At 46.2% G+C, this 72,089-nt stretch overlaps 2 protein-coding genes across 3 annotated transcripts in view; one reads left to right on the forward strand and one right to left on the reverse strand.

The window, feature by feature from the left end:
- The window catches only part of CAV3 (caveolin 3), a 13,496-nt gene extending 10,869 nt beyond the window's left edge, over nt 1–2,627 (forward strand). Inside the window, exon 2 of the mRNA XM_083157973.1 lies at nt 2,182–2,627. Coding sequence (XP_083014099.1) covers nt 2,182–2,523 — 342 coding nt within the window. The 3' untranslated portion in view covers nt 2,524–2,627. The remainder of the gene's footprint in view (nt 1–2,181) is intronic.
- An 8,662-nt stretch (nt 2,628–11,289) lies between these two features.
- Nucleotides 11,290–41,565, reverse strand: OXTR (oxytocin receptor). Of its 2 annotated transcripts, XM_083155710.1 has the most exons (3): nt 41,442–41,545; nt 40,048–41,141; nt 11,290–18,737 (listed from the first exon to the last, which is right to left on the reverse strand). In XM_083155710.1, exons 2-3 carry the CDS (start codon nt 40,952–40,954, stop codon nt 18,487–18,489), a joined length of 1,158 nt encoding a protein of 385 aa, XP_083011836.1. In that variant the 5' UTR covers nt 40,955–41,141; nt 41,442–41,545; the 3' UTR covers nt 11,290–18,486. The 2 variants fall into 2 exon arrangements, with proteins under 2 accessions (XP_083011836.1, XP_083011835.1); XM_083155709.1 differs by having other exon boundaries at nt 40,048–41,565.
- Nucleotides 41,566–72,089: the final 30,524 nt, after the last annotated feature.

The raw sequence follows: 72,089 nt of genomic DNA on the forward strand, positions 1-72,089 counted from the left end.
GCTTCGGGTTCACATTGATCGCGGGGTGGCGTGAAATACTTTTGGGGGGACATGTCAATGTTCAGGGGTGTTTTTTGGGGTTTCTGGCCCATTTACCATTGTTCCCTATGATGATTTGGGTAAATTGACCCATTTAACATTGTTTCCTATGGGAAATCGGGGTCATCGCGGGTAAATTGAGGCATTTAACATTGTTCCCTATGGGGAAATCGCGGCCATCGCGTGTGGACCATTTAAGCATTTTTGGCCGCATACGACCCGACCGACGCGATTTTCACTGTTTTCAATGCATTTCAATGGAAAAATCGGGGGCATCGCGTCGGTCGCGTCGCAGGCCACTAAAAATTACACCCGATGGCCGCGATTGTGGCCGTGCTAGGAAACAAGTACCGCTACTATTACTTATTATGTAAATGCTTCTGAATGACAGCAACATCCTACTATCCTTCTACAAGAATATATAACCAACTAGGTGATTCATCGCGCCCCGTGCCCCCCCCCCTCCCACAATTCACGGACCCCCCGCGCACCCCCCCTCCCGCGATTTGCAACCCCCCCTTGCGCAATTCACGCCCCCTCCCACGCTTTGCGGACCCCGCCCTCTCCCGCGATTCGCCGACACCTGCGCCCCCTCCCTCCCTTGATTCACGGTACCCCCCGCGCCCCTCCCGCAATTCACGGCACCCCTAAGCCCCTCTTTAGTCCCCCGTATACTCACACACCCCTATCACAACCCAGCTTCCTGCTCTCCTGAACCGTAACTTCCACCACTGGGGAGTCGCTGACGCTGTTTTGCCCACATGCCCCTATCATGCCTCATAGCCCAGCCTCCTGCTCTCATGCAACTGAACTCCCACCCAGTAGGAGGAGACACTGACTAAGGGCCACCATCCTGTACTCCTGTACTGCCACGCTGGACCCTCACCCACTGGCAGAAGCTGCACAGTATCTCCCACCCTCCTCTTTAGCCCCCTTATGCCCACACACCCCTATCACTACCCAGCCTCCTGTTTTCCTGTGTCGTGACCTCCGCCAGTGGGGAGCCGCTGACTCAGAAACACCCTACTATACTATTGCACACACACACCTAAACAACATGCACACACAGCCCCCCCCCACACCCACAAATGTCACTGTACCATCCACACTATCAATGTACATCTTACTCTGTAACCGCTTTTTAATTAAACAAAACAATACACCCCCCCTTCCACATCATATGCTCTCTATTTAACACATTTCACCTATAACTCAAGTTGCAATACAGGCCATCTTTCATACAATTCTAACCATCTTTCTCATATACAAATGTTCACAAATTAAGGGGGCGCAGCCCCTTACGACGGTGTGAAGAGCACCCGTAGGGCGCGATGATTCACCTAGTATATATATATATATATATATATATATATTACAGCATCACATACGCCATAGTGTTTAGCATTACTGCCTCACAACAATGTGGCATTTGTGTTGTTTCCCACCCAGGCACAATTTGTGTAGAGTTTGTATGTTCTCTCTTTATTTGTATGGGTTTTCCAGAAATGCTCCTTTTCATCCCAATATCCACAAATATGATGGTTGGATAATTGACTCCTGACACAAAACGAATAACCCTAATGTGTATATTTAGAATGGAATATAGAGTGCAAGCTCTGCGGGGGCAGGGACTGAGTAAATATTCTCTGTAAAGCACTGCAGAATATGTGTGTGATATGTAAGTAACTGGTAAGAAATAGTCAGTAATCTCTAACTAAAGCCTAAAATAAAAAAATTAAAATAAACCTTCTGTGCCCCCTCTGTTTCCTAATGGAATCATTAGGTTATTGTACGATAATGACACGCGCCTGTCTATGATGTCATCACCACGCATCTCTCAGCTTGGAAATGTCTTTCATTTGTTTGAGGGGCACAAGTTACTGGGGGTCACTGTTGGCATAAGACCAGGTGGCATTGCTGGTGTGATATGGGTGGGCACTGCTGGCACAAAATAAAGGCAATACTGGTATAATCAGTGTGTGTGGGCACAGCTGGCACCATGGAGATGAGAACAGGGGATACCAGAACTGTTGCCCTGCCTCAGCTAGTTGGCATTCATACCCCAATTCCGCGGGTGATGTGTGACTGTACGGAGTGACCCATGCTACGGGTAACCTGTCATTGCCCCTTTTGTTATTGCAGGTGGATTTTGAAGACGTGATCGCAGAACCACATGGCACCCACAGCTTTGACGGCGTCTGGAAAGCTAGTTACACCACCTTCACCGTAACCAAATACTGGTGCTACCGGCTGCTCTCGTCCCTCATTGGCATACCGCTCGCCATCATCTGGGGGGTCCTCTTTGCCCTTATTTCCTTTTGCCACATCTGGGCGGTGGTTCCATGCATCAAGAGCTACCTGATAGAGATCCAGTGCGTTGGCCGGACGTGCTCGCTCTGCACCCACACCTTCTGTGACCCGCTGTTTGAGGCGATGGGCAAAGTGTTCAGTGCCATCAAAGTTACTCTGCAAAAGAAGGTGTGATCGGGGCGTGGCTCTACCTCTCAGTCCGCCCGCCTGCGCCAGCTTTACCGAATGGGAAACACCTGATGGGCATAATGGTATGCGGTCCCTGGGTCGACACCCGGAAATGGTCAACATACCATAGGTTGGCATTGATAGAAGATCAACACAAGCTTGAGGTCGACATGGACCCGAACACCCGAAATGTCGACATTAGTTTTTCTCTTTTTTTGGTGTATACCGACTTGGTTCATAAATTACTATCGAAGTGGGCACAGAGGGAGAATATAATCGTCTTCTCTAGCACGGCGAGCGCAGCGGTACACTTATTTGTGTCCATGTCGACGCGTCGACATAGACACCAAAAATGTGAAAAAGCTAGTGTCAACCTTGCTGGTGTCAACCATGTACACGTCAACCTTCTGGCAATGTCGACCTATGGTATGTCAACCATTTGCAGGTGTCATCCTATTCACTGTCTACAAGATATGGTCGACCCACTATACCGTAACTGAGTATAATGACACTTTATTTAATATCTGTATTTTTCTACTATTTTACAACACATTCATCTTCTCTTCCATCTCCTGATGTCCTCCCTGAGTGACGCTCTACAATCACACATGCAGATCTGATATTAGCTCGTGTTCCCCAAATGTAGTTTTTGTGTGAATTGTACCCAGTACCCGGACATGATGGAGGCAGCCATTTTAGGCCAGTGTCGACGTTTGCATTCTGACCATTTTGCGTCGACCTATTGACAATCTATGTAGACACTGTCGACCTATCATCTCCCTTGATACTGCTAGTGACTTGACAACTGTGGTGAAGGACAGCGCTCAGTGGCTGCGTCGGCATGTTCAGTGTAATGATATAAAACGTTCTCCTTCAGTCAGTCGGCAGCTGAGCCGTAATCACAGCAGCGCTTTGTACAGACGACTCTGATGCATCATTAAACCATTATGTCTGGAGCAGTAATGGGATTTCTCAGCCCTGGCGAGTGTCGTGTGTTCAGCTGTCTAACCCTAATTTGAATGTTGTTCTTCGCACGGGGAAACCATTACACCAATGACACTCAGACAGAATAAAGTGGCTCTATCCGGTGAGCAGGCTGACACCGCATCGTGCACGGGATGAGGATGGAGGTGCTATCGTTACTGCTTACATGGGGATGCGGTTATTTGGTCTACAGAATGATGGTCAACAGTCATTAGGTCGACACCACTAGGTCGATATGGGAAAAGGTCGACATGGGTCTAGGACGACATGGAAAAAGGTTCGAAAGGTCATTAGTTCGACAGGTCATTAGTTTGACAGGTTATAAGTTTGACAATGTCTAGGTCGACAGAGGTTTTTTCACTGTTTTTTGAGCCGACATGTGCCAACAGGCGGTATTCCATGCCTTACCATCCACTAGGGCGTGGTGGGAGAATAAAATCGCAAGCACAGCGGTGCACTTAAAACTGTGTCCATGTCAACTGTGTTGACATTCAGGTAAAAAAAACTGTGAAAAAACCCATGTCGACCTTTTGACTGTCGACCTAGAAATTGTCGAACTAATGACCTGTCGAACTAACGACCTGTCGAACTAATGACCTTTCCACCTATAACCATGTCGACCTTTTCCCATGTCGACCAAGACCCGTGTCGACCTTTTCCCATGTTGACATAATGGTGTCGACCTAATGACTGTTGACCATCATGCTGTAGACCAAATGATCCCAACCCCTTACATGGCAGTGGGGACTAACGCCGCCCCAATCTGTCAATCACTGATGGTCTGATAGCATACAGCGTTCTCTCCGTCACAGTACGGAACCGGTGCACAGAACCTGACACTGGCCCATTGTTTCTGGAGGTTACTTTTGAGGCGGCTGTCAAACAGGTGAAATATATTAAATGGGTGCACTGGGTGCGATGTGGGCCCCCTAGTTCCAGGGACCCTGTGCACTGCACATCCGGCACCCACCTCCCCTATCTCTTCTGCAATGTATTCCTACCTGTAGCAACTGCCCGTTATATTCTGCCACTTCCCCAATATGGAAATGGTTTGTTGTGGGAAACAGCGCTCAATACATCTCTGAATACCCCATCCCCAGCAATAGAACTTCAGGTACTTATGTAATATCTTTACTCCCGTTTTTCTTATGAGACCGCGTCCCCTCGCGGGGCTCGCTGCGCTCACCACGCTTCGGGCACGGTGGCTCGCTGCGCTCGCCACACTATATAAAATCAACTCCATGCGTAGTTGGATAGTAGGGTATGAAAAAATGGGGTGCATTTAACATGGGAGCCCAGATAATACATAAGTACCGAACTTCCATCTTAGCAAATTTCCCCCAACATCGCTATTATACTGTAGCCCCAGCTCTGGAGGAGATATGTACCTGTTATACGTGGAGGAATGGAATAAGGTGTCAGGGGGAGATATACTAAATGTTGGATAAAGTGAAGAGAGATAAACTAACATATAAAAGCTCCTAACTGTCATGTCACTGTCTGTGTTTGAAAAAATGGCAGTTATTTGCTGGTAGGTAGGATACATATGGATGACTGGCGATGGGGATGCCGGCGGTTAGAATACCAATGCTGCCATCGCCAAGCAAGGAATCCCGACAGAGGTCCGGTTACTATGCTTACCTTTCCCCTGCCCTCTCCTTAACCGTAAGCCATACCTCCACTCTTTTCCCTGGCGCTCATGAAAAGGGGTGGAGCCTCATGTGGAGGGGCGTGGTCCCTCATGTGGAGGGGCGTGGTCCAGTGCCGTAGGCGTGGGCATGCACCACAATCCCCCTTGTCATCACTTTTGGGGGCGTGTCCCGGACTCCTGGTGCAGCTGGCCAGCCCCTGCCGTACCTCCCCAAACAATAGATGTTGGCTCCCCCAACTGTCCCCCTCTACCTACCTGAGGGACAATGCCACCCGTTGGTGGGACAGCAGGACAGTGTCCAATCGGCGGTATTGTCCTGATGCAATTGCTAAGGTTGGGAGGTATACATAACCCCCTGCGAGTGTCTAACCCTAACCTCCATACCCTGCTGCCTGGCCCTAACTGTAAAAGTGTGAATAAATAAATAAATATATATATATTTATATATATATATATACACACACACACACACACACACACATATAGACAGCGATGTAAATACGCTACAGCTTATTTTTGACATTTACTATCCCAAAAATACGGCAATTCGTAGTCGTATTGATGTGCTATCAATACGGATACGAATTGTCGTATTTTCGGGATAGTAAATGTAAAAAATAAGTGTATTTCTAGATACAAATACACCTATTTTTTTACAATTTCCCCCCTTGTGTCACTAAAGGAAATGTGCGGATATTTTGGAACATTTCCCCCAGTAGCTGCCAAACTATTCCCACAAAACCTTCCCAGTAGCCGCCTCTTACTGCTAATAATAAATATCATTGCAGGAGCCGCTGAGTGCGACCGTTACCAGCAACACTGGCAGATGCGCTGCTGCGGGCGGGGGAACCGGCTGGGATTATTGTAAATCTTGGCGAATAACAGACGCTCGTACAGAGCTGCTCATGGAAGTCTAAATCATAAAACGTAAATCGTGGTGTATACACAAGTCCGCAGTATTCCACAACGGTCCTTAGGTTGTAAAATATCATAGGAAAACCTATCACAGGCTGTAAGTTACACGCGGAGGGAGATTAATGGCGCAGCTGCACCCGAAGACACGGCTGACGTCATATATATCACAGCGCCCTGTCTGCGCTGAGCCCCGAGATTCCGGACTGTTCTTATATAAATTATCTGCCTCTTTCTAACTCAGAGGGAGGTAAAGTATCAGCCAGTCAGCTCCTAACTGTCCTGTCAGGCTGGGTTTGAAAAATGCCAGGAGCTGATTGGTTGGTAGTTTATCTCTCTCCACACCTTGGTACGTCCCCCCACCTCAGTGTGGTATAATATTCTGAGATGTAGACCCCATGTTCACAAGAATCAGAGAAACAACATGTTGTGATGTCAGGGCGTCTGCTGTGTCGGCGTAGGCGCGACAGTCCGAGTCGCCGTGTTTTAGGTAAAAGGGAGTTTTTGTAGTTGCTCATTATTCCGGCTTATACAGAAAGAGAAGTCATAATTTTAATTGTTTGCAGCCGTCATTCTACACCAGGTATTGCACCAGGTATCAGGCCAGGTATTACACCAGGTATCAGGCCAGGTATTACACCAGGTATCAGGCCAGGTATTACACCAGGTATCAGGCCAGGTATTACACCAGGTATCAGGCCAGGTATTACACCAGGTATTAGGCCAGGTATTACACCAGGTATCAGGCCAGGTATTACATCAGGTATCAGGCCAGGTATTACACCAGGTATCAGGCCAGGTATTACTCCAGGTATCAGGCCAGGTATTACACCAGGTATCAGGCCAGGTATTACTCCAGGTATCAGGCCAGGTATTACACCAGGTATCAGGCCAGGTATTACACCAGGTATCAGGCCAGGTATTACACCAGGTATCAGGCCAGGTATTACACCAGGTATCAGGCCAGGTATTACTCCAGGTATCAGGCCAGGTATTACACCAGGTATCAGGCCAGGTATTACACCAGGTATCAGGCCAGGTATTACACCAGGTATCAGGCCAGGTATTACACCAGGTATCAGGCCAGGTATTACACCAGGTATCAGGCCAGGTATTACACCAGGTATTAGGCCAGGTATTACACCAGGTATCAGGCCAGGTATTACACCAGGTATCAGGCCAGGTATTACACCAGGTATCAGGCCAGGTATTACATCAGGTATCAGGCCAGGTATTACACCAGGTATCAGGCCAGGTATTACTCCATGTATCAGGCCAGGTATTACACCAGATACCAGGCCAGGTATTACACCAGGTATCAGGCCAGGTATTACACCAGATACCAGGCCAGGTATTACACCAGATACCAGGCCAGGTATTACACCAGGTATCAGGGCAGGTATTGCACCAGGTATCAGGCCAGGTATTACACCTTGTATTATGCCAGGTATTACACCAGGTATCAGGCCAGGTATTACACCAGGTATCAGGCCAGGTATTACACCAGGTATTACACCAGGTATTACACCAGGTATCAGGCCAGGTATTACACCAGGTATCAGGCCAGGTATTACACCAGGTATCAGGCCAGGTATTACTCCAGGTATCAGGCCAGGTATTACACCAGATACCAGGCCAGGTATTACACCAGATACCAGGCCAGGTATTACACCAGGTATCAGGCCAGGTATTACACCTTGTATTATGCCAGGTATTACACCAGGTATCAGGCCAGGTATTACACCAGGTATCAGGCCAGGTATTACACCAGGTATTACACCAGGTATTACACCAGGTATCAGGCCAGGTATTACACCAGGTATCAGGCCAGGTATTACACCAGGTATCAGGCCAGGTATTACTCCAGGTATCAGGCCAGGTATTACACCAGATACCAGGCCAGGTATTACACCAGGTATTACACCAGGTATTGCACCAGGTATCAGGCCAGGTATTACACCAGGTACCAGGCCAAGTATTACACCAGGTATAAGGCCAGGTATTACACCAGGTATCAGGCCAGGTATTACACCAGGTATCAGGCCAGGTATTACACCAGGTATCAGGCCAGGTATTACACCAGGTATCAGGCCAGGTATTACACCAGGTATTACACCAGGTATTACACCAGGTATCAGGCCAGGTATTACACCAGGTACCAGGCCAAGTATTACACCAGGTATTATGCCAGGTATTACTCCAGGTATCAGGCCAGGTATTACACCAGGTATTATGCCAGGTATTACTCCAGGTATCAGGCCAGGTATTACACCAGGTATCAGGCCAGGTATTACACCAGGTATTACACCAGGTATTATGCCAGGTATTACACCAGGTATCAGGCCAGGTATTACACCAGGTATCAGGCCAGGTATTACACCAGGTATCAGGCCAGGTATTACACCAGGTATTAGGCCAGGTATTACACCAGGTATCAGGCCAGGTATTACACCAGGTACCAGGCCAAGTATTACACCAGGTATTACACCAGGTATTATGCCAGGTATTACTCCAGGTATCAGGCCAGGTATTACACCAGGTATTACTCCAGGTATCAGGCCAGGTATTACTCCAGGTATCAGGCCAGGTATTACACCAGATACCAGGCCAGGTATTACACCAGGTATTACACCAGGTATTGCACCAGGTATCAGGCCAGGTATTACACAGGTATCAGGCCAGGTAATACACCAGGTATCAGGCCAGGTATTACACCAGGTATCAGGCCAGGTATTACTCCAGGTATCAGGCCAGGTATTACACCAGATACCAGGCCAGGTATTACACCAGGTATTACACCAGGTATCACACCAGGTATTACACCATGTATCACACCAGGTATTACACCAGGTATCACACCAGGTATTACACCAGGTATTACTCCAGGTATCAGGCCAGGTATTACACCAGGTATCAGGCCAGGTATTACACCAGATACCAGGCCAGGTATTACACCAGGTATTACACCAGGTATTGCACCAGGTATCAGGCCAGGTATTACACAGGTACCAGGCCAAGTATTACACCAGGTATTACACCAGGTATTATGCCAGGTATTACTCCAGGTATCAGGCCAGGTATTACACCAGGTATTACTCCAGGTATCAGGCCAGGTATTACTCCAGGTATCAGGCCAGGTATTACACCAGATACCAGGCCAGGTATTACACCAGGTATTACACCAGGTATTGCACCAGGTATCAGGCCAGGTATTACACCAGGTACCAGGCCAAGTATTACACCAGGTATAAGGCCAGGTATTACACCAGGTATCAGGCCAGGTATTACACCAGGTATCAGGCCAGGTATTACACAGGTATCAGGCCAGGTAATACACCAGGTATCAGGCCAGGTATTACACCAGGTATCAGGCCAGGTATTACTCCAGGTATCAGGCCAGGTATTACACCAGATACCAGGCCAGGTATTACACCAGGTATTACACCAGGTATCACACCAGGTATTACACCATGTATCACACCAGGTATTACACCAGGTATCACACCAGGTATTACACCAGGTAATACACCAGGTATCAGGCCAGGTATTACACCAGGTATTACATCAGCTTGTAATATAGATCGCTAATTCATTACCTCCTCAGTATCACTTAGTATCTATGTACAGCGCTGCAGAATATGTGTGCGCAATATAAATAACTGGTAATAATAATAATAATCATTAATCTGATGACCATAAACAGATACTAACATAATAACTGTAACATTCCCCTCCGCAGACTTCTGCTGACATGTTCTCAGACAGATGCTGTATAATGATACCTCTTCTATCACCGTGTAGTTATCTATTCATCGCATCAAAGCTCACTACCAATATATATACTGCGGCGTTGCTCGCTGGAGACTGGGGAGATAAAAGCTGGATGTTCCATTGACTGGCAGAGTTCCGGAGCCCACCTCAGCATGGGGATAATGATGAGACCCATTGATATTCTACACTGCAAAGTCTAAACTAAAACTCTGTGTAATGTGGCCCTTATACATGTTTCTCTAGAGCCCACAAATGTCTATTTATTCCTCATAACTACTTGGTGAGCAGGGGAGGGGGCTGCTATGGGGTCCCGCACTGAGGCTGCTAAGGGTTCTCACACTGAGGCTGCTATGGGGTCCTGCACTGAGGCTGCTATGGGTTCTCACACTGAGGCTGCTATGGGTTCTCACACTGAGGCTGCTATGGGTTCTCACACTGAGGCTGCTATGGGGTCCCGCACTGAGGCTGCTATGGGTTCTCACACTGAGGCTGCTATGGGGTCCAGCACTGAGCCTGCCACCCGTCAAGCTCTGTCCTATGCCATTTTCTCAGAAACTTCCATAAAGTGAAATTCTGCCAGCATTCTGATTGGTGGGTAGCTCCAGGTATCTGCCAATCAGCATGCTGACAGCCATTGTCCCTACCTTCCCCCTACCTCCAGCCTGGCCCACTCCATGCTATTTTTGACAAGTTGGCGACAGATCGCATTCGCAAAGCAACCCAGCAGCGGCCAGGGCGACTATAGGTTTTTCAGGTGGTTCCGTCAATGTTGGTGAACTTTGGAAGAGTTGAAGTCCACTAAAAGTAAAAAAAAAACCATGGGTGTAACTGTATTTATGTAAGAATAATTACTTCTCCCACGCATTTCTCAGCCACTGATCCCTGCTCACTGCTATTGGGAAGTGTACCCCGAAGAGCCAGATCATCCATTTACGGTCACCAACGGTCAGCAGGGTTCCGGATCACCCTAACCCACCAATATCTTTTCATAACGCTGTTGAAGTCATTATTTTCCTCCGGTAGTCCTAAAACAACGTAGAGGAGACACCTCCCTGCCAGCCTGAGGAATCGCCAGATCCCCTGAGCTGGGGCAGGCTGGCGGTCAGGCGCTCCATTTGACAGGGATGCACGAGCGTGTGAGTCCCCGTCAGCGCGGCGGTGGGGAGAGGATTCCCTGCCCATCACCACTTCAGGGAGATTGCAGGGTTAGTGGGGGCTGCTGGCAGCAACAGTGGAGCTGCGGGGAGCCTGTGGAGGGTGGCGACGGGCCCTGACAGACCATTGTGCGTGAGCGTCTCGTGCACGCCCCCTTCTGTCGGATAGCAAACGGCGGCGGATAGCGATTCTATTGCCAGGAGCAACTCAAATGAAATCTGCTCCATCTGCGATCGACAAATCCGTATTATTGTCTCCGGACACACAAATGCCAACCACATAAATCATTACTCTTCTCTGGTTTTAAGGAACAAGATTTATTAAACATAGATGTATCTGGAATCTCAAGTTATGTACAGAACAGAAAAGAGAACTCTTCCATGAGATCAGTGTGCATGAGATAACTCCCATGTGCCCATTTTTGGTAGGTTGGTGCGGGCGGCATATCAATGTGATGGGTACTGCATACATCATTACATCACAGGGGTGTGTGGCCATGATTCTACCATTGATGGAGAAATCACATCATTAAGGCCCCACCCACTTCATTAAGGAAGTGGGTGGGGCCTTAATGTCAGGAGCTTGGGAGCGCTCCCCAACATTCGGGAGTCTCCCAGTCAACCCAGAGGCAGAATGAATGCCCAGCAGAAATCTGGATATCAATTCACTAGGACCCATAGTGATCTGGGAGGCATCAGGCACCTTGTACCTAATACCTCCGTGATATCATTATACCATTGTGAACTGAGACAAAATGGCAGCCTCCGGCGAGAGTAGGGGGCAGAGAGACTTATACGCTGATTAGACAGATTGCCTTGTACTAGTTCAGGGCTTCTCAAACTCGGTCCTCAGGACCCTACACAGGTCACGTTGTCCAGGTCACCCGGCAGGTGCACAGCTGCACTCATTACTCACTGACACATTTTAAAAGATCCACAGGTGGAGCTCATTATTTCACTTGTGATTCTGTGAGGAGACCTGAGAAACATGCACTGTGTGGGGTCCTGAGGACCGAGTTTGAGAATCTGTGTACTAGAGGGATAATGATGACAGATATTGCACTGGAATCAGGACGTGTGGTCCCCAAAGCTCGATGCTGGATATATAGATACAGAAGTTCTCATCGCTGAAATGAAATAGATTAATAGTACTCTTTTATATATTAATATATATCTATATACAATACATTCGTACGTACATATACAGGGAATGATATTCTGTGCAACAATAAACATTTGTGTGAGCGTCTCTTTCATAAGTGGAAGCTGTGTGGAGGAGCAGATAGACACTGCGATGAGGTGACATTGTGTATACGCGGTGACATTACCCTGTTACCTCTGCGCATCATTATTACAGACCCCATAGTGACCAGTCCACAGGAAAGAGAAAAACAGCCATAAACATAGATAACATTCATCTGTGCAGTCACTTTGTAGGATTCATCAATGACGGACTATTGTTTTACTGGCGACATCGCTGAGGCTTGAGACACAAGGTGGCTCGTGCCTCACTGGTGTGTTTCTTAATGTAATGTGTTTCCTCACAAACACCAGTTTCTATTGAATTGACAGCATACCGGTGTATTACTAGGCGGCTCAGTCCCCGATATGGAGGCCTCACCTGTGTGTGTGTGAATGCTGTTACCATGGTGACATTATTTGAGTTTATGACCCTTTGCTTGATGTATTGAGTGGCGAGAGCAGTTGGGCAGACATGTTTGTGAGGCCCTGATACTCCCGCTCCCATCCTGACAGTCCCTTGGTGTTTCCCAATGTGCCTCATTGATTCCCGAACCAGGTGGCAAAACTTAAATCCAGGCTCTCCGTGACTGCGGTATGCAGGATTATCGGATATAAGGCTCGGTCTGCTGAGGAAACAATGGCCAAGGCTGTGCAGAACACAGACATCTATGGCATGTTCAAACTGTGGCCCTCCAGCTGTTCTGACACTACACATCCCAGCATGCCTTGTCAAAGTTTTAGCATTCCCTAATAGCAAAGGTGTGGCAAAGAATGATGGGACTTGTAGTTGGACAACAGCTAGAGGAGCATAGTTTGGACATAACTGCTCTATGTTGTCTCATCCTGCAATGGGGAACGAGGGAAGAGGCATCAACAAATTGACACCCCCACCACAACCACCATGACTGTCTAATGCAGTGGTTCTCAAAGTTGATCCTCAGGACCCCACACAGTGCACGTTTTCCAGGTCACAGGTGCACTCATTACTGACTGACACATTTTAAATGATCCACAGGTGGAGCCAATTATTTCACTTGACTCTGGGAGGAGAACTACAAAACATGCACTGTGTGGGATCCTGAAGACTGAGTTTGAGAACCTGTGGTCTAATGTGATCATGTTTGGCACTGCATCCTAACCCCAGAAAAACAAGCTGCGTCTTCTGCTGGGCTTGGTTAGCCATGCCGGGCACAGTCCGCCAGTCCTATTGTGTGACACAGTGATTAATGCAACATTGCCCATCAGTAACAATTACACGCACCATTAATATAACATTCATAAGCCTGTTTCTTATTAGCAGCCCGTTAATATTGCTATGGGGTAACTTGGACGTGTAGTGCATTCTTATTAATGTGCAAAAATTATAAACAAACAGATTTTGTGTTTTTTTTTATACCATTTGCCGATTGAGTAGTAATTAATATTAATAATAAAGGTGCAATTCTACGCAAAAATGTGTTTTCTCCTTTCGCCATAAATCACTGTCTGTACGAAGAAACACCCGGTCGTTAATCTTTTCTTAGAGGTTTGACTGAAGCTATTATTAATAATTATTTAAGTGCCATGCAATTACTGGTAACATGACAAATTCTGTAATAAGCAGACAGAATGTGGAATAGTTACAGCATGAGACACAACCTGACCCCCCCCCCCCCTGTCTCCGCCTCCTCTGTCATCACATGACCACAAAGGAGCTTCCTGACTGATTGGCTCAGCAGCTACACGCTTCTGCTGTTTTTTTTTTACAAACAGAACGTCCAATCATTTTATAATGCTGTAAATTACAATTGCGCCGGAAATGACTCATCTTCTAGTGACAATTACGCTATGTGTGACTGACGTCCATTAATTCAATTGATCCATTACTTTATTTCCCGTAATAAAAAAAAATAAACGAAGGCGGTATAATTATTTTACGTGGCTAATTCAGCTTATAATTTCATAACGAGACAAAGATCTTACAGAAGCCTCACCGCTCTGCGGTTAAAGGCATGAATGCAGCGGTGGCTCGCGCCTCGCCCGTCTGCGCCAATTAGGATTTGTTCCTCCTAGGGAAAGCCTTAATCTTACCTTCTCTGTCACACCATTTACCTAGGGCAGGATTGTGTATCAGGCGCGGCGTGCTGGTAGCCAGAGGCGGCGGAGGATGAAAGCAGCCTCATTCCCTACCCAGCATGCACCTCAATCTTATTTCCTTTCATCGCCACAGAATAAAAGAACGGAGGGTAGAGGGGTAAAAAAAAGCGACTGAAGCAAGGTAAACTGCGGTGAGGAGATAGCGGTTATTTCCTGTTCTCCTAAACTCTTAGGAAAGTGCAACATCCCCCTGAAGCCGCGCCAAGGCCCCCCCCTCCCCCCCCCCCTTCATCGCGCAGGGTTCACAGGCTCAGCTGCCTGATTGGTTGGAGGTATGGATTTAACAGATAAAAGGGGCAGATGTACTAAGCCTTGAAAAGTGATAAGTGGATGGAGATAAAGTGGTCTATTTACTAAGCATTGTAGAGAGATAAAGTGGTGGGAGATAAAGCACCAGCCAATTAGCTCCTAACTGCCATGTTTCTAATGGCAGTTAGGAAGTGACTGGCCGGTGTTTAATCTACATCCACTTTAACTCCATGGAAGTAAATAGAACCCACAATACCAACCAAGCAGCTCCTAACTGTAATTTTTCATACACATCCTTTGACATGGCAGTTAAGAGCTGTCTGTAGGTACTCTCTTTATCACTTTCCACTTTATCTCTCTCAGAGGCTTAGTGCATAGACCTCTTTAAAACAGAAAAGGTGCTAAGCTGAACTAGACTAATTTTTCTCTGGATTTCCTTCATTACCAAAAGACGCGGCTGCCCAGGTACTAAAACCTCAGCGCCATTCCGAGGTGACACCTGGTGTCATTGCCTGTTATATATTGCATGTATATAGACAATCCACACAGAGATACCAGATGGCATAATGATACTAGTGTACAGTGGCGGATTCAGTGAGGGGGGATACTTGTGTAGGTGAGATATGTGAGTGATGCAGTGGTGCAAGTATGGCGGTACGGGGTGGTACGGCGTACCACTAAAACATATGGTTGCCGGTACCCTGTACCGCCATAACAAATTACCCCGACGCTTACCGCGCATGCGCGGCCCAGTCGGTGCATGAGGAGGCGCATAACACCTCGGCTTTCTCGTCTGCCCGCGCCTCTGCCTGGAGTTTGCGGAGGGAGCCGGGGACTCTCATGAGTGGCCGGCCAAGGAGGAGTGGGTGGAGGCCGGTCGGAGCCATCGGACTGCTGCATGCCGGGGGACGGGGAGAACCAGGAGCTCTGATGGGGGAGGCACTGACCGGGGACCCGCTGCACCGGCTGCTGCTGGAAAGGCCATGCAGGTAATGGCCCAGCCGCTTATGGGGTTATAGAGAGAGGCGGGACATGCTGGGATCTGTAGTTCCTGACAGAATGTGGAATCTCCTAGGGGCCCCTGTGGAACTACAGATCCCAGCATGTCCTGTCAGTTGATGCCTGGCTTCCTTACAGCGACAAGCTGCTGTCATGTCCCATCTGGCATTTGCATGCTAGCCCTGGCAGAGCATGTAACCCTTGGCAGAGGGCATGCAACCCCTGGGCCCTGGCACAGAGAATGCAACCCCTGGCATACAGCATGCAGTCCCTGGCAGAAAGCATGAGACCCCTGGTGGAGAGCATGCAATCCCTGGCATCGAGCATGAAACATTAAAACCCCTGGCATTGAGCATGAAACCCATAGCAATGAGCATGTAGGTAAGCGGCACTTATGTGGCATATTATGTAGTGAGCATTACAGAGTGTGTTATTATATGTAATGAGCATTACAGTGCATGGCATAATGTGTAATGGGCATTATGATGCTTGGTATATAACGTGTAATAGGCATTACAGTGCGTGGCATAATGTGTAATGGGCATTACGGTCAGGGCCGTCTTTTCGTATGGGCTTAATGGGCACTTGCCCAGGGGCCCAAGGTGTAGAAGGGCCCTATCATGATAGCTGAGGATGCCCTTTTTCCAGGGATACCAGAATTTTGAAGATCGGCATTGGGGAACTGGAGATATCCAACTTCAAAGCAGCAGTCCAGATCTGACCTATTAATTACACTTCCCAGTCATATCTCTCAGGTTCTCTCTGACTTAGAGTTTTTCTGAGAGCATATTCCAAAAGCTGGGACTCTCTCCTTTCTGTTGACACTAGCATCTTGTCTCTATCATGCCTAGAGCATGAGATATCAGCCTTCCAGAAGCCAGTCCCTGCTCCAGCTCCAAACGTCAGATGTACAATTTTATATTTTTGCCAATGGATTGCGCTGGCTCCTGATCTCTGATCCCCAAGTTCCCAGCACCTCCTGAAAATTGGGACTCTAGGTTTTTATACTATTGAAGGCTAAGAAATCTATTTCCAGATAATGGCGATATCTGCAGTCAAACAAGCTGCCCTTCTACCAGAAAATGACGAATATTAAGCCCACTCCATTATCCAACCCTCCTCTGCGTATCAAACACCCCCTACCTCCCTGGAAGTCATTTACAAGGGACCCTTCATTCAGCTCAGTGCCCCCTCCCACACGTTTGTGTTCACCCTCCCACCACCTGTGCAGTAAAGGAGTAATTAGCAGAAGTTACTGCTCCAGGTCCTAAATGTGGAATGGAAGATAGAGCACCCCTTGCCACCCGTGGGACATCAAAGCTGCTGCTGATAGCACCCCCCACCCCTAGGAGGGGAGAATGGGTAAGGGCCCCAGTGCATTTCTTTGCCTAGGGGCCCACACTGCTGTTAAGACGGCCCTGATTACGGTGTTTGGTATAATGTGTAATGAGCATTACAGTGCATGGCATAATGTGTAATGGGCATTATGATGTTTGGTATATAACGTGTAATGGGCATTACAGTGCGTGGTATAATGTGTAATAGGCATTACGGTGTTTGGTATAATGTGTAATGGGCATCACAGTGTTTGGTATATAATGTGTAACGGACATTACAGTGCGTGGTATTATATGTAATAGGTATTGCGGTGTGTGGCATAATGTGTAATGGGCATTATGATGCTTGGTATATAACGTGTAATAGGCATTACAGTGCGTGGCATAATGTGTAATGGGCATTACGGTGTTTGGTATAATGTGTAATGAGCATTACAGTGCATGGCATAATGTGTAATGGGCATTATGATGTTTGGTATATAACGTGTAATGGGCATTACAGTGCGTGGTATAATGTGTAATAGGCATTACGGTGTTTGGTATAATGTGTAATGGGCATCACAGTGTTTGGTATATAATGTGTAATGGGCATTACAGTGCGTGGTATTATATGTAATAGGTATTGCAGTGTGTGGCATAATGTGTAATGGGCATTACGATGTGTGGCATAATGTGTAATGGGCATTATGGGTAATATGTATTGGGTGTGTGACATGTAACAGACAGTACTGTGTAGATTTTTGCCGTGGGCCTTCGGCGTGCAATACCCCTATTTATGGTTTGTCTGGCTCCTACACTTTGATCCGGCCCCTACATTTTGTGTGCAACGCACAAGCCCAAACAGAAATGTCATTGTGTTCTAAAGTTTTGTCATGTAGCCACTCCCCCTCATGTCACATGGCCACGCCTTGACCACGCCCAATTTTCCTTGCGCAGTACCACTAAGAATCTTTCTCTACTTGCACCACTGATGTATTACAGACATTTTTGTGTAATAATAAGTACAGGTGAATCTCTACAGTGACTTATGGGGTGCTTAGGTCCTCACATACCCCAAACTAGTCCCTAAGGGGGTAGATGTTTCAGACCTCCTAAAGACATTGCCCATAGCAACCAATCAGCTACTACCTAGCATTTATCAAGTACACTCCCTAATTGGTTGCTATGGGCAACTTCTCCACTCATCTTCCCCCTAACCTGAAAAGTTCTTCTTCATTGTGCAAAACCGAGGATTGTCCATCTCCAGGCCACAGGTTTCCATATTAAGGTAGTCTGTAGCAATCCGTCCCCGTCATTAGAACTGTACCTGTCGGTCACACACAAAATGGCTGCCTCCACTGTGCGTAGGTGACAGCTACCCTATAAGGTGCATTATATTACTTCCCTCCTAATAGACACAGCGTCTTGGAGCCAAGAAGGAAATGAAGACAGGGCTGGTAGTCCGCTGCTTAGCTCAGGGCCCACAAGGCCTTCTCCACTGTCCCGCTGTGTTACCCCATCCTGCATGGCCGGGGGCCTTCTGGCCGGGGTGCCCTCACGCCATAGACGGCTGAGTGATGCTCTTCTGGCTGGAGCTCTTCCGGCTGAGGACGAAGGTTGAGGAGTTGCTCTTTCTGCTGGCGCTCAGATCGCTCCCCTGCTGCCTGGACTTCAGGTAACGCGCGGAGCAGCAGAGGAGGCGCTGCAGGAGATCGTGGAAGAGGTGGCCGGTGAACAGCATGTAGATCCACGGGTTACAGCAGCTGTTCAGACTCCCCAGGAGCATGGCGATGACAAACAGCGACGCTGAGGGAACAAGGAGAGGACATTATGAAGCAGCTTCCTTTAGCATGGAACAGTTTGAAAAGTGACAGTTAGGAGCTGACTGACTGGAGCACCATTTATCATACCATTATCGATGTATGTATGTGATAAGGGAGGAGAAGTGATGAAGTGCCCGGTACTTTATCACCGGCCAATCAGCTCCTGACAAGGCTGGGTTTAAAAAGGGACAGTTAGGAGCTGATTGGCAGGTGACACTTTATCACTGTCTTATCACTGCTTCATACATCTACCCCACAGTTATATCACTTGTTATTGTTATTAGTCTAGCAATCTCCCTCATGTCACCTAGCCCACATTACACTGTTACATCATAGTTACCTCCCTCCTGCATTCTACAGGAGACTCCCTGACATAGCAGCAATCTCCCTCTCTCTCTCATTAGTCTAGCAATCTCCCTCATGTCACCTAGCCCACATTACACTGTTACATCATAGTTACCTCCCCATCTGCATTCTGCAGGAGACTCCCTGACATAGCAGCAATCTCTCTCTCTCTCCCTCATTAGTCTAGCAATCTCCCTCATGTCAGCTAGCCCACATTACACTGTTACATCATAGTTACCTCCCCTCCTGCATTCTACAGGAGACTCCCTGACATAGCAGCAATCTCCCTCTCTCCCTCATTAGTCTAGCAATCTCCCTCATGTCACCTAGCCCACATTACACTGTTACATCATAGTTACCTCCCCTCCTGCATTCTGGAGGAGACTCCCTGACATAGCAGCAATCTCCATCTCTCCCTCATTAGTCTAGCAATCTCCCTCATGTCACCTAGCCCACATTACACTGTTACATCATAGTTACCTCCCATCCTGCATTCTGCAGGAGACTCTCTGACATAGCAGCAATCTCCATCTCTCCCTCATTAGTCTAGCAATCTCCCTCATGTCACCTAGCCCACATTACACTGTTACATCATAGTTACCTCCCCTCCTGCATTCTACAGGAGACTCCCTGACATAGCAGCAATCTCCCTCTCTCCCTCATTAGTCTAGCAATCTCCCTCATGTCACCTAGCCCACATTACACTGTTACATCATAGTTACCTCCCTGCCTGCATTCTGCAGGAGACTCCCTGACATAGCAGCAATCTCCCTTTCTCCCTCATTAGTCTAGCAATCTCCCTCATGTCACCTAGCCCACATTACACTGTTACATCATAGTTACCTCCCTGCCTGCATTCTGCAGGAGACTCCCTGACATAGCAGCAATCTCCCTTTCTCCCTCATAAGTCTAGCAATCTCCCTCATGTCACCTAGCCCACATTACACTGTTACATCATAGTTACCTCCCCATCTGCATTCTGCAGGAGACTCCCTGAAATAGCAGCAATCTCTCTCTCTCCCTCATTAGTCTAGCAATCTCCCTCATGTCACCTAGCCCACATTACACTGTTACATCATAGTTACCTCCCCTCCTGCATTCTGGAGGAGACTCCCTGACATAGCAGCAATCTCTCTCTCTCCCTCATTAGTCTAGCAATCTCCCTCATGTCAGCTAGCCCACATTACACTGTTACTTTTTTTTTTTTTGGGGGGGGGGGGGGGGAGTGAGAGATAGATACATTTACATTGAATCATCAGCACCATTTCCCAGCACGTTACCAAGTATAGTAGCTCTTACTAACTGCTTTGGGGCTCATCTACATTTGGATATAAGTCATTTTAGAAGATTCCTCTCAGATGTAGCAGTACACACCCACGCTTCTAGGTGCCACGTTCACAATCTCTTTTCACAATCTCTCCATATGTGGAACTAGACACGTCCTTTGGATGGAGCATGACACGCCCCTCAATGGGGCGCTTTGCAAAATTCTATTACCAACTATAATCTCCCTGAAACTCGTTTTCAAAAGTAGGCAAGTATGTCTCACCCTATTACATTTCACCCAAGATCAGCATTCTCATTAGTTTCTACACCTGAGGTTCCCGATCATCGTCCTCCTGGGTACCCAGACGACTGCAATAAATTCCGCAGTTCGGCAGAGGAAGGTTGGTGTTCTTTGCATAATTCTGTAATGTTTGGGACCTACCCAATGAGGTCTCCGGATGTGGTGGGTAGGCGCAAACTTCTCTGACAAAATGATGCAAGGAATCTAAATAAAGCTGTGTACACACGGGGGCGATAGGGGCTGATATCACTGGAATATGGTCGCTGGCGATGGGAGTGTGCCCCGGCGATAAATTGTCAGGTGCGCGCTCCCGTTTTCAGCCCCATTCTTATCGCTGGTCGCAGGAGCTTGCCCCTGCGACCAGCTGATTACCTCTGCGGCTCCCCCGGCAGAGGTTCCTTCTCATCAGCGACCATCTCTGGTCTAATGAAATAATTTCCTCCTCTCTTATATGTACACGGTGGGCTTCTGTTATTCCAGGACATGTGTTGGCAGTAGATAGGGGCAATATAACAGATTAGGGGGTACGTGTGCAGGTCCTGCGCAGACTAGGGTGACCAACTCATCCCTTTAATCCGGGACACATATTAATTACACAGGTTCTGTGGCAGTTTAAAACCAGGTGAAAGCCAGCCACAGAACCTGTGTAATTAATATGTGTCCCGGATTAAAGGGATGAGTTGGTCACCCTACCGCAGACCCCTCCTCTCTGGCACTGAACTAGACTCTACTGTGCCTGTTTTGGTCTCCGGAATCATGGCCCCTGTGTGCAAATTACGGGGAAATTGGTCATTCCCCATATGCTCTGCAGTTCGGGCCGACACAGGACTCTGTGGAGGAAGTTACAGTTATGTGGGTGCACGGCGAGCGGTGCGGGGGCATTACACACTCTGCACCTGGTACGGATACGCCAATGACTGTATTGAGTAAAGTATTTTAGGAATTTCCCATTTGGTTTCTCATTTCCCAGCCTACGAGCCCCAACGTTTCTCTGAGCTGATTGCATTTTCCTCTTCTAAAATTCACGGTGTCTGTAGCTCCTGTATGTAACGTTTTACCAACAGTCACAAGTTACTGTGTTGTGATCGGTATTCCCCAAATGCCTGCTCACCTGTACATGAGGTACTGTATTATATAAGCTCCACTGTGGGACTGATTCAGCCCGGTGCGCTAGGCTGCATATGTTCCCAGCCTAACGACCAGGTAAACGCCACCCACATGCCTGGGCTTTCTAGTGCCCCAGCCCCCTCCCCGCCCAAATTCCTCCCACCATGGTGTGAAACTCACCAAAGGCGTTCAGTAAGGGGGGTTGCACATGCGCAACGAGTGGGTGTAAATTCGTCCCACAACGAGCGGGACTGAATCACCCTCTTAGTAAATTTACCCCCATGTCTTAATAATTGTTGTGACTCAGGGCCATGATTCTGAATTTGGGCTGAAGCAAAGTTCCTTTCTCTAACCCTACTGTGACCCCAACACTGTGGTACATGAGGGCAGGAGTTCAAGGTCATTCAGGGGACTTGAACTCCCACCCTCATGTACCACAGACAGACATAATACTAGTATCTATTTGCTCCTGGATACGAAGCCTGGTAACACTAGTTACATGAAGCTAGGTGTAATGGCCAGGGTACAGGCATTGCAGCTGGGCAGATGTGTGACGGTAGCGGACAGCTTCTCACTGACTGACCAGCAATGCAGAGGTGGCGGTGGGTCCACAATGAACTGTGTAAACCAGTAACGCCCCAATCTCTCTCTCTCTGAGATAAAAGGTTGTCCCGAGTAACCTCTCCGTCTCCATGGTGACAGCACGCCATCAGACCGGAAATCCATTGACATGCGGCCCAGAGCTGGGGACACTAATGCAACATTTTCTTCTGTCTGGTGTTACAGGGTTGCCTACCTGACCCTCTCCATGTGGGAGAAAATGCTCTGTTCCTGCACTTCCGTGGTAATGTATGATTGTCATCACCTGTGGGGAGCTGGGTAATTGATAACAAAGGTTTCGCCACAGTATATCCTCCAACATGACCCATAGGAGTGTATTTAATGCCGCAGCGAGCGGCCAGCGAGGGGGTTAAACAGCTAGGATTGCAGAAAACCAGCGATCCTCGCTGTTTAACCCCTGCGCCGGCCGCTCGCTCTATTCAACGTTCCAGGGAACTCCTCGCCGTCACAGGACGGCGAGAATTTCCCAAAACAGCGAGACCCGCGGCTAGTGCAGGAAACTCGCTGTATTTAGCCGCGAGTCTCGCTGGTTCAGGAGCCGCAAACGCCGATTTCCCCTCGCTCAAAAAATGGAGCGAGGGGAAATTGGCTTATGAGGGGGCTGCGTTGAATACTGACAGGGTGAGTGGTGACAGCGAGCAGCAGGAAGCTCTGCTCGCTGTCACCACTCGCCCACAGCATTGAATACCTGCCATTGTATTGGGCTTCCCTGGTAATGTATGGTTACCGTCACCTGTGGTGACACCTTTCTTATCAGTTACCCAGCTCCCCACAGGTGATGGCAATCGGGAAGCCCAGGAACAGAGCATTTTCTCCCTGAAGGAGAGGGTCAGGTAGGCAAGCCTGCGGTATTATAATTATTATTAGTGAACAATATAAGGAGCCAGTGTGGGCTTATATTACTAAGGTGCTCCATGGCACCCCCAAAATGGCAAGAAAATGGGGGATGCTGTGCAGATTTCTGTGGTAATATTTGATCATTTGAAGAACTTAGGGAGTCTCTACTGTAACTGGTGGAAAGTAACTGTAAGTACTTCATCAATGAGATGTAGTTCCTGTACTAACCTGTAGATGGCAGAGTACTACTGCAAGATTGCTGCACATAATCATTCCTAGTACACCAGCCAGGAGTACAACTACAGGTAGGTACTCATTATCCAATTATTGGGCCAACTAGGTGATTCATCGCGCCCTACGGGCGCTCTTCACACCGTCGTAAGGGGCTGCGCCCCCTTAATTTGTGAATATTTGTATATGAGAAAGATGGTTAGAATTGTATGAAAGATGGCCTGTATTGCAACTTGAGTTATAGGTGAAATGTGTTAAATAGAGAGCATATGATGTGGAAGGGGGTGTGTATTGTTATGTTTAATTAAAAAGCGGTTACAGAGTAAGATGTACATTGATAGTGTGGATGGTACAGTGACATTTGTGGGTGTGGGGGGGGGCTGTGTGTGCATGTTGTTTAGGTGTGTGTGTGCAATAGTATCGTAGGGTATTTCTGAGTCAGCGGCTCCCCACTGGCGGAGGTCACGACACAGGAAAACAGGAGGCTGGGTAGTGATAGGGGTGTGTGGGCATAAGGGGGACTAAAGAGGAGGGTGGGAGATACTGTGCAGCTTCTGCCAGTGGGTGAGGGTCCAGCGTGGCAGAACAGGAGTACAGGATGGTGGCCCTTAGTCAGTGTCTCCTCCTATTGGGTGGGAGTTCGGGTGCATAAGAGCAGGAGGCTGGGCTATGAGGCATGATAGGGGCATGTGGGCAAAACAGCGTCAGCGACTCCTCAGTGGTGGAAGTTACGGTTCAGGAGAGCAGGAAGTTGGGCAGTGATAGGGTGTGTGAGTATACAGGGGACTAAAGAGGGGCTTAGGGGTGCCGTGAATTTCGGGAGGGGCGCGGGAGAGGGCGGGGGTCCGCAAAGCGTGGGAGGGGCGTGAATTGCTCGAGGGGGGTTGCGAATCGCGGGAGGGGGGGTGCGCGGGGGGTCCGTGAATTGCGGGAGGGGGGGCACGGGGCGCGATGAATCACCTAGTTGGTTATATATTCTTGTAGAAGGATGGTAGGATGTTGCTGTCATTCAGAATGCATTTACATAAACAGTAATAGTAGCAGTAAAAGGTCTGACTTAAAACACCTACAGTAAAACAGAACAGGTGTTATATATTATACAAAGAATTGGTTGATGATGTGTAGGTTGACGTGCACATAGTTCATAGTTGTCACTGGAAAAAAATCGCCACAAGAAAAAATCAACACAGAAAGGTCAACACATGTAAATTTTGACATAAGTGTGGCACTTCATCGGTGTCCATGTCGACACATGAGAATGAATATGAAAACATTCAAAAAAAGAAAAATAAATCTTCAAAAACTCATGTCAACCTTTTTCATTGTCGTCCATAGCCGTGCCAGTGTTTTGCATGTGCCATTTAATCCTGGGGTTGCCGTGAATCGCGCGCGGGGGTGGGTGGGGGGGGGGGGAGGTGAGGGGTGTCCGCGAATCACGGGAGGAGGGGTCGTGGGTGGATGCCGTGAATTGCGGGAGGGGGGGTCGCGGGGGGGGGGTGTGGGTGCCGCGAATCGTGGGAGGGGGGGCGCGGGGGGTCCGTGAATTGCGGGAGGGGGGGGGCATGGGGCGCAATGAATCACCTAGTTGGTTATATATATATGCAGTGAATCGCGGGAGGGTGGGTCGCGGGGGCGGGGGTTGCCGCAATGACAGGAGGGGGGGTCAGGGGTGGGGAATCGCGATAGGGGGGGTCGTGGGGGGCACCGTGAACCGCGGGAGGGGGGGATCGGGGGGTTGCCGCGAATCGTGGGAGGGGGGGTCGCAGGGTGCCGCGAATCGCAGGAGGGGGGGGTGTCACAGGGTGGGGCTGCGAATCGCGGGAGTCACCGGGGGTGCCGCGAATTGCGGGGGGTGTGCTGCAAATCGCGGGAGGGGGGTCGCCGGGGGTGCCGCGAATCGCCACAAGAAAAAATCAACACAGAAAGGTCAACACATGTAAATGTTGACATAAGTGTGGCACTTCATTGGTGTCCATGTCGACACATGAGAATGAATATGAAAACATTGAAAAAGTGAAAAATAAATCTTGTCAACCTTTTTCATTGTCGACCATAGTCATGTCAGTGTTTTGCATTTGCCATTTAATCGTGGGGATGCCGTGAATGGGGGGGGGGGGGGGATGGAGGGAGGTGCATACCTCCCAACATGACCCTCTCTAGGAGGGACACATTGCTCTGTTTCTGGACTTTCTTCTTAATTTATGGATTACCATCACCTGTGCTTAAACACCTTTGTTATCAATTACCCTGTTTAAAACAGGTGATGACAATCATAAATTAAGATGGAAGTCCACAAACAGAGCATTCTGTCCCTCCTGGAGAGGGTCATGTTGGGAGGTATGGAGGTGTAGGGCGCTCACCTGGTGTGTCTGGTGAGTAGCTGTGTCTTTGCTGTGTAACATGGAGAGGCAGAGGGTGTCTGGCACTGTCTGTGGGCTCACTGGGCTGGTTCTCTGTCATGTGAGTCAGAGGCTCCACCCAGCGTTACAGCTCCAGACATACTTTGAGTGACAGATGTAGCCAAATATATAAGAGATTAGCTGATCGGCCGGATAATAATATACAGGTGTGACATTGACAAAAGGTTGTCAGGAAAAGATCGACACGAGCTCCCAAGTTTTTGTGTCAATGTCGACAAAATCCAACCGTCTACATGCTCTTTGCCCATCAGCGCACACATATTCTGCAGTACTTTACAGAGTATAAAGGCCATTCACATCAGTCCCTGCCCCAGTGAGCTTACAATCTATATTCATGTACACACACACACGTGCCAATTAGTGTTATTTGCCAAAAGCCATTAACCCACCGGTAGGTTTCTGGAGGGTGGGAGGAAACTAGACCACCCTGAGAAAACACCATGGCAACACTGAGAAAACACCATGGCAACACTGAGAAAACACCATGGCAACATTGGGGATACAGACAAACTCCACACAGATTATGCCTTGGTTGGAGCTTGTTTCTTTCTAATCTATTTATATGGAATGTTTCCATCCCCAACAGTCCAATCTAATATATCATTGGATGACTGGGGTATTTATACCATACTGAGTGGACTGCTATATTCTGGTAGAGGATACCGGATGTCGGTGCCAAGCGTAAGTGGAAGAGGAAGGATAAAAATAAATGACACTTACTTAAACACAGAGAAGGCAAAAAATAAACATTCACTTAATGAAAAACAAACTTAAAAATAGTAGAATGTGTGAGAAAGCGATACTCATGTTTGACCAGAAGAGGGCGCTGCCACCTTAACTCACTTTCCCCTTAGGATAGTTGTCCAACCATAGAAAGATGTATCTGCTCCTGAGGGTTCCCAGACTGGCACAATGACAGGGGTGATAAGCAGAACAATGCCTGGAGATGGCTGGAAGTGGCTGGGATCTGATAACAAAGGAGCGATAAGATGTAGAAGGCACAGTGCCAGAGGGGTTGGTACAACGGTGCCCCTAGTACGTCTGCCCATAGCAATATCTGTGTGGGAGCCATGTCCCATGCCAGACAGGGGGGTTCATCATTAATCACACAGACATTCTGCACAGGCATGCTAGGGAATGCTCCTCAGGGGCCGCATTGGACCACCCAAAGGGCCACAATGATCTTAATATTAGTAATTATTAGTAAACAAGATGCCAATTTGTAATAAGCAGCATTGTACACAAGACACTAACAACACTGGCAATAAGACATTGCAGGAGCAATGGGTGGAGCCTTGGAGGGCCACACGCGGCCCCAGTGGTGCCTGTTGACATCAGGGAATGAATTGTGGGTTGGATGGGGGAGGGGTGGAATACTGGGAGGGTGCAGTCAGGTTGGCACAACAGGGTGCGTGGTATCGGCATAGGGGCAGGCGAGGTGTGGTGGCGCCATGCAATGCCCAGATTGCTAGGGAGGGGCTATGATGACACGGCTGGGTGCGGATCGTGACATTGCCCGCCCAATTTTCTATCAGCTGATGGCAGCAGGGGTAAGTGGGCAGTAACCAGGGGGTGCTGTAGGGGTAAGTGGGCAGTAACCAGGGGGTGCTGTAGCGGTAAGTGGGCAGTAACAAGGGGGTGGTGTCGCGGTAAGTTGGCAGTAACAAGGGGGTGCTGTCGCTGTAAGTTGGCAGTAACAAGGGGGTGCTGTCGCGGTAAGTTGGCAGTAACAAGGGGGTGCTGTCGCGGTAAGTTGGCAGTAACAAGGGGGTGCTGTCGCGGTAAGTTGGCAGTAACAAGGCGGTGCTGTCGCGGTAAGTGGGCAGTAACAAGGGGGTGCTGTAGCGGTAAGTGGGCAGTAACAAGTGAGGGTACTTGTGTATTTTGGCGGCGCCCATCGCATCGCATACCATAAGGCATACGATGGTATGGGATGCGTCGCGATATCGCGCAATATTGTACAATGCCATACAATTTTAAAATTGTATGACATTGTATATGGCATACAATGCGATGCAATGCGATTAAACATTGTATAAGCACCCGCGAGGGGCGGCGGTACGCATCCTCCGACCTTTTCATACCCCCACTATCCACGTCGGCGTGGAGTTGAGAATAGAAAGTGTGGCGAGCGCAGCGAGCCCCGCGAGGGGACGCGGATACCTGTGAAGGCCGCGAGGGGACTCCGATACCTGTGAAGGTATCCGCGGCCCCTCGCTGCGCTCGCCACACTTTATATTCTCAACTCCACGCCGACGTGGATAGTGGGGGTATGAAAAGGTCGGAGGACGCGTACCGCCGCCCCTCGCGGGCTCGCTGCGCTCGCAACGCTTCGGGTTCACGTTTATAGTGGGGGGTGGCGTGGGGGTGCATTTAACATTGTAAGCACCCATTACGGTGCTTAAAAGCACCCTTTAGGGTGCTTATACAATCTTTCATCGTATAGGGGGCAAAAATCGCGTCGAATCGCATCGCATGCCATCGGGTGCATGGCATGCGATGCGATTAAAACATCGCGCAATGGAAATCGGGGGCGCCGCTATAATACACAAGTACCCAAGTGGGTGCTGTGAGGGTAAGTGGGCAGTATCAAGTGGGTGCTGTAGCGGTAAGTGGGCAGTAACAAGGGGGTGCTGTCGCGGTAAGTGGACAGTAACCTGGAAAACATGCACTGTGTGGGGTCCTGAGGACTGCGGTTGAGAACCACTGATGTCCATTCCTGGGAGACTTGCCTACTTTTCTGGGTCAGCGGGCGTGCCACCCAATATTTTATAAGTCACCCAGAGATTTATCTAACCCTTGTAGGGGAGATGTATCTTACCACTGAGTGAGAGATAAAGGCAACCAATCAGCTTCAAAGTGTCAACGCAAAGCCTGTGCCAGATAAATGACAGAAGCTGATTGGCTTGATACCTTTCCCCCACAGTCCTGCGCTGCTCAGTGGGAGCTGTTATCTGTAGTGGGAGCTGAGGACCCCACTCTGACACACAGACACCATTTGGCATAGAGCAGACATACCAGGCTGCCCTGGTGTGATACGGCTGGTCCCCGCCAGTCTCCTCCCGGGCTCCTGGAGACGAGGAATGTGATTTGGGTGCAGGTTATATACACTGCCTGCATTATGGGAGCTGACTGCAGGGGTGGCGTCGGAGGGGTTACTGCCTGCCGCATGCGGTACGTCCTACTGAGACATTTGCTGGGTACTAGAACATGGAGCCACAAGGGCTGCCGGGAAACCTCATCTCTTTATCTTTAGAAGTTGGGGGCTAAGCATTCGCTCCCCTCCAATCCCAGGGTGCCCCAGCAACCCCCTCCCCAATCTTCCATGCTGCATGCAGGCATACCAAATAACCCCCCCCCCAATCCTCCATGCTGCATGCAGGCGCACCACAACTCCCCCCAATCCTCCATGCAGGCGATGCATACAGACTGCAGTGCGGGAGTCTTCTCATGGTCCCTGGTGCTTCCAGGGGGGTGATATAGGAGAGTGCGCAAACATTTCTCATCTCTGTGTGACATTTCCTCCTCTGTGCCTCTGACACTGAGCGATCACATCCCCCATAGCGAATCCCCCACCGCTACAGGCTGGCAATCCATCATCCAGGTGACACAGCATAGAGGGAATCAACCTATCACCATGAACTACCCAAATATATAAAGTTTCCTTGTAGCTATGACATCAATGTGCTTATGGTATTATACAAGTCTCCTGTCCAACCATTAGTCAGCAGTAGCGGCAGTTGGGCCTCACAGCTTTGTAGCAGTAGTGATGGGCGGCCTCACAGCTCTGCAGCAGTAGTGACGGCCGGCCTCACAGCTTTGCAGCAGTAGTGACAGGCAGCCTAAGAGCTTTGTAGCAGTATCGGCAGTCAACAATCTGCCTTCACAGTTGTGCTGCAACCTTGCAGCAGTAAGGGCAGTCTGGCCTCACAGCTTTGCAGCAGAAACGGCACTCTGGCCTCACAGCTCTGCAGCAGAAACGGCACTCTGGCCTCACAGCTTTGCAGCAGAAACGGCACTCTGGCCTCACAGCTTTGCAGCAGAAATGGCACTCTGGCCTCACAGCTTTGCAGCAGAAATGGCACTCTGGCCTCATAGCTTTGCAGCAGAAATGGCACTCTGGCCTCATAGCTTTGCAGCAGAAATGGCACTCTGGCCTCACAGCTCTGCAGCAGAAATGGCACTCTGGCCTCACAGCTTTGCAGCAGAAATGGCACCTTGGCCTCACAGCTTTGCAGCAGAAACGGCACTCTGGCCTCACAGCTTTGCAGCAGAAACGGCACCCTGGCCTCACAGCTTTGCAGCAGAAACGGCACTCTGGCCTCACAGCTTTGCAGCAAAAACGGTACTCTGGCCTCACAGCTCTGCAGCAGAAATGGCACTCTGGCCTCACAGCTTTGCAGCAATTTTTGGTCTGATCCCATTGGCAAGAGAACATCACTTTTGTAATTCAACAGCAACATTTTACATCACTAAGATCCAGATGTATCAAGCTTCAAAGGTGATAAAATGGATTGGAGTGATAAACAAACAGCCAATCAGCTCTGACCTGTCATTTTTCAAACCCAGCCTGTCTCATGACAGGTAGGAGCTGATTGGCTGGCTGTTTGTCACTCTCCATTTAATCACTTTTTGAAGCTCGATACATCTGGCCCTAAGGCATGTGGTGCGATGGTGATATCGCTTGTTCTCAACACTACCCATTGGCTGCCTCCTCGCTGTGATGTCACACCATCCTGTTACAGCCCTGCAGGATGTTGTGACATCGCTATGAAGAGGCAGGGCTGGGAGGAGCTGAGCACACGCAGAGTATACCTCCCAACTGGCATGATTTCATTGGCACAGTCCCGCTTCTGGCGCACCACTGTTCTGTGACACCACAGGTCATCTGCATTGTGCCGGTAGAGGGTCAGAGTGCTGGGAAAACAACGACACATGATATTCAGTCACCCCTGAAAACATATGAACCAGGCATGCATGACCTTGTACCTCATGAAAATCCCAACATATCAAATACATACAAATACAGGTGTCACAGGTCAGCAACGGTGACACCACAGAGACCCCGTGCCCTGGGGGCAGGTATAGCAAGGTATAGCTCTTCTCCTGGGCATAGGATATAGGAGCCAGGATCACAGACAGCATACAGCAATATACCATCTAATTATAGCCTTACTAGCTCTCCCTCTTATGCAGCAGCAGGATCATGTAGTCAGAATTCAAGCAGAAGTGCAGGTGTCATAAACTGGAACTGGTCATATTGGGAGAAACAAATAATAAACTATAACCCACCACAACCACTTCCACTGGGGCCCTGAGACTTAATCCTTCCCTGTTTACTGAAACATTACCCCTGCGTTCTAGAATCTCAGGGGGGGGCGGGGGGGGGGGGGGGGGGCGAGGACAGCATGTGCAGACCATCTCCCCCAGTCAGATCAGCGGCTTTCACAATATCCCTGACTGACTCCTATCCTCTAAGTGGCTCAATTTCAGAAAGCAGATTTCATTTCCAGACCCCGGATCTTCACCTCTCGCTCTGAAGCGGCAATCAGACACCACAGCTGTTATAAATGGGCAGCAGATCTCACCACCCGCGGAGCCCGTGCTTCTTAGCTGCCCTTCATGGACAGTTGCTCAGGAAGTCATCGAGCTGCTGGCGTATCCAGCCTCTCCTGCTGAGGGTACAGGCGCGTGCTCTTATATTCAGCTCTGCCTGATCTTGGAATAAGGACAACCATATTTACTAAACCTTGGAGAGACACAAAGTCAAGAGAGAGATAAAGTACCAACCCGCTCCTAACCATTTTCAAAAGTAGCCTATAACATGGCAGATAGCAGTTTGGCCGGTACTTTACCTCTCTATCCCAGCGTGGAGAGTGTTCCAGTGGAGAGAGATAAAGTACCATCCAATCAGCGTCTAACTGTGTTGGAAAAAATGACAGTTAGGAATTGGCTGGGGGGGGGTGTACTTTATCTCAGGATGAAGGGGGGGGGTGTATTGTAAGTCTGCAAGCAGGACCCTCCCTCCTCTGTCTGTTATTTCCCAGTGTAGTTATTACTGATCCAATGGAATATGCTGTGAATAACTGGCATCGCCCGGCTGTCCCAATCATACTGGTCTGGTGCGGCAAGGGTTAACTATCCCCTTTACCAGGATAGTGTCCCCTTTCCCTGCAACCTCATCCCTCTCTGCCAGGCCCTACACTGGCTCCCATACCCAGACAGATGGTTTCAAGCTTCTTACCTATAAATAGGCTTTGCCATCATATCCCTATAATCCAGGACACCTACTGCATGATTTACACAGGTTCTGTGGATGAGACGCAGGCTGCAATATCCGGTCACAGAACCTTAGTAAATCAGAGAGTGTTCTGGGATACAGGGATATTCTGGCAACAGTACCTATTAAGCTGCCATCCAATCCTCTTGCCCCCTACATCTGTAATCTCACCACTCTCCCACCCACCTACTATATCTTCCCATTTCCACCTCCAGGACTGCCATCCGCGCTGCTCCTTACCACTGGAACTCTCTCCCTAACCTACTCTCCACTTCTCTCCAAAGCTTCAACTGGGCTTTAAAAGAAAACCTGTATTTCTTAAGTCCTCCAGCTCTCCTCCTAACCCAACAGTATTGTCCATGCACAAGTTGTAAGCTCACATGAGCAAGAACCTCTTCCCTCGTAAACTCTTCCTTTCCTCCCCTTTCGGGAGTTAATATTGCCATGAGCACCCCTGCGCCCGACTTCTGGGGTATGGGTTTATGTCAGTGTCAGTTGCAGGGCTGGGGCTGCAGCACAGTCCATCTGGCCTCTCTATTTGAATTTTGAACCCCACCTCTGGATCCGCCACTGTGTGTCATGTACTGTTATAGGCACTTTGGCCCATATTTTAAGGTTGGGAAGAAGTTCACCTACTTCTGTGATTATGTGCAACTCTGAATACCTCCAAAAAGGATGCGTTACACACAGTGCCCACTGAGCGTTCCTGGGCGGTGACTGGGAATGGCTAGTGGTGCAGGCATAAGTGGTTAGTTTAGGGGGCGGGGTTATAGGACTGTCATGGGCGTTCCAATGCCCTGGGCCATATGCATAAACTCACAGATGGGTAACCCCTGAGCATTTGGAAGCAATCGCCCTGAAGCCCGGATAACATTATCACAGATGTCGGTAGCCCCTTCTATGCCCAGGATGCAGGGTGTTTGCGCCCCCTGTGGGCTGACTAGTAAATCTACTTACACTGATAGAGTCAGGGCAAACTGATTTTCCTAAGTGCAGAACGCAGAGATGAAATACAACCTGAGACATTTCTAATCCTCCGAGAGACTCGTTACTCTGAGCTGAGACCTTTCTGACGTCGCGTCTCTGTTATGTATTTTTAGAAGCAGAAGGAAAGGTGCAGGCAGGACGGCAGATTATACAGTGATAGCGGAGTTTAATCAGATTTATGGCATTATTATCTCTGTCGTTACACCCAGAATAGAGAACATTTCCGGCTGTTTTGAATACTAAGCGTTTTTTTTGTAAGTCGCAGCAATCCTGTTCCCCAATGTTTGGCTGGACGTAGTCTATACCTGCCTACTGTATGGCAGACGGCGCATTTCACCAACTTCCGGAGTTCAGCCTCTCCCGTCTGTTATCTACGATATAGTGGCAGCACTGAGGCACGAGGTACTAAAGGGAGGTGACTCTCAGAAAACCAGAGTAGGCAACCATTTTTCTTCTGCCAGTCCCTGGAGCACTACAATTCCCATCATGCCTTCTCTACTGATTCATATTATATTTATATGTCTAGTGTATGTGTGTCGCCAAAACACTGCCATCTGTTGGCAGCCAGTGAAACTACATCTCTTTCTCTCTCTCACATTAGCTACCTTGCTAGCTTTCGAAGCATTTGCTTCAAGCTGGCTTACTAGTAACTATATACGTTTTTGGACTGCGCAATTGTGTCCCGAGAAGAATCTGTAAACTTTGCAGCAGAGTAGAAATTCTGTGGGAGCGGTGAACTGCGTGGTTCCACAGAATGCTTTTGAGGTGCCTTTTGGAATTAAGGAGCTATCGATGGGGTTAGGGATGCCAATCCCAGAGCATTTTTTAAATACCGGGAATCGGGATTGAAAAATGCTCAATCCCGGGATCCCGGGATTGGTATCCCTACTTGGGAGCTAGGTGCAGACAAGCATTATAGGCACATCCACACGCCATTTTTGGGGAGGAAAATCACTGGGCATAAAAAAAACCACCCCCCTCTCTCCCACATTGCATTACTTTGAGAGGGGCAGGTGGCAGCAGAATGGAAGCAGTCTGCTGGTGTGACAGTTGATAAAGCTGTCCCTAGAGACAGCGAAACGCGTTGGTGACCAGGTTGGACCAATTGTGGACTTTACTTTTTCACCTGCTGAAATACTCTGGGAACCTACAACCACCAATTCATCTGTTTGGAGTGATTCTATTCCCTTGTCACAGAGCACTTTACTAATTGGAGCCTCCCCGCACAAAGTCCGGCTTGGGGTTAAACGATCAAGGCCCACCTGCACCTTTGGAGCATTTATCCCGTCTCCCACTGCACCAATCGCACTTTAGAGAGGATCCCTACAAGCAACATTTCCTTAATTGGACCGGGACACCTCCAGCGACCTCTTTTGGGATTACAATTGGGACAAAAAAATTGGACTCCAGTGCCCTCCATTAACAGGTTGTCTACCAGAGCAGGTTATATTCTCCACACATCTATTGGTCCACTTGCTGTTTTTATTTAATACTATTGGCATCTTTTATTTTTACTTTTACTGTATGTTATGTATGATTAAATATTTTTTTATTGTTATTGAGATTACTCACTCATTAAAATTTGAGAGCGCTGCAACAACCCCCTCCTTTCTCTTTTACTTTGAGAGGGGCAGGTGGCAGCAGAATGGAAGCAGGCTGCTGGTGTGACGCGCTGGTATGTCACTGGACTGTGCAGCCGGGAGAGTTGGGCGGCGAGCGGGTTCAGGCTGCAGCGCTACACCTCCAATGTCACAACTTGCTCGCTGCCTGACCTCTCCCGGCCACACACAGTCTCTGGTCACGGCAGGGAGTCTCTGGTCACAGCGGTGAAGAGCCTGCGGTAGTAGGGAGCGGCGGTGTGGGGGCCTGTTCAGTTGGCTGCACAGTGTGACGCGCAGCGTGACCTCTGACCACATCACGCTGCGCGTCTGAGCTGTGCATCGGGGACAGAACGAAGCAGCTGGGCACTGTCACTACTCGTCGCCAGCAGTGTTCTTGGTATATGTCTCATTCAGATCTGATCGCAGGGCACATTTGAACTCAAAATGGACAAAACCATGCCGCACTGCAGGTGGGGCAGATGTAACATGTGCGGAGAGAGTTAGATTTGGGTGAGTTATTTTGTTTCTGTGCAGGGTAAATACTGACTGCTTTTTTTAACACTGCATATTAAGATTTCAGTTTGAACACACCCCACCCAAATGTAACTATCTACGCACCTGTTACATCTGCCCCACCTGCAGCGCAGCATGGTTTTGTCCATTTTGAGAACAAATTTGTCCTGCGATCATGTCTGAATTAGGCTCTCCATCCCTATTCTGTCTCTGCGTGATGTGCCGGTGAGGTCACCTCTGTAACGCCAGGCTCCTAATCCCACCGTGCTGGGCCAACACCTCCTTACCGGGGCCCAGCAGCTGTGCATTAATGACCGGCAACATCGGCTCGTTACTCTACGGGTCAGCGCTGAGGTGTGACGGACAGCGAGGGGCTCCAATCAGTGGGGATATCTGGCACAGAACAGTCAGTTACAAAGCCAGCAGTCATTGGAAGGGCACCAGCCCGCCCCCCACCCCACCAGTGATGTCATTGTGCACAGACAGAGAGACAGGGCTGGGAGAGAACTAACACTAGTATGGGTCATTGGCTAACAGTGTCTATGTCGGCAGTCAATAGGGTGACCACTATTAGTCAACAGTCACATGATGTGGCAAAAGGTTGACATGAAAAATGGTCGACATGAGCTTTCAGTTTTTTGGTGTCTATGCCAACATATGTACACATATACATCGTATAAGTGTACCGCGGGCCCCTCGTGCTTCGGGCGCGGTACCCCGCTGTGCTCGGCAAGCTATTGTATTCTCCATCTATGCCCAATAGGATGAACAAGTCGGTAAAAAAAAAAAAAATCATGGAAAATTCACGTCGGTCGTTTTCAATGTTGACCTTTTTCAAATCGACCTTTTGTTGACCTTTTTCATGAGTTTTGACTGTCAACAAATAGCTTTGACCTTCTAACTGTCGACCTAATGTCGGCATATTGTATATTCCCTTCTGCGACGGGTTGTGATAAATTACACAAGAAAACCCTCAAATCTGCATTGGTCCTTCTGTAGCATTGGATGGATATTGTTACTGCTCAATACATCATAACAACCAATCAGTAATTAGCATTTATCGGCTCCTGTAAGGTACACAGTGTAAGCAAATGTCTGATTGGTTGAAGTTGTTAGTGTAGAACATGACAAACATTCTGTGATTCTCAGTACGGCGGACTGGGCATTATGGGTGGCACCTGGGGGCACACAATGAAGAGAACTGTTCTGTGGTGTGTTGTGGACACATGCAAACTGGGCGAATCTCCTGCATATAGCGTGGGTAGGTGCCAGCCCCAATGGCGGGCTCTGCCACTGTGAGAGGACATCGTCGTTAGCAGAGGGGAGGAGTTTGTGTAAACAAAGGCAATCCTGCAACGCAGACATGGGCACAAAGGTGGGCATCGTATTAAGCGGCAGTAATGCTGACCACTGTGCACATGTGAACATGTCGTTCAGTCAGGATATCCCTGGAAATCATGCAAACGGCCATATATACTTAGGATCCCCAAGATGCTGCTGCACCCCCTCATTTCTGACTGACAAGTGGTAGATATAGGTTTATATGGGGGGCAGCTATGCTGTTGGATATTACCAAGCATTACCGAGCTCAGCCAGGCCGCTAATGCCATCGTGGCCTGTGGATTACGCTACCACGGATACTTTCGGAGAGGGATCTTCAGGATCCCTCCTGCTACTCTGTCACACAATGGCAGATGCTGATCCTGCCAGTGTCTGCTTCCAGCCCTTCACCTGGACAGACTCTTATCGGAGCCCAAATAGATTCCCAATCACTCACCATCGGAGGATTTTCCCAGTGTGCGCAGTCTGTGCGTAGCCCAGGACCTACTCTGACTGGGTTGGGATCGTTTGATCTACAGCAAGTTGGTCGACACCGTTAGGTCGACATGGTTCTAGGTTGACATGGTTCTAGGTCAACATGGGATAAGGTCGACATGGGTTCAGCTCGACACAAGCATTAGGTCGACATTGTCTAGGTCGACAGTCAAAAGGTCGACATGGGGTTTTTCACATTTTTTTTACCCGAATGTTGACACAGTATCCAGAGACACAGGTTTCCAGTGCACCACATCCCCTCGCATCGCTTGCTGTGCTCCCATGCTTCGGGCACACTATTTTATTCTCCCACCTCGCCCTAGTGGATGGTAGGGCATGAAATACCGCCTGTCGGCACATGTGGGCTCAAAAAACAGTAAAAAACCCCATGTTGACATTTTGATTGTCAACCTAGACAATGTCGAACTAAACCCATGTTGACCTTGACCCATGTCAACTTAAAACCATGACGACCTATCCCAATGTCGACCTAACGGTGTCAACATAATGATTGTCGACCAACTTGCTGTAGACCCAATGACCGTATCCCCTCTGACTGTACGATAGAATCAGACTGATCAAGGCCAGTGCTGACATCACACGCTATTCCAGAATACACCGGGGCACGCCTGCGCTTTCACTGATACTCCTAGTAAACAGCCCGTTGTCACCGGCAAATGCTGGCTGCTGTCAATCAATTGTGAACATCCAACAAGAAGGACATTGGATTTGTCCGCAGAATGGTCTACAATCCAAATTCAATGTCTGAAACCCATTATTCTATTACTTGGTACCACATAATGGGGCAGATGTATTAAGCCTTAACAAGAGATAAATTCAAGTGTGATAAGGAGAGATAAACACCCAGACAATCAGCTCCTTACTGACTTTCTTCAGCCTGTAACATGGCAGTTAGCAGGTGATTGGCTGGACGTTTATCTCTCCTTATCACCCTTGCATTTATCTCTTGTTATGGCTTAATACATCTGCTCCAATGTCACTCATTTATACATGCAAAATACAACTAAGGTCGGAGTGGACAGTTATCGCAGCGCACTTGAGTTTAGGATGGGCGGTGGCAGACTCGGGGGGTGGGGGGGTGGGGGTGTAAGTAGACTAATATTAACAATAATTTCTATAACTGTATTGGGAACTGGGATACCTGTATATGAGCTGGAGAAACGGGATACACTTTATATAAACAGGTCTGATAACTTCTAACGGCTCAGTGTTGGTGTACGCCATAGTGTGACACTGTACAATAAGCTGGAGATGTAACGGGAGGTGTGATAATGATGCTGTATGATAAACTGGTGATATATTAGGAAATGTATTTATTTATTTATATATTTACAGTCACTTATATAGTGCAGCAGATTCCGTTGTTTCCTTGGATGTAATGTCATCTATCGGTGTCCTAATCCTTCTCTAGTATACAAAACACTAATGTGCAACAATTGGATAATAATAGTGGCACAACAGTGTGTAATAATGTGCAACAAATAGATGATAATAGTGGCACATATGTGTGTAATAGTGTGCAAAAAGTGGGTAATAATAGTGACACATAGGTGTGTAATATTGTGCAACAATTAGATGATAATAGTGACACATATGTGTGTAATAGTGTGCAAAAACTGGGTAATAATAGTGACACATAGGTGTGTAATAATGTGCAATAATTGTATAATAATAGTGGCAAAAAAGTGTGTAATAATGTGCAACAAGTGGATGATAATAGTGGCACATATGTGTGTACTAGTGTGCACTAATTGGTTGATAATAGTGTCACATAAGTGTGTAATAGTGTGCACTAAGTGGGTGATAATAGTGGCCCACAGGTGTGTAATGGAGTGCAACATTTTGGGTGACAATAGTGGCACGTAAGTGTGTAATAGCGTGCAACAATTGGGTGATAATAGTGGCATGTCATTGTGTAATAGTGTGCAAAAAGTATATGATAATAGTGGCACATAAGTGTAATAGTGTGCAACAAGCGGGTAATAATAGTGACACATAGGTGTGTAATGGTGTGCAACAAGGGGGTGATAATAGTAGCACATAGGTGTGTGATGAGGTGCAACAAGCAGGTAATAATAGCGACATATAGGTGTGTAATAGTGTGCAACAAGAGGGTGATAATAGTGGCACATAGGTGTGAAATAATTTGCAACAAGTGGATGATAATAGTGGCACAAAGGTGTGTAATAGTGTGTAATATCTAACCATTGACAAGTGTGTAATAATAGCTCAACATAGGTGTGTAATAGTGTGAAACATCCAACCATAGATAAGTGTGTAATAATAGTGGCACATAGGTTAGCTGTGCAGTAGTGTGTAACATCTAACCATAGACAAGTGTGTAATAATAGTGACACATACTGTAGCTGTGCAGTAGTGTGTAATATCTAACCAGAGATAAATGTGTAATGATACGGACACATAGCTGTGCAACAATGCATGGCAAATACTGTAACCAGAGACAATAGTATCATTGTGTAACGTCTAAAAATGTGCATTTGTGTTTTGATAAGATTGTAAAGAGAGAGAAACAAGTATGTAACAATATGACTGTAACTTACCTGTATACCTGTGTACTAATAACTATATGGCTGCAGGAAGAAGTGTGCAGCTCAGGAACCAGTATATATAGTATTCTGTCCTAACCTATCCAGAGACACAAGCTGTAACAAGTATGTAACATTGTAATACTGTTGCTGAGGGTTAGAGGAGAGACACTGTTGCGCAATAAGTGTGTAATATAGCTGGTGTGTAATGAGTGTGTAACACAATATTCCCTGTGGAAGAAGAGTGTGAATTCCACAGATGAATAACAAGTTCTACAACACACAACCCTATAGCAGCTGATCACATTTCCCCTTTGGGGAGCTATGATCTGCAGACAGATCTGACAGGACCCAGCCCAGGCACCAGGAGCCACTGCTGGGTGCATCTGTGGAGCTTCTTACCTTCCTTTGGGGCATCAGGGTCCCACACTGACCACATCTGGACGAAGAAGAAAGGGGTCCAGCAGATGATGTAAGCCAGGACTATGATAAAGGTCATCTTCACAGTCCGGATCTTGGCCTTGGAGATGAGCCGGACGCTGCTGACCCTGGACAGGGTGGCTCTCTTGTTGGAGCTCAGCCTGAGGTTGCTCTCACACACAGTCTTCAGGCGAATGTTCTGGCAGATTTTGTAGCTGATGAGCCCATAGCAGACACTGAGGATCATCACAGGGATAATGTACACGGAGAGGGTTATCCAGGTGATATAAGCCTTTGAGCCCCATGGCTTGATGAAATGAGCCCTGCAGTCATAGACCCCATTGCCCACTTCTGTGAGGGAGAAGATGAGGATCTGAGGGATGCTGAGGAGGCAGCTGATGATCCAGGTCAGGAGGACATAGACACAGTCTGACCTCCTGTGCAGGGACCTCAGGGGCTGACAGATGGCCAAGCACCTGTCCAGGGACATCAGCAGGAGCATGTAGGTGGAGGCAAACATCCCCACCACCTGCAGGTAGGTGACCAGCCTACAGAGGATGTCAGGGGCGTAGAACCTGAAGGTAATGTCCCAGATAAGCTGTGGCAGGACCTGGAACAAAGCCACCACCAGGTCAGCAATGCTCAGGTGCTTCATGAAGAAGTACATGCGGGAGTGCTTGTGTCTGTTGATGTGGATCCCAATCAGGACACAGATGTTCCCAGCCAGGGCCAGGAACAGGATGAGGGCCAGCACAGTCATCTCCACCTTGGCCACCAACTCGTTCCTTTTCAGGGGGTCACAGGTAGCGTTCCCCCTTTGAGTCCTGTTCTCCATGCTGGAATTGGCCCATGAGATGTTGCTGTCAGTAATGGGGCAAGAGCCCGCCATAGCTAGACCAGGTTCTCCAATCCTCAGCTACTTCATAAAGAGGAGAACATCTCCCTCTGGGGTCTGTGGCCCTCAGGTAGAGGGTCCAGTAGATGGGGGGATGGATCCTCTGCTAGATTCCCTCCTCCAGATGGACTCAGGTGGTATCAGACCCTCCTTTCTCAAGGGGACACGCAGAAACCCCCTCCTAGAATGATCAGAAAGTAGATAAGTATTGGATACCACTGTACAGGCAGCAATACACCAATATATCACCATTCCTAGCAGTGTAAATCCATGGAACAATCCTCAGCAGATCAATGCATCAGAAATCCAAGCTCAGGGGGAACATGATCTCCAGCCCGGACCATCCCAGCCTTGTGTCTTCTGTGCAGCAATCACTATGCACTACTCATGTCCCAAATATCAGCAGCAGAATTAGAGTAGAGGAGATGCACCCCTGATGTCCTCCTCCCCCAAGCCCCCAGTATAAGGAGACATTCCTCACCTCTATGAGATAACTCCCACCCTCCAGCCAAGCTCCATTCCTGCACAGCCACAGATTGAGTGAGGACTGCTCAGCCAGGAGCCTCAGCCTCCTCTCTAATACAGGGAGAGAGTGGGGAGGAGAGAGAGCCCGCACCAGTCACAGAGAAGTCACATTGGGATTGATAAATACTTGTGGCAGGGGGGCTAAATCATAGTATGCGCGCTCCCTGTTTGGTCACTAGATGGCGCTGCAGGACACGGTTCTCTCTGTGCTGCGCCCGGTCCTGGCTGCAGAAATTCCTATTAATGTTATCTCACATTTTGGTAACACAAACCGTGTGAGTTTATTCACACATTGCAGCCACTTCTCGCACACACACACAAATGCCTCCTCCACTGTGGCCTGTGAATTAATAATGGCTGTCACTTTGCTTGCTGCAGGAATTTCAATTATGGGGATGTTACAGTATGTCCTGTGCTGCCTGAAATGCACACCTGGTCGGCTGGTAGTGGTAGGGCATGCTGGCACTTGTAGTTGAATATTGGGATATGCAAATGCAATACAGTGTATATGGTGTACATATGGATGACCGGCTTTTGGGACAAAAAGCATGTGACAAACTCATGTTGACCTTCCCATTATCCACCTATTGCTTGTGTCAACCTTCCAACCCTGTCAAACCTTCAGTGGTCAACATAATGTATGTTGACCTTTATAGAGTCAAGCCTATGACACATACCCCCTGATCCCTAGAGGAGGGGATCGTCCATAGATTGGGGTCCTACCGGACCGGACATTAAACTCTGCATTCCGGAGCTTGTAGTGTCCATTCTGGGGGCGGGGTCATTTGACAGCTGTCACCAGGGAGAGAATAAAGCCTCCCTGTATGGTCCGGACATGCAGCAAAAAACGGAACGGTCCGGACCACACGGGGAGGCTGTAATCTCCCGTTCCCCATGTCCCTGGTGAAAGCTAACAAAGGCATCCCCCCCCCCCCCCCCCCTCTGCAGATTTTGACGTTATGGGCTCTTGTCCGGGTCCGGTTTAAATTTACTGAGTCCCGATCTCTGGAGAAAGTGACAGAATAATCTGCTGCTGATTGGCAGCCACAGAATGACGAGGACAAACCGATATGTCGTCTTGTTGTTATTGACAGAAAGACTCATTATCTGCAACATGAAGGACTTTCCTAATTAAACTCATAAAACTATTGTTTAATGACTCTTTGTGCTGTGTACTTGTTCCTACTGCTGACTATTAATGATAAACATGATGAAGTCTGGGGAGAATTAAATAAAAGTTTTCTTATGGAACAAATGTGAGCGTATAGTGATTAGCAGGGCTGGGTCTACCATTAGGCAGCGGCCTAGGGCGCCAGGATATTGGGGGGGAGGGGGGGGGGCACCAAGTCTGCCTATCAAAAAATAAAGAATGTCTATGAGGATCCTTGTTGTGCTTAACACAGGTGGCAGCTGTGGAAATATTAAGACCTCACCTCCATACTTTCCCTTGAGGCATCTCTTATATATTTAGCCAGATCTGTCACTCAGTACACGCCCACCACCCACTATTACTCCACAGCCACCATCCACCATTACTCCCGCACCCCCCCCCCCCCTCTGCCAACAAACACCCCACCCCCCCGGACCCCCGCTACCTTCCCTCCCGCGATTCCCGGCACTCCCCGCGACCCCCTCCCGCGATTCGCGGGTCCCCCGCGTCAACCAACCCTGCGCAGTTCGCGGGACCCCCGCGACACCCCCCCCTCCCGTGATTCACAGCACCCCACGACCCCCCTTCCACGACCACCCCCCTCCCGCGATTCGCGGGACCCCCGCGGCTCACGGCACCCCCCCCCCCGTGACCCCCCCCCTCCCGCGATTTGCGGACCCCCTTCCACGATTTGCAAACCCCCACCCCCTCCCACGATTCACGGCACCCCCCCTCCTGCGATTTGCACCCCCCTCCCGCGATTGTAGCTACCCTGCGCCCCCCGTCCCGCGATTTGTGCCCCCCCCCAGAATTTGTGGACCCCCTCCTGCGATTCACGGCACCCCCCACACCCCCCTCCCGTGATTTGCGGATCCCCTCCTGCGATTCACGGACTCCCACGGCCCCCGCTACCCCCTCCCGCGATTCCCGGCAACCCCCGCGACACCCCCCCCTGCGAATTGCGGGACCCCCACGACCCCCCCCCCTCCCGTGATTCACGGCACCCCCACGACCCCCCTCCCACGACCACCCCCCTCCCGCGATTCGCGGGACCCCCGCGACCCCCCCTCCCACGATTCACGTCCCCCCGTGACCCCCCTCCCACGATTTGCGGACCCTCTCCCACGATTTGCGCCCCCCTCCCGCGATTCTAACCCCCCTGCGCCCCCCCTCCCGCGATTTGTGGGCCCTCCCCGCGATTCACACACCCCCTCCCGCGCCCCCCCCCCACACCTCCCGATGCCCATCGACCATCAATGATTTCAAATCATCGATGGTTTATGGCCGATGTTGAATACATTTGCCATCAATGTGGGAGGACCAGATGGTTTCCCTACATCAATGGCAAAGGAGAACCGATCAAGTTTCAAATTTTTTTAAGGTGCCGGGACACAGAGCATAGCTCCGCCCCCCCACACCCGAAAGTCCCACCACCGAGTTCTGATTGACCCACGGCCTATTCAGTCAGATATAATGGATGACCATCCATAGCTACTACATTCGATGGTTATCCAAGTAATATGTTACTACTATCGATGGCATGGTGCAAAATCGCCATCAATGCCAACCATCGATGGCGTCTGCACCAATGCCCATCCCTACTCTGCAACAGCCAAAAACCTTTACTACCCCTCATGCCCACACACCTCTATCACTGCCCTGCCTCCTGTTCTCCTGCCACATAACTTCTGCCAGTGGGGACCCCTGACCAGCGAATTTTAGCTCCTGCGGCGGACGCCGCAGGGAGCCTGAGTACGGTGGCAGGCAGGGAGATGGAAGTCTCCCTGCCTGCCCCAGAACGTTTGTGGGGGGGAGGTGGGCTCCCCGGGAGCCAGGCAGCACAGGCTGCCCCCCGGGGGTGCCAGCAGGGGACTGGGTATATTTACTACACCCGGTCATGCATATGTAATGATCGGGTGAAGTGAATCTCTTATATATTTAGCCAGATCTGTCACTCAACCCCTGTGGAGAACGTTCCTGTGTAGAACAGTTTCATGTGTATGACGTTCCACCCCCTTGACATCACCTCCCCCCGCCCAGCCAGGGCTACAGTACACGCCCACCATCCACCATTACTCCACAGCCACCATCCACCATTACTCCTGCACATCCCTACCCTCTGCCAGGACCCCCCCTCCCGCGATTCGCTGGACCCCCGCGACCAACCCCTCCAAGCGAAACGCGGGACCCCCGCAACCCTCCCGCGAATCGCGGGACCCCAGCGACCCCTCCCGCGAGCCCCCTCCCACGATTCGCAGGACCCCTGCATCCTCCCCTCCCGCGATTCGCGGGACCCCTGCGACCCCCCTACCGGCATTAAAAGGACCCCCCGCGGCACCCCCCCTACTGCGATTTGTGACCCCCCCCCCCTCCCGCAATTCGCGCCGCCCCCTCCCGCGATTCACGGAACCCCCCGTAGCGCCCCCCTCCCGCGATTTGCGGGCCCCCTCGGCACCTCTCGCGATTTGCGACCGCCCCCTAATTCACACATTCGGGGACCCCACCTCCCGCGATTCATGTCCCCCTCACGCAATTCACGGCACCCACCACACCCCCCTTCCTGCGATTCGCAACCCCCCACGACCCCCCCTCCCGCGATTCACGGAACCCCCCGTAGCGCCCCCCTCCCGCGATTTGCGGGCCCCCTCGGCACCTCTTGCGATTTGCGACCGCCCCGTAATTCACACATTCGGGGACCCCCCCTCCCGCGATTCATGCCCCCTCACGCAATTCATGGCACCCCCCACACCCCCCTTCCTGCGATTCGCAACCCCCCACGACCCCCCCTCCCGCGATTCATGCCCCCTCCCGCGATTCACGGACCCCCGCACCACCCCCCTGCGCCCACCCTCCCTTGATTCACACCCCCCTCATGCAATTCACGGCAACCCCCCACACCCCCCCTCCTGCGATTCGCAGCCCCCCCACGACCCCCCCTCCTGTGATTCATGACCCCTCCCGTGATTCACGGACCCCCGCACCACCCCCCCTTGACTCACGGCACCCCACGCGCCCCTCCCGCAATTCACGGACCTCCGCAACCCCCCCTCCCGCAATTCACTAACCTCGACAACCCCCCTCCCGCAATTTGCGGACCCCCCTTCCCACGATTCAAGCCCCCCCGTGCCCCCGCCCACGATTTGCGGACCCCCGCCCCCTCCCCCTGTACCACCACAAGCAGGTACCGCCCCTAGGTGGGAAATCCGGCCCTGGCTGCCGCACTGCAGGTTTCCCCACTGCCCTCTGCACCAGCGCCACAACTTTTATCAATGTCTTGCCCACATACCACTATTATACAGCCTCCTGCTCTCATGCACGCTCACTCCCTCCCAGTGGGAGGAGACGCTCACCCACTGCCGGGAGCTGCATACTGTGTCCCACCCACCTCCAGTTCTAGGGATGCCCATCGACCATCAATGATTTTCAAATAATCGATGGTTTATGGCCGATGTTGAATACTTTTGCCATCAATGTGGGAGGACACTGCCCTGCCTCCTGTTCTCCTGCCCCGTAACTTCCGCCAGTGGAGACCCGCTCACCCTGTGTTGCCCACATTCCCCTATCATGCTTTACCGCCCAGCCTCCTGCTCTCATGCACCCTAACTCCCACCCAGTCGGAGGAGACACTGACTCCTGTATTTCTGTGCTGCCACGCTGGACCCTCACCCACTGGCAGAAGCTGCACAGTGTCCACCACCCTCTTTAGTCCCCCGTATGCCCACACACCCCTATCACTACCCACCTTCCTGCTCTCCTGAACCGTAACTTCCACCACTGGGTAATCGCTGACGCTGTGTTGCCCACATACCCCTATTATGCCTCATATCCCAGCCTCCTGCTCTCATGCACCCTAACTCCCACCCAGTAGGAGGAGACACTGACTCAGGGCCACCGTCCGGTACTCCTGTGCTGCCACGCTGGACCCTCACCCACTGCCAGAAGCTGCAATACAGGGCATCTTTCATACAATTCTAACCATATTTCTCACAATACAAATGTTCACAAATTAAGGGGCGTAGCCCCTTACGCCGGTGTGAAGAGCGCCCGTAGGGCGCGATGAATCGCCTAGTATATGAATATGTAATGAGCAGCTCGGCTCCGGCCCCCTGCTGGCTGGTCTGTGTAAAAAAATTATTTTTTTTTTAAATTAAATATATATTCATGTGCTTACAGCACATGAATAAAAATAGCATGCCCCTCCTCAGAATAAAATTCCATTTTTGACACCAATTGTAAAAAACAAAACATTTTATTTTAAAAGTTCACATTCCACTTCTCCATAAAAAGATAGCGATTGCTACTCGGCGAATCATGGCGAAAAAAACCTTGAAATGTATTCGCCATCTGGTCATTGAATAGGGTGATTCACCGTTTTAGTCAGAAATTCGCCTTACAGCACAAAATCGCCATAAAAACCTGGCGAATCAGCCTCATTGAATACCGCCCACTGACTCAGGGCCACCGTCCTGTACTGCCACGCTGGACCCTCACCCTCTGGCAGAAGCTGCACAGTATCTCCCACCCTCCTCTTTAGTCCCCCTTATGCCCACACACCCATATCACTACCCAGCCTCCTGTTTTCCTGTGTCGTGACCTCCGCCAGTGGGGAGCCGCTGACTCCAAAACACCCTACTATACTATTGCACACACACACACACACACCTAAACAACACGCACACCCCCCCCCACACACACACACACCCACAAATGTCACTGTACCCTCCACACTATCAATGTACATCTTACTCCATACCTGGACCGGGGACTCTGGGAGGGAATGCGGGAGACTTGCCCACCTTCCCAGGGGGAAGACCCGGTTTTTGCCCCCTCCTCCTTGTACTTTGCTGTGGGTGGCATAGGGAGGCCTCCAGAGAAAGCAGGGGACTTGCCCACCTTCCCGGGGTGGTGCTGGGAGGACCACCTACTTTTTGGGAGCCTCTCTGGAATGTTAGTCAATTATGCCTTAAGCCGGGGTTGGAAAGTGGGTATTGGTGCATCGCCTTCATATAGGTCCTAGCTATTACATTACCTTATTCTGTTTGGCAAACATAAAAGTAAGCAACTGTGAACCATCCTGTGCTGCAGAGGGGCAGATGCAACATGTGCAGAGAGACTTATAGTACGTACACAAGGTGAGATTTTTCTGTTCGACTTTGCTTATAGAAGCAAAATCGTATCGAATCGACATCGAATGTTTTTCACAGCATTCAATGCAGATTCAATCCCGATGCGTGCCCCTGTGTAGTATAAATCTAATAGAAAAAGGCAAGACTATAGTCCAGATCGAACGCATTTTGCCTACCGGTCCATTCTATCCTGATTCGCACGTACCCACTATTAGATTGCTTTACTTACACACATGATTCACATGAACATAATTATGTGTGCCATGGGGGGGGGGGGGGGGGTATAAGCAGGGGGTATTACTGCTCGTATGAGTGGTAATGACACATTTCTATCAGTTATTCTGCAGTCTGTGAGTCTCAGCAGAAAGGCACAGAGTGCGCCCCAGTCAATGGTGCCTCCTCCACGCATTTACACACCATGGGGCTGATGTCAGACATAGCGGAGTGTTATCCTGCTACTGACTATGGGGTAATTCAGACCTACTGGCTAGGCTGCATATCTTTGAAGCCTAGCAAGCTGATTCTGGCCTGTCACCCTGGCTAAACAGCCCCCCCCCCCCCCCCCCACGCTACGCTGCGAGCGGATGTAACCCAGGACTTATTTTTCGACTGCACAGTGTCCTGTAATTCGAGGCATTCCCTGGGGCCTGCCCAGCATTTTTGTGGACACGTTAATGAAACGCCCCCTGCCTGAAAGCGAGCACCCCGGCGATTGAATATTTGGTACTTGTTTCCTAGCACGGTGCCCATCGCATGGCATCATGTACCTTATTAAGTGGTGTGCGATGCAATGCTTGTACAATTAAATATCGCATAGCATCGCATGCCAGCAATAAATTGTATAAGCACCCATGCCATGAGATGTGATGGATACTTACAATGAGATGTACCCCCCCAGCCCGAAGCGTGGCGAGTGCAGCGGAACGCGTCCTCCAACCTTTTCATACCCCCACTATTCACGTCGGTGTGGAGTTGATTTTAGATAATGTGGCGAGTGCAGCGAGCCACCGAGCCCGAAGCGTGGCGGAATACATGTAAAGTAATCCGTGTCCCCTCGCTGCACTTCGGCCTCGTATTCCTCGTTCGCTCGCCATGCTTCAGGCTCGGTGGCTCGCTGCCCTCGCCACACTATCTAAAATCAACTACACGCAAACGTGGATAGTGGGGGTATGAAAAGGTCAGAGGACGCGTACCGCTGCGCTCGCCACGCTTCGGGATGGTGTGGATACTGGGGGTTACATCTCATTGTAAGCACCCATCACATCTCATGGCATGGGTGCTTGTACAATTAAAAATCGAATTACATCGCATCGCATGCCGCAATATTCCAGGGGATGCGTTGAGATTTTTAGGAGCCCATACGATTGAAATCGTAGGTGCCGTTCTAGGAAACAAGTACCGAATATTTTGCCGAAGGCGCTCGCTGTGGGGGGTTGCACATGCTCTTTAGTGACTATGCGCAGCCCCCACCCATCGATACAGGGGCTGAATTTGCTGCTCAGTAAGCAGGACTGAATCAGCCCCAATGTGTCCGTACATAGTCGCAGCTGTGATGTGGGGATGTTTCCCATAGCAGCCAATCAGCTTGTGTCTATTATTTTCTGGGCTGCAATAGAATCTGATTGGTTGTCACGGTAACATCACCACTTTTTATTTTTAGTAGCTGTAGTAAATGCACCCCGAAGTACAAATAAATCATAACAGAAGATTACCTGAGACGTTGGAGAATCCGGTGACCGAAGACGGGATCACCTGCTGCGCGGGTTGTGGGAATTTCTCATCTGTTCGTGTGAAGTTGTTGAACAGATGCCCAGGTTTAATTTACAATGTGTGTCCTTCCCCTGCCAGCTGTGCCACCTGCAGCATCAGATAGGAGAGGCTTCCCATATGGACCCGCTGCCTGTAATGACTGTACGCTCATCAGTCCAGGAATCCAGTAGCTACACACCTGCAGAGTCTGGGGCGTCACCTGGTAACACCTGGCTCAGGCTCAGCCGCCCCCAGCAGCTGCACACCTGCAGAGTCAGGGGCGTCACCTGGTAAACACCTGGCACAGGATCAGCCGCCCCCAGTAGCTGTAGACAGTGCAGCAGATGATCCCAGCAGTGTCAGCTGCCAAGTCCCGGGATCGCTGTGCCAAGTCTGTGCAACAGCAACAATACGTTCTTCTTTAAAGGACGCGGGGACAGATCCAGCCGGTGTGTGCTGTAACCTGAGGCCGGGCATCCTGCTGTAGGATGGTGGAAAGTTAGATTGGGAGGTTTATCAAAGTTTGGAGTAAGATAAAGTAGCAGTCAACCAGCTCCTAACTGTCATGTTACAGGCTGGGTTTGAAAAAATTACAGAATCTGGTTGGCTGGTACTTGTCTCCATCCACTTATCACTTCTGAGTCTTGATACATCTCCCATTTTATCATGGTCTTCAGAGCTGTCCCACATAATATAACATGTAATAATTGCAGTGTTTAACAGCTTCGTAAATGTGGTCGTTAGTCGCTCGGAGTTCTCAACACATTCCATATTGTGATTTTAGTTTTTTGCAGAATACACGTTGTGGCCCCGCATACGCAACTAAGCGCATACACCTGGGCCGCTTCTCATTTAGGACTGAGTTAAGATATAGGATAACACAGGCTTTGTCCATATGCACCCAGCCAGGATCAAGGTTTATCACTACAGCTGGGCAGCCAGAGACAAAGTAATGGCCTATGTATGTGACAGGTGAGACTGCACACACACAGGATTCAGGCTGCATTTACACTGTCCCACCAGAGGTGGCTCGTAACAGTCTTTCCCTACTGTCTTTACATAAGCCCCTTAGTAAGGGCCTTACTCAGATGTACCTGGCGCATTCTCACCCTTCCAATAATTCCCCGTCTCGTTCCTTTTTCTGCAGACACTTATCTCCTTACACTTCATCACAAGCAGCAAGACCCAAAATATTTTGTTTATGAAATAGTTTTGGGTTTATCCGGGCCGGCTGCCGGCTCCCTGACACTTTTATTACGGGGGGATAAATGAATGCGATCTGACGCCGTGTTACATCTGGAAGGGTTTTATACTCCCCAACAGCCTCCGTATCAGTGTGTAATTGCCATATCACTGTAAGAGGGTGGCTGCCCCCAGATAGTTATATACGTGCCACCCCTAACATGAATTGTCACATCTAAGTACAGGAATCGTTTGCAGGCGGCGATGGGAATATATCCCGCATTAATCAGGATCACTAAGAGACGACAGTTCCCGGCGCGTCTCACGCTGACCTTGTTAAGATTGAATTTTAAGTTTCTAAACAAAATCAGAGAATGTGGGCTCACAATGCTTGGGTCGACCTTGTGCATATTGGGGGTCAACCTAATTATTGTCACCTGAATAAACCACACCCAGCCACATCTTCCCTCATTTCAGAATATTATTCAATTCTTTGAGATAAATTTACCAAAATGGGAGTTCTATTGACGACGGGATGTCAACCGTTTTCGTGGGCGCACGCACTGTTTTTGTATTCGTTTTTGAGGGTACGAATTCGTCCCGCTGCGAGCTGGTGTGAATCAGCCCACTAAGTTACTTCTATCAGACTTATATAAAATGTAATTTACTCCTCGCTGGAACATTTATTTCTCTAAATTATAAAGTATTCTAATTTATGAGAGCGGCGTTGTGGATGTTACTCACTATAAATAGCGGCACTTAGGTCACCGGGAGATATCGTGCTTATTTATTACATTTACAGTCCTAATGGATTAGTCACAATCATTTGCATATATGCAAATATTCTCGCCTGTAACGCATTATGATTGTAAATTATGTAACATTTGCACTTTCTCCCTGCGTGGCTGACATACAAGATTCAACAAATGGCGATTAGCCTATTGCAGATATTATAAATGAACAAATATATTTAAAAATATATATATAAAGTGTCCAAAAAGTTTATGATAGAAAGTGGCATAAAGGAAGTGTAATATGTTAATATTGGAGGAGATGGTGCTAGGGGCACAGATTAGGGGATGCCGCCTGTCATGCAGGAAAACCGGCAGGGAAGCAGCAGTGGGCAGAATGGGGAAGGCGCCACTCAGAGCCCAGAAACATCCGGAAAGGCTCACCCAGCTGCCTTACAGGACTAAATGGTGACCAACACAAGAAGTATTATTTACGCAAACAAAATAGTTGTTTTTTTTATTAAACAATTCCAAATACCAACTATGTACGCTATAATGGAAATCTAATTTGCAGTTTAAGAATAAAGCAGCCAGTATTTGCCCTGCACAGTAACAAAATAACTCACACCAAATCTAACTCTCTCTGCACCTGTTACATCTGCCCCACCTACAGTGCAGCATGGTTATGCTCAGAATCAGAATAAGGGCCCAGGTTTAGAACAATGAGAGGCCAAATGTACTCTGTACATGGACGGCGTCATCTGCGCAGACCGATGTCCTGTGACCGCTCCTGTCCAGACCTGCAGGAACGTTAGGAGAACACAGGAATCGTTCTATTACTATGCGTCCTGACTTATTTCATACATACACATTAATGGCAGGGCAGAATGACAGAAGGGTATTTATTCATTTGTAATGACAGTTTTGCTGCTGTGTAGGTTTAGCTTTTGGTTCCCCGCAGCCTGTACAATATCCTGTCAGCTTCCCGCTGCTGTGTCTACAATATGTCCATATAACCTCAGCTGGCAGCTGGTTCTGTGAATGTATCCGGTATGTCTGGAATCACATCCAGTAGATGACAACAGAGACAAGAGGCTTGTACACAGCACGGATGGCGTAATGGTTAGTATTGCCACCTCACAGCACTGACGGCTTGAGGTCATTTCCCACTATTGCCCTAACTGTGAGGAGTTTGTATGTTCTCACTGTGCTGCTGGAGGGGTTCCTGTCACAAGCAAAAATATACTGGTAGGTGAAACATTAACCCACTAGCATGTGCATTCCCATGTGATAGGGAACATACATGGAACAGCCCTGACATTAAACCCACCTAATATGGTGTATGCCCCTCTCTCTGTCCTGCTGATGTGTGTACTCCACATTACCTCAGATGGTGTCCTGTGATATCTGCAACTTTAGGGGGTGTACACACGGGGAGATTTGGGCAGGAGATTTTGACTAGTCAAAATCTCCTAGAAGGTTAGCCAAAATCTCCCTATTTTTCTCCTGCTTAGTCAAAATTGTCTAGCACAGATTGCTTAGTATAGATTGTCTAGCATAGATTGCCTAGTATAGATTGTCTAGCATAGATTGCTTAGTATAGATTGTCTAGCATAGATTGCTTAGTATAGATTGACTAGCATAGATTGTTTAGCATAGATTGTTTAGTATAGATTGTGTAGCATAGATTGCCTAGTATAGATTGTTTAGCATAGATTGCTTAGTATAGCAATCTATGCTATACTAGCATAGATTGCTTAGTATAGATTGTCTAGCATAGATTGCTTAGTATAGATTGTCTAGCATAGATTGCTTAGTATAGATTGTCTAGCATAGATTGCTTAGTATAGATTGTCTAGCATAGATTGTCTAGCATAGATTGCGTAATATAGATTGTCTAGCATAGATTGCTTAGTATAGATTGTCTAGCATAGATTATCTAGCATATATTGTCTAGCATAGATTGCTTAATATAGATTGTTTAGCATAGATTGCTTAGTATAGATTGTCTAGCATAGATTGTCTAGCATAGATTGCCTAGCATAGATTGCTTAGTATAGATTGTCTAGTATAGATTGTCTAGCATAGATTATATAGCATACTGTAGATTGGTTAGCATAGATTGCTTAGTATAGATTGTCTAGCATGGATTATCTAGCATAGATTGTCTATCATAGATTGCTTAGTATAGATTGTCTAGCATAGATTGTCTAGCATAGATTGCTTAGTATAGATTGTCTAGCATAGATTGCTTAATGTATAGATGGTCTAGCATAGATTGTCTAGCATAGATTGAATGTGGAGGCAAGCCGATTTTAACTAGATAGAAACATAGAAACATAGAATTTGACGGCAGATAAGAACCACTTGGCCCATCTAGTCTGCCCCCTTTTTTAAACATTACCTCAAATGTTACCTCAAACCATATTTGATCCTTATTTTTTTGTAAGGATATCAATATGCTTATCCCAAGCATGTTTAAATTGTACTAATGTATTTGTGTCTACCACCTCTGATGGGAGGCTATTCCACTTATCTACTACTCTTTCTGTGAAGTAATTCTTCCTCACATTTCCCCTGAATCTTCTCCCTCTAGTGTCAGTGCATGTCCTCGTGTTCTGCTGCTCCTCTTCCTGTGACTAATGTCTCCCACCTGTACCTTCCTCCCCCTAGTGTCAGTGCATGTCCTCGTGTTGTGCTGCTCCTCTTCCTGTGAAGAATGTCTCCCACCTGTACCTTCCTCCCCCCCAGTGTCAGTGCATGTCCTCGTATTCTGTTGCTCCTCTTCCTGTGAAGAATGTCTCCCACCTGTACCTTCCTCCCTCTAGTGTCAGTGCATGTCCTCGTGTTCTGCTGCTCCTCTTCCTGTGAAGAATGTCTCCCACCTGTACCTTCCTCCCCCCAGTGTCAGTGCATGTCCTCGTGTTCTGCTGCTCCTCTTCCTGTGAAGAATGTCTCCCACCTGTACCTTCCTCCCCCCCAGTGTCAGTGCATGTCCTCGTATTCTGTTGCTCCTCTTCCTGTGAAGAATGTCTCCCACCTGTACCTTCCTCCCTCTAGTGTCAGTGCGTGTCCTCGTGTTCTGCTGCTCCTCTTCCTGTGAAGAATGTCTCCCATCTGTACCTTCCTCCCCCCCAGTGTCAGTGCATGTCCTCGTATTCTGCTGCTCCTCTTCCTGTGAAGAATGTCTCCCACCTGTACCTTCCTCCCTCTAGTGTCAGTGCGTGTCCTCGTGTTCTGCTGCTCCTCTTCCTGTGAAGAATGTCTCCCACCTGTACCTTCCTCCCCCCCAGTGTCAGTGCATGTCCTCGTATTCTGCTGCTCCTCTTCCTGTGAAGAATGTCTCCCACCTGTACCTTCCTCCCTCTAGTGTCAGTGCATGTCCTCGTGTTCTGCTGCTCCTCTTCCTGTGAAGAATGTCTCCCACCTGTACCTTCCTCCCTCTAGTGTCAGTGCGTGTCCTCGTGTTCTGCTGCTCCTCTTCCTGTGAAGAATGTCTCCCACCTGTACCTTCCTCCCTCTTGTGTCAGTGCGTGTCCTCGTGTTCTGCTGCTCCTCTTCCTGTGAAGAATGTCTCCCACCTGTACCTTCCTCCCCCCCAGTGTCAGTGCATGTCCTCGTATTCTGCTGCTCCTCTTCCTGTGAAGAATGTCTCCCACCTGTACCTTCCTCCCTCTAGTGTCAGTGCATGTCCTCGTGTTCTGCTGCTCCTCTTCCTGTGAAGAATGTCTCCCACCTGTACCTTCCTCCCTCTAGTGTCAGTGCATGTCCTCGTGTTCTGCTGCTCCTCTTCCTGTTAGGAATGTCTCCCACCTGTACCTTCCTCCCCTAGTGTCAGTGTATGTCCTCGTGTTCTGCTGCTCCTCTTCCTGTGAAGAATGTCTCCCACCTGTACCTTCCTCCCTCTTGTGTCAGTGCGTGTCCTCGTGTTCTGCTGCTCCTCTTCCTGTGAAGAATGTCTCCCACCTGTACCTTCCTCCCCCTAGTGTCAGTGCATATCCTCGAGTTCTGCTGCTCCTCTTCCTGTGAAGAATGTCTCCCACCTGTACCTTCCTCCCCCTAGTGTCAGTGCATGTCCTCGTGTTGTGCTGCTCCTCTTCCTGTGAAGAATGTCTCCCACCTGTACCTTCCTCCCTCTAGTGTCAGTGCATGTCCTCGTGTTGTCCTGCTCCTCTTCCTGTGAAGAATGTCTCCCACCTGTACCTTCCTCCCTTTAGTGTCAGTGCATGTCCTCGTATTCTGCTGCTCCTCTTCCTGTGAAGAATGTCTCCCACCTGTACCTTCCTCCCCCTAGTGTCAGTGCATGTCCTCGTGTTGTGCTGCTCCTCTTCCTGTGAAGAATGTCTCCCACCTGTACCTTCCTCCCTCTAGTGTCAGTGCATGTCCTCGTGTTGTGCTGCTCCTCTTCCTGTGAAGAATGTCTCCCACCTGTACCTTCCTCCCCCTAGTGTCAGTGCATGTCCTCGTGTTCTGCTGCTCCTCTTCCTGTGAAGAATGTCTCCCACCTGTACCTTCCTTCCCCTAGTGTCAGTGCATGTCCTCGTGTTCTGCTGCTCCTCTTCCTGTGAAGAATGTCTCCCACCTGTACCTTGTTAAAACCCTTGATATATTTGAAAGTTTCTATCATGTCACCCTTTCCCTTCTCTGCTCTAAAGTATACATATTAAGATCTTTTAGTCTTTCTGGTACGTATCATAAGGGGTGTAGACACGGATTGATTTTTGCTAGTGAGCGACTTTAACTAAGCGATTTTGTCTGAATGCACCAGCGATATTGACTATACTAGAATGAACATACTTGGTTGGTATTCATTGCAGATCGCCTAGTGAATATCTCCCTCAGCAGTGAATAGCAGCGATTTTGATTAGACAGCCAGCGATCTAGTTACGTAGTTAGCGTAGAGTCCATGTCAGAATCAGCTTAGTGTTCCCGCGGCCACAGCCGTTGGGCTACACTAACAGCATAGCTTAAGCTGCCGCCGGGAAACTACACAAGTAGTCAGTCATGCGTCCCTGTTAGTATCAGCATCGTGTTCCCGCCTGTTCGCAGGCAGCCGGAGCTTACGTAGTTAGCGTAGTCAGTCTGCGCTTATTACATTATATGGGAACCATTGACCATTTTAACCTGTCTGTCATGATAGGTGTGAATGTGTTCCGGACACCCCCCACTATCATGCCAGCCCGAAGTGTGGCGAGCGCATGCGTTACGCGTCCTCCCGACCTTTTCAAGCCACCGAGCCCGAAGCGTGGTGAGCCGAGCTTCAGGTTCAGTGATTCGTTGCGCTCCCCACACTTTATAAAAATAAACTCCCTGCCGACGTGGATAGTGGGGGTCTGAAAAAGGTCGGGAGGACCCGTAATGCGTCCCCTCGCGGGTGTCGCTGCGCTTGCCATGCTTCGGGCTGGCGTGGATAGTGTGGGTTTCAAATAGAGGCATTTGCCAGTATGTAACATGGAGCACTGGCAAATGCGTCCTTTATTGTGCATGAGACGCATTTGCGTCCACACCCCCTCTTTGTGCACGAGCTACTGAACCCCTAACCCTGTTGGCAGGGTTGCTGTACCCTGCCGCAATAGATTCTCCTGCGTCTCAAACAGATGGAGCGCTTCTACGCCGGCACCCGCATGATCCCGGCGCTGTGTGAGAGGCGCTCACTAGACTTGCCAGGGACGCCGGGAACAGAGATGCAGTTCCCGGCAACAGTACGGTGAGTAGCTGCCTCACGGGGACACTACGCTGACTACGATAGGCAGCCGTTGGGCTACGCTGAAAACGTAGCATAGGCTGCCGCCGTGAAACTACACAAGTACCAAAAATATTCTTGCCTGGCAACTCTTTTTTACTAAGCGATATTAGTATAGTATAGGGAGATTTGTCTAACCTGCTAAGCAATTTTGACTATGTAGTCAAAATCGATTAGAATGATCGCTCCGTGTGTACACCCCTTATCACATATTTCTCTAATATCTATCTGTCTGTCTGTCTGTCTGTCTGTCTGTCTGTCTGTCTGTCTGTCTGTCTGTCTGTCTGTCTGTCTGTCTGTCTATCTATCTATCTATCTATGTACATACTGCAGGTAATGTCTGCATGTGGCACAGTAATTGTGTATTATTCTGTATTGCTGTGAATATGTTATCATGGCATTGAGCTATTTTTATTACTGTATTGTTGTTTTGTTTGAACGTAGCTGGTTATTACTGGGACAGGTATAGTAAGAGAAGGACATTGTATAACGTAAATAGCACTTAATGAAACAATGACATTGACACAATGTGATAATTAGGTCTTATAGTAGAAAAACAGTTGTTATACGATAGGTGTATGAAGGTATATACAGTATATGACACAGCTGTTATACGATACGTATATGATGGTACATACAGTATATGACACAGCTGTTATACGATAGGTATATGAAGGTACATACAGTATATGATACAGCTGTTATGCGATACGTATATGAAGGTACATACAGTATATAACACAGCTGTTATACGATACGTATATGAAGGTACATACAGTATATGATACAGCTGTTATGCGATACGTATATGAAGGTACATACAGTATATGATACAGCTGTTATACGATAGGTATATGAAGGTGCATACAGTATATGACACAGCTGTTATACGATAGGTATATGAAGGTACATACAGTATATGACACAGCTGTTATACGATAGGTATATGAAGGTACATACAGTATATGACACAGGTGTTATACATTAGGTATATAAAGGTACATACAGTATATGACACAGCTGTTATACGATAGGTATATGATGGTACATACAGTATATGATACAGATGTTATACGATAGGTATATGAAGGTACATACAGTATATGACACAGCTGTTATACGATAGGTATATGATGGTACATACAGTATATGATACAGCTGTTATACGATAGGTATATGACGGTGCATACAGTATATGACACAGCTGTTATACGATACGTATATGAAGGTGCATACAGTATATGACACAGCTGTTATACGATAGGTATATAAAGGTACATACAGTATATGATACAGCTGTTATACGATAGGTATATGAAGGTGCATACAGTATATGACACAGCTGTTATACGATACGTATATAAAGGTACATACAGTATATGACACAGCTGTTATACGATAGGTATATGACGGTACATACAGTATATGATACAGCTGTTATACGATAGGTATATGAAGGTACATACAGTATATGACACAGCTGTTATACGATAGGTATATGAAGGTACATACAGTATATGACACAGCTGTTATACGATAGGTATATGAAGGTACATACAGTATATGACACAGCTGTTATACGATAGGTATATGAAGGTACTTACAGTATATGACACAGCTGTTATACGATAGGTATATGAAGGTACATACAGTATATGACACAGCTGTTATACATTAGGTATATAAAGGTACATACAGTATATGATACAGCTGTTATACGATACGTATATGAAGGTACATACAGTATATGACACAGCTGTTATACGATAGGAATATGATGGTACATACAGTATATGATACAGATGTTATACGATAGGTATATGAAGGTACATACAGTATATGACACAGCTGTTATACGATAGGTATATGATGGTACATACAGTATATGATACAGCTGTTATACGATAGGTATATGACGGTGCATACAGTATATGACACAGCTGTTATACGATACGTATATGAAGGTGCATACAGTATATGACACAGCTGTTATACGATAGGTATATAAATACAGTATATGATACAGCTGTTATACGATACGTATATAAAGGTACATACAGTATATGACACAGCTGTTATACGATACGTATATGAAGGTACATACAGTATATGATACAGCTGTTATACGATAGGTATATGAAGGTACTTACAGTATATGACACAGCTGTTATACGATAGGTATATGAAGGTGCATACAGTATATGACACAGCTGTTATACGATAGGTATATGAAGGTACATACAGTATATGACACAGCTGTTATACGATAGGTATATAAAGGTACATACAGTATATGATACAGCTGTTATGCGATACGTATATGAAGGTACATACAGTATATAACACAGCTGTTATACGATACGTATATGAAGGTACATACAGTATATGATACAGCTGTTATGCGATACGTATATGAAGGTACATACAGTATATGATACAGCTGTTATACGATAGGTATATGAAGGTGCATACAGTATATGATACAGCTGTTATACGATAGGTATATGAAGGTGCATACAGTATATGACACAGCTGTTATACGATAGGTATATGAAGGTGCATACAGTATATGACACAGCTGTTATACGATAGGTATATGAAGGTACATACAGTATATGACACAGCTGTTATACGATAGGTATATAAAGGTACATACAGTATATGATACAGCTGTTATGCGATACGTATATGAAGGTACATACAGTATATAACACAGCTGTTATACGATACGTATATGAAGGTACATACAGTATATGATACAGCTGTTATGCGATACGTATATGAAGGTACATACAGTATATGATACAGCTGTTATACGATAGGTATATGAAGGTGCATACAGTATATGACACAGCTGTTATACGATAGGTATATGAAGGTACATACAGTATATGACACAGCTGTTATACGATAGGTATATGAAGGTACATACAGTATATGACACAGGTGTTATACATTAGGTATATAAAGGTACATACAGTATATGACACAGCTGTTATACGATAGGTATATGATGGTACATACAGTATATGATACAGATGTTATACGATAGGTATATGAAGGTACATACAGTATATGACACAGCTGTTATACGATAGGTATATGATGGTACATACAGTATATGATACAGCTGTTATACGATAGGTATATGACGGTGCATACAGTATATGACACAGCTGTTATACGATACGTATATGAAGGTGCATACAGTATATGACACAGCTGTTATACGATAGGTATATAAAGGTACATACAGTATATGATACAGCTGTTATACGATAGGTATATGAAGGTGCATACAGTATATGACACAGCTGTTATACGATACGTATATAAAGGTACATACAGTATATGGCACAGCTGTTATACGATAGGTATATGAAGGTACATACAGTATATGACACAGGTGTTATACGATAGGTATATGAAGGTACATACAGTATATGACACAGGTGTTATACATTAGGTATATAAAGGTACATACAGTATATGACACAGCTGTTATACGATACGTATATGAAGGTACATACAGTATATGACACAGCTGTTGTACGATACGTATATGAAGGTGCATACAGTATATGACACAGCTGTTATACGATAGGTATATGACGGTACATACAGTATATGATACAGCTGTTATACGATAGGTATATGAAGGTACATACAGTATATGACACAGCTGTTATACGATAGGTATATGAAGGTACATACAGTATATGACACAGCTGTTATACGATAGGTATATGAAGGTACATACAGTATATGACACAGCTGTTATACGATAGGTATATGAAGGTACTTACAGTATATGACACAGCTGTTATACGATAGGTATATGAAGGTACATACAGTATATGACACAGCTGTTATACATTAGGTATATAAAGGTACATACAGTATATGACACAGCTGTTATACGATAGGTATATGATGGTACATACAGTATATGATACAGATGTTATACGATAGGTATATGAAGGTACATACAGTATATGACACAGCTGTTATACGATAGGTATATGATGGTACATACAGTATATGATACAGCTGTTATACGATAGGTATATGAAGGTACATACAGTATATGACACAGCTGTTATACGATAGGTATATGATGGTACATACAGTATATGATACAGCTGTTATACGATAGGTATATGACGGTGCATACAGTATATGACACAGCTGTTATACGATACGTATATGAAGGTGCATACAGTATATGACACAGCTGTTATACGATAGGTATATAAAGGTACATACAGTATATGATACAGCTGTTATACGATACGTATATAAAGGTACATACAGTATATGACACAGCTGTTATACGATACGTATATGAAGGTACATACAGTATATGATACAGCTGTTATACGATAGGTATATGAAGGTACTTACAGTATATGACACAGCTGTTATACGATAGGTATATGAAGGTACATACAGTATATGACACAGCTGTTATACGATAGGTATATGATGGTACATACAGTATATGATACAGCTGTTATACGATAGGTATATGACGGTGCATACAGTATATGGCACAGCTGATATACGATAGGTATATGAAGGTACATACAGTATATGACACAGCTGTTATACGATACGTATATGAAGGTGCATACAGTATATGACACAGCTGTTATACGATAGGTATATAAATGTACATACAGTATATGATACAGCTGTTATACGATACGTATATAAAGGTACACACAGTATATGACACAGCTGTTATACGATACGTATATGAAGGTGCATACAGTATATGACACAGCTGTTGTACGATACGTATATGAAGGTACATACAGTATATGACACAGCTGTTATACGATAGGTATATGATGGTACATACAGTATATGATACAGCTGTTATACGATACGTATATGAAGGTACATACAGTATATGACACAGCTGTTATACGATACGTATATGAAGGTGCATACAGTATATGACACAGCTGTTATACGATACGTATATGAAGGTACATACAGTATATGACACAGCTGTTATACGATAGGTATATGAAGGTACTTACAGTATATGACACAGCTGTTATACGATAGGTATATGAAGGTACATACAGTATATGACACAGCTGTCATACGATAGGTATATGACGGTACATACAGTATATGACACAGCTGTTATACGATAGGTATATGAAGGTACATACAGTATATGATACAGATGTTATACGATAGGTATATGAAGGTACATACAGTATATGACACAGCTGTTATACGATAGGTATATGATGGTACATACAGTATATGATACAGCTGTTATACGATAGGTATATGAAGGTACATACAGTATATGACACAGCTGTTATACGATAGGTATATAAAGGTACATACAGTATATGACACAGCTGTTATACGATAGGTATATGAAGGTACATACAGTATATGATACAGCTGTTATACGATAGGTATATGAAGGTACATACAGTATATGACACAGCTGTTATACGATACGTATATGAAGGTACATACAGTATATGACACAGCTGTTATACATTAGGTATATAAAGGTACATACGGTATATGACACAGCTGTTATACGATAGGTATATGAAGGTACATACGGTATATGATACAGCTGTTATACGATAGGTATATGATGGTACATACAGTATATGACACAGCTGTTATACGATAGGTATATGAAGGTACATACAGTATATGACACAGCTGTTATACGATAGGTATATGATGGTACATACAGTATATGATACAGCTGTTATACGATAGGTATATGACGGTGCATACAGTATATGACACAGCTGTTATACGATACGTATATGAAGGTGCATACAGTATATGACACAGCTGTTATACGATAGGTATATAAAGGTACATACAGTATATGATACAGCTGTTATACGATAGGTATATGAAGGTGCATACAGTATATGACACAGCTGTTATACGATACGTATATAAAGGTACATACAGTATATGGCACAGCTGTTATACGATAGGTATATGAAGGTACATACAGTATATGACACAGGTGTTATACGATAGGTATATGAAGGTACATACAGTATATGACACAGGTGTTATACGATAGGTATATAAAGGTACATACAGTATATGACACAGGTGTTATACATTAGGTATATAAAGGTACATACAGTATATGACACAGCTGTTATACGATACGTATATGAAGGTACATACAGTATATGACACAGCTGTTGTACGATACGTATATGAAGGTGCATACAGTATATGACACAGCTGTTATACGATAGGTATATGACGGTACATACAGTATATGATACAGCTGTTATACGATAGGTATATGAAGGTACATACAGTATATGACACAGCTGTTATACGATAGGTATATGAAGGTACATACAGTATATGACACAGCTGTTATACGATAGGTATATGAAGGTACATACAGTATATGACACAGCTGTTATACGATAGGTATATGAAGGTACTTACAGTATATGACACAGCTGTTATACGATAGGTATATGAAGGTACATACAGTATATGACACAGCTGTTATACATTAGGTATATAAAGGTACATACAGTATATGACACAGCTGTTATACGATAGGTATATGATGGTACATACAGTATATGATACAGATGTTATACGATAGGTATATGAAGGTACATACAGTATATGACACAGCTGTTATACGATAGGTATATGATGGTACATACAGTATATGATACAGCTGTTATACGATAGGTATATGAAGGTACATACAGTATATGACACAGCTGTTATACGATAGGTATATGAAGGTACATACAGTATATGACACAGCTGTTATACGATAGGTATATAAAGGTACATACAGTATATGACACAGCTGTTATACGATAGGTATATGAAGGTACATACAGTATATGATACAGCTGTTATACGATAGGTATATGAAGGTACATACAGTATATGACACAGCTGTTATACGATACGTATATGAAGGTACATACAGTATATGACACAGCTGTTATACATTAGGTATATAAAGGTACATACGGTATATGACACAGCTGTTATACGATAGGTATATGAAGGTACATACGGTATATGATACAGCTGTTATACGATAGGTATATGATGGTACATACAGTATATGACACAGCTGTTATACGATAGGTATATGAAGGTACATACAGTATATGACACAGCTGTTATACGATAGGTATATGATGGTACATACAGTATATGATACAGCTGTTATACGATAGGTATATGACGGTGCATACAGTATATGACACAGCTGTTATACGATACGTATATGAAGGTGCATACAGTATATGACACAGCTGTTATACGATAGGTATATAAAGGTACATACAGTATATGATACAGCTGTTATACGATAGGTATATGAAGGTGCATACAGTATATGACACAGCTGTTATACGATACGTATATAAAGGTACATACAGTATATGGCACAGCTGTTATACGATAGGTATATGAAGGTACATACAGTATATGACACAGGTGTTATACGATAGGTATATGAAGGTACATACAGTATATGACACAGGTGTTATACATTAGGTATATAAAGGTACATACAGTATATGACACAGCTGTTATACGATACGTATATGAAGGTACATACAGTATATGACACAGCTGTTGTACGATACGTATATGAAGGTGCATACAGTATATGACACAGCTGTTATACGATAGGTATATGACGGTACATACAGTATATGATACAGCTGTTATACGATAGGTATATGAAGGTACATACAGTATATGACACAGCTGTTATACGATAGGTATATGAAGGTACATACAGTATATGACACAGCTGTTATACGATAGGTATATGAAGGTACATACAGTATATGACACAGCTGTTATACGATAGGTATATGAAGGTACTTACAGTATATGACACAGCTGTTATACATTAGGTATATAAAGGTACATACAGTATATGATACAGATGTTATACGATAGGTATATGAAGGTACATACAGTATATGACACAGCTGTTATACGATAGGTATATGAAGGTACATACAGTATATGACACAGCTGTTATACATTAGGTATATAAAGGTACATACAGTATATGACACAGCTGTTATACGATAGGTATATGATGGTACATACAGTATATGATACAGATGTTATACGATAGGTATATGAAGGTACATACAGTATATGACACAGCTGTTATACGATAGGTATATGATGGTACATACAGTATATGATACAGCTGTTATACGATAGGTATATGAAGGTACATACAGTATATGATACAGCTGTTATACGATAGGTATATGACGGTGCATACAGTATATGACACAGCTGTTATACGATACGTATATGAAGGTGCATACAGTATATGACACAGCTGTTATACGATAGGTATATGAAGGTGCATACAGTATATGATACAGCTGTTATACGATACGTATATAAAGGTACATACAGTATATGACACAGCTGTTATACGATACGTATATGAAGGTACATACAGTATATGATACAGCTGTTATACGATAGGTATATGAAGGTACTTACAGTATATGACACAGCTGTTATACGATAGGTATATGAAGGTACATACAGTATATGACACAGCTGTTATACGATAGGTATATGATGGTACATACAGTATATGATACAGCTGTTATACGATAGGTATATGACGGTGCATACAGTATATGGCACAGCTGATATACGATAGGTATATGAAGGTACATACAGTATATGACACAGCTGTTATACGATACGTATATGAAGGTGCATACAGTATATGACACAGCTGTTATACGATAGGTATATAAATGTACATACAGTATATGATACAGCTGTTATACGATACGTATATAAAGGTACACACAGTATATGACACAGCTGTTATACGATACGTATATGAAGGTGCATACAGTATATGACACAGCTGTTGTACGATACGTATATGAAGGTGCATACAGTATATGACACAGCTGTTGTACGATACGTATATGAAGGTACATACAGTATATGACACAGCTGTTATACGATAGGTATATGATGGTACATACAGTATATGATACAGCTGTTATACGATATGTATATGAAGGTACATACAGTATATGACACAGCTGTTATACGATACGTATATGAAGGTACATACAGTATATGACACAGCTGTTATACGATAGGTATATGAAGGTACTTACAGTATATGACACAGCTGTTATACGATAGGTATATAAAGGTACATACAGTATATGACACAGCTGTCATACGATAGGTATATGACGGTACATACAGTATATGACACAGCTGTTATACGATAGGTATATGAAGGTACATACAGTATATGATACAGATGTTATACGATAGGTATATGAAGGTACATACAGTATATGACACAGCTGTTATACGATAGGTATATGATGGTACATACAGTATATGATACAGCTGTTATACGATAGGTATATGAAGGTACATACAGTATATGACACAGCTGTTATACGATAGGTATATAAAGGTACATACAGTATATGACACAGCTGTTATACGATAGGTATATGAAGGTACATACAGTATATGATACAGCTGTTATACGATAGGTATATGAAGGTACATACAGTATATGACACAGCTGTTATACGATACGTATATGAAGGTACATACAGTATATGACACAGCTGTTATACATTAGGTATATAAAGGTACATACGGTATATGACACAGCTGTTATACGATAGGTATATGAAGGTACATACGGTATATGATACAGCTGTTATACGATAGGTATATGATGGTACATACAGTATATGACACAGCTGTTATACGATAGGTATATGAAGGTACATACAGTATATGATACAGCTGTTATACGATAGGTATATGATGGTACATACAGTATATGATACAGCTGTTATACAATAGGTATATAAAGGTACATACAGTATATGACACAGCTGTTATACGATAGGTATATGACGGTACATACAGTATATGACACAGCTGTTATACGATACGTATATGAAGGTACATACAGTATATGACACAGCTGTTATACATTAGGTATATGAAGGTACATACAGTATATGACACAGCTGTTATACGATAGGTATATAAAGGTACATACAGTATATGATACAGCTGTTATACGATAGGTATATGAAGGTACATACAGTATATGATACAGCTGTTACACGATAGGTATATGAAGGTGCATACAGTATATGATACAGCTGTTATACGATAGGTATATGAAGGTGCATACAGTATATGACACAGCTGTTATACGATAGGTATATGAAGGTGCATACAGTATATGACACAGCTGTTATACGATAGGTAAATGAAGGTACATACAGTATATGATACAGCTGTTATACGATAGGTATATGAAGGTACATACAGTATATGATACAGCTGTTATACGATAGGTATATGAAGGTACATACAGTATATGATACAGCTGTTATACGATAGGTATATATAGTTACATAGTTACATAGTAGGTAAGGCTGAAAAAAGACTTGCGTCCATCTAGTTCAACCTGGTATAGATATCCATTGCTGATTTGGTTGGTTCTGGTATTTTACAGACAAATTATATTTCTTATTTGTACCCATGGATGTTTTTCTCCAGTAAATGTTTGTCCAACTTTGCCTTGAACGCATTTAATGAGCCAGCCGTTACCACCTCTCTGGGAAGAGAGTTCCAGAGTTTGACTGTTCTGACCGTAAAGAAATTCTTTCTACTAGCTGAATGAAATCTTTTTTCTTCTAATCTATACTCATGCCCTCGCGTCCTAGATTCCTTTCTAGTAGAAAATAGGGTGTGTGACAGTTCCTTATATTGGCCCTTGATATACTTGTACATGTTGAGCATGTCCCCCCTTAAACGTCTCTTTTCTAATGTAAATAGTCCCAAATTGCTTAATCTCTCCCCGTAGCTTAAATTCTCCATTCCCCTAATAAGCTTTGTTGCTCGCCTTTGGACTTTTTCTAATTCTATGATGTCCTTTTAATAGTGTGGGGCCCAGAACTGTACTCCGTACTCTAGGTGAGGTCTCACCAATGCTTTATATAGTGGCATAATTACCCTTGAGTCCCTAGTTTCCATTCCCCTCTTAATACATGCCAGAATTTTGTTGGCCTTTTTTGTAGCTACATTACAATGGGCACTACATCCTAGATTGCTGTCTATTTGGACTCCTAGATCCTTTTCAAGTATGGAATTACCCAGTTCCTCTCCGCTAAGGTTGTAACTTGCACACTGGTTGTGTCTCCCAAGGTGCATAACCTTACATTTATCTACATTGAACCTCATCTTCCATTTTTTTGCCCACTCATCTAGAATTGCAAGATCATTTTGAAGCATGGTGACATCTTCTGGTGATTTGATGACTTTGCTAAGTTTTGTATCGTCCGCAAAGATGGATACATTGCTGAGTAACCCTATCCCAATATCGTTAATAAAAATGTTAAACAAAATGGGCCCCAAAACCGAACCCTGGGGCACTCCACTTAGTACCGGTATCATATCTGATACGGCACCATTCACAACCACTCTTTGTTCTCTATTACATAGCCAATTCCCTACCCATCTGCAGATATTTTCACCCAATCCTAGGTTCTCCATTTTATTAATCAATCTCTTGTGTGGGACAGTATCAAATGCTTTAGCAAAATCTAGGAAAATCACATCTACAGCATTTCCATTATCAAGGTTTTTGCTAACCTCTTCATAGAACCCTAGTAGATTAGTTTGGCATGAACGATTTTTCACGAACCCATGTTGGTTAGTACTGAGTAGACGGTGATGATCTAAATATTCCTGGATACCATCCCTTAAAAATCCTTCAAATAGTTTACCCACAATTGATGTTAAACTAACGGGTCTGTAATTAGCGGGATCTTCCTTTTTTCCTTTTTTGAATATTGGCACTACCTCTGCTATTCTCCAATCTTTTGGTACTATACCTGACGATAGTGACTTGCTAAAGATATAATGTAGGGGGGTAGCTAGTTCATCCCTTAATTCCATTAATACCCTCGGATGAATCCCATCTGGCCCTGGTGACTTATTTGTTTTGAGTTTGCTTAGCCTCAGTATTAATTCTTTCGGCGTGAAATCCACAATGAGATCTGGCTTATTTGTCCCGTTTGTGGTAAATGTTCGTTCCACAGTCTGCTCTCCCTTAGTAAATACTGATGAGAAGAACTCATTTAACAGTTTTGCTTTTCCCTTGTCCTCAGTAACACTTTTTCCACTAGTATCAGTTAGTGGGCCTATGTTTTCCTTAATTAAACGTTTACTATTTATGTATTTAAAAAATTTCTTTGGGTTGTTTTTGCTTTCAGTGGCTATGCACTCTTCATATAATATTTTAGCTGCTTTGATTACCCCTTTACAAGTTTACAAACAGTATATGACACAGCTGTTATACAATAGGTATATAAAGGTACATACAGTATATGACACAGCTGTTATACGATAGGTATATGAAGGTACATACAGTATATGATACAGCTGTTATACGATAGGTATATGAAGGTACATACAGTATATGACACAGCTGTTATACGATAGGTATATGATGGTACATACAGTATATGATACAGCTGTTATACGATAGGTATATGATGGTACATACAGTATATGATACAGCTGTTATACGATACGTATATGAAGCTGCATACAGTATATGACACAGCTGTTATACGATACGTATATGACGGTACATACAGTATATGACACAGCTGTTATACGATAGGTATATGAAGGTATATACAGTATATGACACAGCTGTTATACGATACGTATATGAAGGTGCATACAGTATATGACACAGCTGTTATACGATACGTATATGACGGTACATACAGTATATGACACAGCTGTTATACGATAGGTATATGAAGGTATATACAGTATATAACACAGCTGTTATACGATACGTATATGAAGGTACATACAGTATATGATACAGCTGTTATACGATACGTATATGAAGGTACATACAGTATATGATACAGCTGTTATACGATAGGTATATGAAGGTACATACAGTATATGACACAGCTGTTATACGATAGGTATATGAAGGTACATTGGAAAATAAAAAGTTTTTTTAATCCAGTTTATTCTAAATTATTAGAACATAATGATAATATCTGTCTCCTGTCAAGATAAGTTACATTTATCTACTATATTATACATGGTTCTCCTGCTATATTAGTTTATTGTTTATAATGTGAACACATGTGAATCAGTGAGATCAATTAGCTTTGCTGGTATATAAACCCAGGACAAACTGTCCCACAATTACACTTGCTCCTGAGGAAGCCGGAGGTTCCGGAGAAACGCGTTGAGCGATCTATCTATTGCTGATCCATCCTGTTACCTTCAAAGTGACCTGGTTCATCTTTTCATCCCTGAGACGTCCACCTTCAAAAATTATTTCCTGGACACTGCAAAATATTTTGGGTTTCCAATTGTCCCTAATTGCTCCAAGGAGAAGGATATTACGACTGTCGATTCAGGACCCTTGAGCCTTTGAAATTATAAGGCAAAACAGAACCTCAAAGCGTCACAAGATATTATTACTGGCCAACACAACAATCTGCGCCAAGGGATGGTAAATACTATTATCAGCATTCTTTTACCCTAATACAGGACTGTCGCTAATTATACCTCCCAAAAAAAAGGAAAAAGTTTTTTGCTGCTAAAAAGTTTTTTTTATGTTGCTAATTGATTCACAATACGAGATATAGTGTTTATTATATTTATTATTTTTATTATATGTATGAATTGTATTTTGTTATATTTATATATTTTTTCTAATTAAATTTATACATTTTTTAAGAGAACCGTGTAAATAATTATTTAAACAGCAGGCGCTGACACAAACCTCCTTTTCCTTTATATTACTATCTTTTTGGGTTTGTGACTAAACCCTGTGTCAGCTGCCTTTAATTGCGCAGCACACACCACAAATTTTCTTCCTTATATGAAGGTACATACAGTATATGATACAGCTGTTATACGATAGGTATATGAAGGTACATACAGTATATGATACAGCTGTTATACGATAGGTATATGAAGGTACATACAGTATATGATACAGCTGTTATACGATAGGTATATGATGGTACATACAGTATACGATACAGCTGTTATACGATACGTATATGAAGGTACATACAGTATATGATACAGCTGTTATACGATACGTATATGAAGGTGCATACAGTATATGACAGCTGTTATACGATAGGTATATGAAGGTGCATACAGTATATGACACAGCTGTTATACGATAGGTATATGAAGGTACATACAGTATATGACACAGCTGTTATACGATAGGTATATGAAGGTACATACAGTATATGACACAGCTGTTATACGATAGGTATATGAAGGTACATACAGTATATGACACAGCTGTTATACGATACGTATATGAAGGTACATACAGTATATGATACAGCTGTTATACGATAGGTATATGATGGTACATACAGTATATGATACAGCTGTTATACGATACGTATATGAAGGTACATACAGTATATGACACAGCTGTTATACGATAGGTATATGAAGGTACATACAGTATATGATACAGCTGTTATACGATACGTATATGAAGGTACATACAGTATATGACACAGCTGTTATACGATACGTATATGAAGGTGCATACAGTATATGACAGCTGTTATACGATAGGTATATGAAGGTGCATACAGTATATGACACAGCTGTTATACGATAGGTATATGAAGGTACATACAGTATATGACACAGCTGTTATACGATAGGTATATGAAGGTACATACAGTATATGACACAGCTGTTATACGATAGGTATATGAAGGTACATACAGTATATGACACAGCTGTTATACGATACGTATATGAAGGTACATACAGTATATGA

This window comes from Crinia signifera, chromosome 8 (assembly GCF_055691185.1).
Source record: "Crinia signifera chromosome 8, ASM5569118v1, whole genome shotgun sequence".
Classification (NCBI taxonomy): domain Eukaryota; kingdom Metazoa; phylum Chordata; class Amphibia; order Anura; family Myobatrachidae; genus Crinia; species Crinia signifera.

Coding starts and splice junctions, on each gene's coding strand:
- OXTR (XM_083155709.1), bottom strand. CDS start 40,954: ATGGCGGGCTCTTGCCCCATTACTGACAGCAACATCTCATGGGCCAAT. Junction 18,738..40,047: donor CCCTGATGCCCCAAAGGAAG/GTAAGAAGCTCC, acceptor TTGTTCCCTCAG/CGTCGCTGTTTGTCATCGCC.